Source organism: Erpetoichthys calabaricus, chromosome 1 (genome assembly GCF_900747795.2).
Source record: "Erpetoichthys calabaricus chromosome 1, fErpCal1.3, whole genome shotgun sequence".
In the NCBI taxonomy this organism is placed as follows: domain Eukaryota; kingdom Metazoa; phylum Chordata; class Cladistia; order Polypteriformes; family Polypteridae; genus Erpetoichthys; species Erpetoichthys calabaricus.
In genome coordinates, this window is record NC_041394.2 from 319,620,297 (window position 1) to 319,692,385 (window position 72,089).

At 40.1% G+C, this 72,089-nt stretch overlaps 1 protein-coding gene and 1 long non-coding RNA gene across 2 annotated transcripts; both read right to left on the reverse strand.

Annotated features, from left to right (window-relative positions):
* Window positions 1–12,520: 12,520 nt before the first annotated feature.
* On the reverse strand, window positions 12,521–22,892 carry LOC114664152 (uncharacterized). The gene is made up of 3 exons (XR_003718229.2): window positions 22,477–22,892; window positions 16,944–17,067; window positions 12,521–12,592 (listed from the first exon to the last, which is right to left on the reverse strand). It is a non-coding gene; the product is annotated as an uncharacterized LOC114664152 (long non-coding RNA).
* A 3,958-nt stretch (window positions 22,893–26,850) lies between these two features.
* Window positions 26,851–52,027, reverse strand: LOC114664162 (cell cycle regulator of non-homologous end joining-like). Its single transcript, XM_051922719.1, has 4 exons — window positions 51,957–52,027; window positions 46,353–46,505; window positions 38,706–38,769; window positions 26,851–27,500 (listed from the first exon to the last, which is right to left on the reverse strand). The coding sequence occupies exons 1-4, from the start codon at window positions 52,010–52,012 to the stop codon at window positions 27,108–27,110; spliced, it is 666 nt and encodes a 221-aa protein (XP_051778679.1). The 5' UTR covers window positions 52,013–52,027; the 3' UTR covers window positions 26,851–27,107.
* Between the last annotated feature and the right edge of the window lie 20,062 nt (window positions 52,028–72,089).

Genomic DNA, 72,089 nt, shown 5'->3' on the forward strand with positions numbered 1-72,089 from the left:
TGGTTATTGTTGTGATCAGAGTCAAGTTTGTCAGAGCTTAGAAAGAGTTGTGTCTCTCCAGGAAGTAATGGAATGACTTGGGTATTTATGTTTTCCACATTAATATTTTTTGGACATAATATAGTGCGTTGTGTTAAAAGGGGCATTTGGTCTAATGAGATTGCTGTTCCAAATCTCTCTGTAACTAAGTCGTCGCAGATAAAGGCTTGAGGAATTGTAATAATATGTGGGTGAAGTCCATCTGTATTCGTGAGTGTACCATCTCTCAGTTGTAATAAGCAATTGTTATGATCTGGTTCTGGACATCGTATCTCTTTTACTAACTGTATCTTTTGAAAGCAATGCCAATTGTCTGCGTATTTTAAGGTGCACTGAACAATAGCTGAGTGCATGGCATCTGGAAGAATAGCTAATCACTGTCTAAAATCTCCTCCTCATAAAAGTACCTTTCCTCCAAATCGAATATTATTATTCATAAACGTTTGTTCATGCCATTGAACATTCATCAATAAACATTTTTTCAAGACGGATGTCACGTGCAGTGCCAATGTTAATGTTCATAGTGGATTCCGATTTGTAGGATCTAATGTAGTTGATAAAGATTTCACTTTCAGGTACATCGTCAGTTATAAGCTTCTGTAGATATTCAGTATATGAATGTAAAGAAGGCAGTCTAATTTGACCCTTTTGACAACAACGTGTAAATGTATAACTTGTATTGCCAGTTGTTTCTTCAGGGAAGTGAACTGAATGACAATGATTGCAAATGACATTCATTAATCCGAATGAATTTTCCTGGTGTATGTTTTGCTTGTGCCGTTTGAGAGGCGCGTTGTTGCATGTGTAGTATTTGGGACGTGTTGTTTTGGAGCTGTAATCGATTTGCCTGTGCTGTGTGAGAAGCCCGTTGTAGCCTTCGCTGCCATCAACGTATGTCTGAGACGGGAGGTGTTTCGTTTTGAATCCGTGCCTGTTGCGATGCAGCACTTTGATTGATAGTTTGCGTCATGTGGATCTAGGATGTAGATTTGTGCATATTAAATGAAGTATTGTAGGATCTAATGCAGTTCATAAAGTTTTTACTTTTAGGTACATCGTTAGTTAGAAGCTTTAGTTGAGCTTTGCGTTTTTGGAGTCGAGTCATTTTTTCTTTTAGAAATATGGATAAGTAATAAGGAGTATTGCACTCACTGTTAATATGGAGCCTTTTCTGCGGTTGAACGGTTAATAGTGCCTTATTGTAATGAGATCCACCTATGCTGCATAGCCGTCTATTTTGTTGTTTCTTTCGTGTTCGTGTGTTTGTTCCTGTTATCCTTTCCTTTTCGTTTTGTACCCGTGACCGTGTATTCATGACTTGTTTCTTTCTCAGCATCCGAAATATGGATAAGTAATAAGAAGGGTCGCAGTCACTGTTAATATGTTTCCTTTTCTGCAGTTGAACGGTTAATAGTGCTTTATTGTAAGGAGATCCACCAATGCTGACACCTATGCTGTCTAGTGTGAAGGTGTTGATGTTCACTTTAGAATATGTGGCTTTGGGTGTCACTTCTTATGGATGTGTGTGTGTGTGTGTGTGTGTGTGTGTGTGGTATGGGGGGGTTGAGGATTGTTGTCGCGCGAGCGTCTTCTTTCTTTTTGTGTTCCTGTGTCTTGTTGAATCCCCCTGTTTGTGTGTGTCCCGTCCCTTGCTTGTAGGGTCTGTGGGGTGGTTTTGTGTTCTTTTTTTTGTGTTCCATGGGCTTGTTGAATCCCCCTCTTGGTGTGTGTCCCGTCCGGTGCCTGTAGGGGGGGGGGGGTGCCTTGCTGTTGTGCGCGAGCCTCTTTTTTTTTTTTTTTTGGGTCTAGTTTCGTGTGCAATGTGTTTCGTGCTTTGCCTGCGTTTCCTCATTTCTCCATTTTTCCTGTGCTCACTCCTTTTTTCTGTGGTCTTGTCCGCCTCTCGCGGCCCCTCATCCGCCTCTCTCGCCCTCTTTTGTCCGCCTTTCTCGGCTCCTCAGCCGACTCTCGCGGACTCTTTTTGCGCCTGCGCAGTACGTCTTTTTGCAGCTACGGCCCATGGCCGGATGTGCCTGCGTCCATCATCCGGTTTAGCATTCTCGGTTAGTAATATGGATATTCCAGACAGTTGATTTAGGCCATCCTATAGTTTTACTGATGTCTCTGATGATTTTATTCTTGTTCTTCAGCCTCATAATGGCTTATTTGAGTTTCCCTGGCACAGCTCTTGTCCTCATGTTGAACAGTGGCAACTATACATTCCAAAGGGTAGAAGGCCAAAGTATCTTATGAAGCAATGAAACACTCCTGAGGAATCACAAACTCCTGCCACACCTGTTGTCCCGAACATCATGGTGCCCTGAAATGGGCCGGTTTTTCATGTAGAAAAAGCTTTGTCATTTCTACATGGTGTGACCGAATGTAAGCAAATACCCTTAAATGAAAGTATACAATGTGCACTTTAATCGCATCTGAATTGTTTGATTTGAAATTTTAAGCTGGAGCACAGAAAAAAAAAAATCTACGGAAAATATGTCTTTATCCCAAACAGTATGGAGGGCACTGTATATTTGAAAGGCTGACTTCCTTGTCGCGTATGGATTAAGGTGTCTGATTTTTAATTGCCTAAAGTGTATAAACAAATTACAGTATGTACAAAATTGAGCAGCAAGTGTGGTTACCAGGGCCGGATTTTCCTATAGGCTAACTAGGCTTCAGCCTAGGGCCTCAAGATCAAGAGGGGCCTACATTCAAATTGTTAGCAAAATTTTATTATCTCTCATGTAATTTACAAACTTAAAAATGGAAGGTGAAAGGGCCTCATAAGTGGAATAGCCTAGGGCCTCTTTTCATATAAATCCGGCCCTGGTGGTTACCCCCTTAAAACCCAGGGAGCATATTAGTCCTACACTTTGAAAATTGCATTGGCTCCCTGTCCCCTTCCATATTCAATATAAACTTCTCCTTTTAGTTTTTAAGGCTCTTTATGGTCCACCCCACCTTCTTTGTCTTCTTTAATTTGTCCATATTCTTCATCACATACACTTCACTCTTCTGACACTTTGTTATTAACCATTCCATTATGCAGACTGTGCACTATGGGTGACAGGGCTTTTAGTGTATCAGGGCCGCGGCCATGGAAGGCCCTGCTTTGGTGCTCCCTACTTGTACCTCATTTTCTGTTTTTAAATCTACACTTAAAACCTATGTTTTTAATATTGTGAATTTCCCATCGGGATTAATAAAGTATCTATCTATCTATCTATCGACTTTTGTTATTCTTATTAATTTGGTTTGTATATTGGATTGTTTGATTTTATATGTATTGTTGTACATTGGCCTTGGGTACCTTGAAAGGCGCTTTTAAATAATAATAATTCTTTGCAAATCGAATACGGATTTTTACCGTTTACAGGAAGATATGGAAAAAGATAATCCGTAGTGGCGAGACGATCCCTAACGGGAGAAGCAGAAACAAGAAGACGATCCATTAGAATTACAGGCATAAGAGTCTTCCTTTATTTTTATAACTTTCGAAACTTTTCTTTTGCTATTCACCAAGTAGGCCTACTCCAGGTTATACAGTACATTTATGAAAATGTGCTATACAATGTTAACGTGCACTGGACGAAGGGACGTGCATCTTGCTGCCTTTCAATGCAATTTGCACCAAATCCAAACATCCTCTGTTTAGAGAGCGCTGCGCTCTTCCGCACTTCGCATTGCACACTTCATGAAAAAACACCGCCGAAGTTCGTCAGCGTCATTCAAACAGGAAGCACTGAGCTCTTTAAACGTCGTGCCGTAAACACAAAACAGAAACTTAGTTCACAGAGTGAGGAGAACATCCGTTAGGAGAACACCTTGTATCTGACCGTCTTTTCGAGATGATGTCCTTGATATCGCAGCTGACCGGCGCTTTTTCAGTATACCACCTGTTTGTGTTCATGAAGATAAAGCAGGACAGAAGAGACAGAAAGAAACGCACAGCTTGAAACAGGTAAGACGGACAGCAACTGATTGGGGACGTAACTTGACAAGTCGAGGACTCTGCCAGATATGTACTGTAAAGTGCGCAACTCGAAGACAATGTAGCGTTAGTCCACTCGGATTCATATGGGACGTTCGGTATAACACGGTCTGAAACGGGGTAACTGGTGAGCGGCAGCTGCAATCTTGTAAAAGTTCAAAAACAATGAAATAGCGAGTTTGGAAAGTGTTTTCGATTTACCCGTTATATACACATGTATATATATATATATATATATATAAATTAATAAAGGTATTGTGACGTCCCGTCGAATAGAACATACTCAGGTCCCGCTTGTACGGGGAAGTCTTTCAAATGCCGACTGGCTTTTTATTTGATACGCCACGATATAAACAGTGCCCTTCCGCCGCCCGTTGTTTGGGTCACGGGGACACCTCCAACATAATAAAAACAATTCGCCTGTCTACCTCTTGCCTGCCCTTTACGTTTTCGCTCCCTTCTCAGCCTGACGCTGTCTTCCTCTCGCTCCAACAACAACAACTTCTTCCGACTGCCCACACTCCCAATTTCTCTTCTTAATTAATCCTGATTGATCCCTGTCACTCAGCACTCTCTCTAAGGAGTTCGCCCCGAGCCCTTACAAAGTGTATTCCCCCAAGACTCCACCCCAACACTGCTTCCCCTCAATACAGCCCATGCAGTGGCGAGACACGTCACACTATTATGGCATTTGACAGCCTCTGTGATAAATATAAACAAAAGGTATTATATTACATAGCTTTATAAAGCACTGTACTGATACATTTGATTGTTCATATAGATAAAACTTAAAGATTGGCACATTTTATTATCCTTTAATGTCACAGAATTTTTGCATTTTGTCCTTTTTTAGGATTACATTATTTTATAAACCAGTCTTTTATGGTATTTGCTGTAAAGTTAATGCCATTGCCTATGGAGACACAACAGACAGACAGGAAGAACGCAGTAACAGAAGCCTGCACACTCCACGGGGCCGGTGTCTGACAGATTTAAAGTAATAAAATTACAAGACTTGGGGATAACGGTTGTCTAAATAGGCTGCAACCATCTTTTTAAGCTGTATTTTTGCAAAGGTATTATTGAACAAGTTAAATACCATTTCTTTTATTGCTGTGATCTTCCTTGAAGACAGAGAGCAAACTTAAAACTGAAGTGTGTTGCATCAGGTATTGGGGGATTCCGGGAAAAGCTTAAATCTGTACTCTTATCAGTAAAACAAAACACGTACACATTTGCACTGTACCGTAACCTTGTAAGTCACATTATACTGTATAGTATAAATCATAATAATAGATATTACCGTCCCTATTGTTTACCTTCTGGATTCTGAAGACTGAAATGAGATCATGCAGTTAAAAAAAACTCAAAACAAAACTGAAACCTTGTAACCAATTTCATAACAGCAGATTACAGCCTGCACAGCTTGTCACTCATATTCACGTGAGTTTTATGAACTGTTATGAAGTCACCCCGGAGTCAAGGACTTGGCTGATATCCAAGACAGCAGTGTCCTGCGGGGCTGCTACTGTCTCGCCATAAGGAGATCTAGGGTTCTCCATCCGGGTTCTCCTTGTATCTGCATGCATTTCCTCCCAAAGTTTAAAGACATGCAGGTTAGTTGAAGTGACATTGCTAAATTTGCCCAAGTGTGTGTGTGTGTGTGTGTTCATTGTGTGACGGGCTGGCTCCCTGTTCTGCGATTGTACCTGTCTTGCACTCTTTTGCTTTCTAGGATAGACTCCAGTTTCCCCAAGAGTTAGGAAAATTGATGGTGGGACCAAGTTAAACAGTTTTGAATGTTCTAATAAGCAAAGGCAAACAAAAAAGTGCACACTGGCACAACTAATGAGATGGCTGTATCAGCTCAAAAGCAATGTTTCCCAGGATCAGGGAATAATCAGGAACTCTACCCAGGTCGGGTTCTGGGTCCAAACTGAGCTGTCACGTTCCGGGGCAACAGATTTTGTGGCACCCGAGTGGAAGGGGCGGGGCCTGCTCTGCACACTGTGGGTGGGGTTAGGTGTCCTCTCAGGATATGCTAATGAAAGAGAGGCTACTGTTAGCAACAGCGCCCCCTGTTGTCTCAGTGTGGAATCGCCTTCCTCAGTCAATCCAGGAAGGTGATGTCCAGGTGCACACACATGATAGATTGATGTTTATTTGACCAAACAACAACACCCCCAATTTATATTCAAAAATAATAGTGTATATGGAATGCACTTAAATGTGCCAGTAGACCACATGAAATGTCTGTTTTTTAATAGCACTTTACAATGTCATGTAGTTAAAAATGTAGCTAAAATAGGCTTGTAGTGGCTCAATAGCTTTCATACACAGCAGAATTCGATTCAAGTGGTGTGAAAATGGCACTGATTCGTGTGCGTTAGTCATACAGGGTCTGTGACTAACTGTAGTTCAGTTTTCTTACACGTAACATTTTTAGAAGTATTCCATAGGGAGTTAAATTTTTTGTTCAACACTCAAGGTAAAACTGTTGCAAAGCAAGTCTTGAACTTTTCTGATAAACTGTAGCACCAGAGAAATACTGAACAATTGTATTTTTTTTTATTTAATTTTTTTTTCTTTTTAATAACAAATGGATTCACAAAAAGAAAAATCCCAATAACTTCAATTTGCTCTTTCTCAACTATTGTAACAATATCACACCCAAAGTGAACATAGCAGGTCACATATTTAAGACTTTAGACCACAGGGGTGGCATAGACCGAGCATATTTTACACCGATTGTTACTCCATTCACACCTTTGTCTGAGACTTTATGTCCCCAGTCAATTGTCACTACTTCAAACTCCGCCCACTAAGGATCCATCAATTTTCTGAAGCATCAGAGAGCAAGAGCTGTACAGGACATGAACCAACCATAGATGGGACACAAGTCAATCAAGTACACCTGGGCCATTTAAGGGCCCCTTATTAGCCTAAGAGAATGTCATTGGGTGTTGGACTAAACTCTGGAGAACATGAGGACATGCAAGCTCCACCCAGAAGGCACACCAGCAACCACTGAAACTGCAGTAAAGTATTTAAAATCAATCTTTTCTTAGTAAAGTATTTAAAATCAATCTTTTCTTGGTATTATGCCCTTAGCACAGTTGGTTAGCATTGTTGCTTCAGATATCACGCAGGCTTCATCACATCAAACTTAGTCCATATCTGTGTGGTGTCATGTCCTACCTGTGTGTTCCACGTGGGTTTCTCTCCTTATACTCAAGTTTTCTTTCGCATCCTAATAACCTGCATGTTAGGTCAACTATTCCTGTGTGGATTTGTGTCTGGGCTCAATCAAGGTTGTTTCCTGCCTTGCACCCAATGCTGCAGTCATTTTATGAGCTCAGAAGTACATTGCTGAGAGGGTGTGGCCCCCAATCAAATCCGCTTGCAACTTCTTAGCTACTGTATAATTTCAATTGTCTACCTTGTTTTGCTTATGGTTTTAGAGACTGGGTGCAATTCCTGGCCTGGGAACTCTGTGGTTCAGTATGCATGTTCTCCTTGAGCCTATGTTGTTTTCCTCAAGTGTGTAGTCCACTCACAACTTAAAACCCCTTATGCCCCAAGGATTTTTTTGTATTATAGCACCTAAATAATTACAAAAAAAAGGCTTTTATTCTGCTTATGTAATAAAGGAGCCAAAAATGGCTGAAGAGCAGCCGAATATAACACTCCATATTTTAAAAGAAAGCATCTATATGATTAAAAACCTTTTTTTTTTTTTACACCCATATCAACTACATAAGACGTTTAAAAATGAACTCTTTAGGGATTTCTTTCAAAAAAAAAAAAAAAAAAAAGGATGTTGCAGCACAAAACCAAGACATTTTGATGCACATCCCCAGAATCATTTTTTTGTGGCCCAGTTTGTCAGCTGTCATTGTACCACATTTAGAGGACACTGTTTGGCACAAAGTGTTCACCTGTTTGGAGACATTTAGTCAGTTGTACCTAAGCAATCTCTCAAAACAAGTATTGCATTTGCACTTATATTTTTTATGTATTAGAAAACCAAAATATATGTACATACAAACACACACTATATATATATTGCTCTGAAGCAACAAGTAAACAATGTGTAACTATGTATGTATAATTATGTACTAATTAAACCTTTGCTTTCAGTATTTTTCATGCCAGTCCTTGGAACAATTTGTGTTTGCCACTATAGACACAAATAAACCTTATATTTTGTACACTAGATTGAGGCTTTCAAGATGCAATTCACCCACCTTCTCTTGCCTTTTATTGCACTTGCACCATGACCCTGTGTTAGGATATAGCGAGTTGGACAATGATTGACTGACTGCACTATATTTTCATTTATTGTTATTTTTTCATCTTGTTGTTGCTTTCTGCTTGCATTTCACGTCTTGAATAAACCAAGTACATACGTACATATTCATACCAGCTTCTTCCAGTGCTGGGTTACGGGGTGGGGACAGTGCCTGTGCTGGCAGCCCTGGGCACAGGACAGGAAACAGCCGTGGACAGGGCCCCCTTAGCCTGTCACACACACCACGCCTACAGAGGCGTAGCTAGGGCTTTCAGCGCCCGGGGACAACTGAAGATTTCGCGCCCCCTCCTGTTTGCCAACCCCTGGTGTTGGGAATGACAAAGAGCATGATGTATGAATGAGATATAGAATAGTGTGACGGTGTAGATGATGCAAATAGAAAGCAAACAATAAAGTGTGTGGCACAGTGTAAAGGTTTATTGGAAAATTTCTTTGTACACGCCGTTCAAGTGTAAAAGGTAATTCCAGGTCAGAACTTGTAAGGTCAATGAAGATGGTCATTATCGTGATCAGAGTCAACTTTGTCAGAGCTTAGAAAGAGTTGTGTCTCTCTAGGAAGTAATGGAATGACTTGGGTATTTATGTTTTCCACATTAATATTTTTTGGACATAATATAGTGCGTTGTGTTAAAAGGGGCATTTGGTCTAATGAGATTGCTGTTCCAAATCTCTCTGTAACTAAGTCATCGCAGATAAAGGCTTGAGGAATTGTAATAATATGTGGCTGAAGTCTATCTGTATTGGTGAGTGTACAATCTCTCAGTTGTAATAAGCAATTGTTATGATCTGGTTCTGGACATCGTATCTTTTTTACTAACTGTATCTTTTGAAAGCAATGCCAATTGTCTGCGTATTTTAAGGTGCACTGAACAATAGCTGAGTGCATGGCATCTAGAAGAATAGCTAATCACTGTTTAAAATCTCCTCCTAATAAAAGTACCTTTCCTCCAAATCGAATATTATTATTCATAAACGTTTGTAGAAGTTTATGAATGGTGTTGAGTAAGTGACTTCATGCCATTGTACATTCATCAATAAACAACATTTTTTGAAGACGGATGTCACGTGCAGTGCCACCGTTAATGTTCATAGTGGATACCGATTTGTAGGATCTAATGCAGTTGATAAAGATTTCACTTTCAGGTACATCGTCAGTTAGAATCTTCTGTAGATATTCAGTATATGAATGTAAAGGAGGCAGTCTAATTTGACCCTTTTGACAACAACGTCTAAATGTATTACTTGTATTGCCAGTTGTTTCTTCAGGGAAGTGAACTGAATGACAATGATTGCAAATGACATTCATTAATCCGAATGAATTTTCCCGGTGTATGTTTTGCTTGTGCCGTTTGAGAGGCGCGTTGTTGCATGTGTAGTATTTGGGACGTGTTGTTTTGGAGCTGTAATCGATTTGCCTGTGCTGTGTGAGACGCCCGTTGTAGCCTTCGCTGCCGTTAACGTATGTCTGAGACGGGAGGTGTTTCGTTTTGAATCCGTGCCTGTTGCGATGCAGCACTTTGATTGATAGTTTGCGTCATGTGGATCCAGGATGTAGATTTGTGCATATTTGCGTTGTTGATTTGTTTCAGGGTGCACTGTTCCAATGCGATGCAGTATTTGTGCACATATGGGAAAGCAGTATGGGCCATTGCCTTTTGGTGGCCTGATATTTACTAAAAGCAAATGAACTATTGTAGGATCTAACGCAGTTCATAAAGTTTTTACTTTTAGGTACATCGTTAGTTAGAAGCTTTAGTTGAGCTTTGCGTTTTTGGAGTCGAGACATTTTTTCTTTTAGAAATATGGATAAGTAATAAGGAGAATTGCACTCACTGTTAATATGGAGCCTTTTCTGCGGTTGAACGGTTAATAGTGCCTTATTGTAATGAGATCCACCTATGCTGCATAGCCGTCTATTTTGTTGTTTCTTTCGTGTTCGTGTGTTTGTTCCTGTTATCCTTTCCTTTTCGTTTTGTACCCGTGACCGTGTATTCATGACTTGTTTCTTTCTCAGCATGCGAAATATGGATAAGTAATAAGAAGGATCGCAGTCACTGTTAATATGTTTCTTTTTCTGCAGTTGAACGGTTAATAGTGCTTTATTGTAAGGAGATCCACCAATGCTGACACCTATGCTGTCTAGTGTGAAGGTGTTGATCGCGCGAGCGTCTTCTTTCTTTTTGTGTTCCTGTGTCTTGTTGAATTCCCCTCTTTGTGTGTGTCCCGTCCCTTGCTTGTAGGGTCTGTGGGGTGGTTTTGTGTTCCATGGGCTTGTTGAATCCCCCTCTTGGTGTGTGTCCCGTCCGGTGCCTGTAAGGGGGGGGGGGGGGGGGGGGGGGGGGGGGGGGGGGGGGGGGGGGGGGGGGGGGGGGGGGGGGGGCTTGCTGTTGTGCGCGAGCCTCTTTTTTTTTTTTTTTCGGGTCTAGTTTCGTGTGCAATGTGTTTCGTGCTTTTCCTGCGTTTGACTTTGCGCCTCATTTCTCCTTTTTGTATGTGCTCACTCCTTTTTTCTGTGGTCTTGTCCGCCACTCGCGGCCCCTCATCCGCCTTTGTCGCCCTCTTTTCTCCGCCTTTCTCCGACTCTCGCGGACTCTTTTTGCGCCTGCGCCTCTCGCGGCCCCTCATCCGCCTCTCTCGCCCTCTTTTGTCCGCCTTTCTCGGCACCTCAGCCGACTCTCGCGGACTCTTTTTGCTCCTGCGCAGTACGTCTTTTTGCAGCTACGGCCCATGGCCGGATGTGCCTGCGTCCATCATCCGGTTTAGCATTCTCGGTTAGTAATATGGATTGGATTGGATCGCAGGCGGCTGTCGCTTGGAGGCGAGCCCATGACACTTGCTCATGGCATAAATCCCCCACCAATCTCTCCCCTACGAAGGATCGAGTGAGCTTTGAGAATTTTTTATCACGTTACTAATCGTGTTCATCAAGTAGTCGCTTCAATAACCCGATCTACCAAACCCAATCCCCCACCCCCCCATTTGCCGCTGTTAAAATTTATTTCCCCTTTGCTTTCGAGCTAATTGGTTTTTTTTCGCGGGTGGAGTGAAGCGAGAGTAGTAAACATATCCACTGCGGTCTGTCTCTTCGGTGGAGGGGAGATTACACCGCGACACACAACAAGACCCTAGCTGAAGTGGCCTTTTTTCCCCTCTCCTGTGCTTCCGGCACTGCTCACCGGTATCTAAACTGAAGAAATTGCGGAAAACTAACACAGGGAGAACGTGCATTTTATGGCATCCGATTATGGCCATTGAACCCATGACGCTTGAAATGTAAAACTGCACGTTGCCACGCTTCAAATACATACGAAGCCTATGTACATATTAAACATATCCCCGAGTCCTTCAACAAACGCGTCTTGAGTTCAAAATTACGATGAGAACGTGACTCAAGCACTGTGCATAGCGATGCATAAAGAGGAGCTGTCACACACTCAGTATACTGAACTCCATTAGGAGTGTTTTGCGCACAGCTGTGACGTACAGTAAAAATGACCAATCATAGACAACTATAAATCACTGGACTGCGATGAGCCTTTCCGGTGTGGTCCTGTATACGTGCGAACTTGGATAAAAGCAGATTCACTCACCTGTGTCACGCAGCTTACCTCGGGGTCTATACGTCCCCGTGCAAATCACATACTTTACTAATGAAAATGAGAAGACAACATGGAAACTTGTAATTTATTTAAGATACCTTTGGGTATGCAAAAATATCATTATTGCTTTTGATTGACATGTGGGGTTATTGCAAGGTACAAAAACAACTTTGATATATGGCAGTTGTGCATAAGTTTTGAAACATATGATAATTACATCAACGTGCGACTTTAAAATGATTCATTGTAGAAAACGGAGGTTAAGAGTGAGCACTGGTAGCGTGTCCGGGGTTTATTCCTGCCCTGCATTCAATGCCATTGTCATTTTATAAGATCATGACTGATGTTTTCTTAAAGAGCAATTCTCCCTGTTCAAATCTGCACATTCCTAGTTATTGTTATATGTTGTGGATGAGTCAAAGAAAAAACAGGGCAAATCCAGACATGTATTGGGTTCCCCCTTTTAATTGGAATGGCAGTAGTTATACAAAATAGGAGGAGTGCACAAAATATAACCAAACATAAATATGTTCCAATCCTCCAATAAGTCCGGGTCCAAATGAGATGCCAACATTCAGGGGCATCTGGTTTTTTATAGGTCCCTGACTGGATGGGGTGGAGACAGTTGCCCTCAAGGGGTGTTTCTCAGTGCTGTAGGGAAGATAAGAGAACAATACTGTTAGCAACCGCACCCCTCTCGCCCTAGTTAGGTATTGCTTACCTCATATGAGCCCTGAAGGTACTCCTCTGACCTGCATGCATGACAGTGTATTATTGTATTTAATTGTACAGCATATTCAGATTATTTTTATTTACATATGGCATTAGGGTTTGATTTGTGTGTCCCCTTTGTCCTGAGAATGCATGTTCTCCCTGTGGCCATGTACATTTTTTCTTTCACGCATTCTAGATTCCACTCACATCCTGAAGACATATCAGTTAGGTCATTTGGCCCTGGAATGGAACCAACATTTCAAGGCTGGTTACACACTGCTGGTGACATTGTGTTGGACTAAATGGTTTAATGGAACACATGAAATTACAGGCCTGTTTTTATTTTGTTTTTAAAGCTACAGAGAGAAGAAAGAAATCTGCAGTACCGATTTTAACCTTCAATCAAGATGGACGGCGGCAGAGTTATCCAGAAAAGGGACAGACTCCAAGTCGTTGTCATCATTGCCTTGATGCTGGTCGTTATAACCCTGCTCTTCAGTGGCATGGTGTACAAATCAGGAGATCTGGTCCGGAGTGAACATTACAGCATTAGCTTGTTAAGGTTTTGCCTGCAGAATGAAACCACTGCCAGTATGGTGTGTCTTTCACTGAATGAAATGGAGGCTTTCAATGTAAGCATGGAAGCAATGGCGTGGGCAAGACTTTTCATTCACGGCTCTTTTGTCACAAGCTTATTTACTCCTCTCACATTTTCAGTAGATGCCTGTTTATGCGAGGTCCATGTTTGGGGCTTTGGCATTTTCCTGGCCATATTGTCATATCTCCTGATAATGACTGGTGTGGCATTGTTCATCTTTGCCATTTGGAATTACGCAGCAGTGCTCAATCTGACCGCTTCCTTCTGTTTCTGCATTATCGCAGGGGCTCTGCTTGGCCTCGTAGTTTACACTGCTTGGCACTTTCGGCCATACCGCCGGCCACTCTCCAAATCAGACTCTGAAGGTGTGGCATTAATCATATAAGTAAAAGTTTTATTTGGCTTTAGTTAAAAGGGGTTGAAACATTTCAACTTCTACCACTCGTTATGTGCAATGCAGTGATACACAGTTTCATAGAGAATACAATTATTGATTCATTTAAACTAAAAACATATTCATACGATTCTCATGTTCTAGTGTTAAGTAAAATAATTACCTACTTTTACTCTTCTGTTATTAGACCTCTCTTCCCATGGATTCCCATACCCCAGTACTTTAAGTATAAGGTCATATTGTTCACCTCCTAGTTTAATTTGAATAATCAAAGACATGGCTAGCAAATGTACCACCCCTCGGCCATCTTACTGCTCGTGCCCAACCCGAGACTCAATTAACATCAAACCAGTCACTCACTGTAACTCAGCATTTCCCTCTCAAGGTTATCTACTGCAAATTAATTTAATCTCAGCCAACGGATTCCAAGATTTCTCATTTCCAAAACCCTATTGAAATGAACCAACAGTTACAGTTAATAAGTTATACATTAATGTGATCCCCAATCATAACTTTAATAATTTATTTTTGTATTTAGTGGAAAATATATTTAGCTTCTTAACAGGTTAACTAAAAGCTAAATACTGCAAATAATAAGGCATGTAAATGAGCAGGAACATGCACTGAATTTAGACAGTCTGGGCCATGTTGGAGGTTTCTTGCTTGCCAACATTAGGAATGTATTAACTACCTAAACTGGTTAATTCTGAGATAAAGGAGTTAAAAAATGAGAAATCCTGAAGAAAGTACGATTGGTAATTGTTGATAATAGCTATGAAGAGACATCATCTACTGTTTATAGCTATAACATTTTTATTTCCCATCTACGTTTTCTAGATACTTCCACAGCCCCATAATGTCTGCTTTCAACAGTTGCCAACAGAAAACATTTTTCTGCCTTATCTACAGTGTAATGTTCAATTATCCATTGTTTAAGATGTTTTATTCTCATGAACCACCACATTAAATCTTCTCCAACAGCAATTTAAAGTACAACTTTGTTAGGACTGCACACAAGTTTTGCTTGTTATGCTGCCCATTCCTTTTTTTTTTTTGTTTATTACTGTTTTATTGTGATTCTAATTGTTCACTGTTTGCTTTTATTTTATTTAGTCAGTCACTCATTTTCAAACCCACTGAGTCCTGAACAGGGTCACAGGGGTCTGCTGGCAGAAACAAAACCTGAACATGAAGCCAGCACATCATAGGGTTCATTTAGTATTTCTGAAAATCATTTTTTTCATTATTCTGAACTGATTTTTTTATTCTTTAATTTAAATAAATTAGTACATAAAATTGCTTGGCATTAGGCAAGATAATTTTACAGTTAGTATATATGCATATGCCATACATATTTTATTTCCATTTATGTTATATGGTTTGGTTTACTTTTTTATTTGCTTTTTTGCTTTCATTATTATGCTGTATCAGTTTGTTGAATAAGTAGTTCTTGGGCTCTGCCAGGTGAAATTCTGGAAATATTGTTTGTTCCAGAGATTTCTAGTGGAGGGAGTGTTGAAGCTACTAGTTAGATACTGATTGGTTTAATATGTCAATGAAATATCTCAAAGTTATAAAAAGTGCTATCACAGCCTAGCATCAAGAACCCCACAACCACTGGACTGTGTATACACTGGAGCGCCACAAGTCCTCTCAGCTCTAGGAGTTTTCATTTTCAACCTTCAGAACTTTCCACCATCCAAATTTCTACATGCGCCATCAGCATTTGGAGAAAACAACAAGTAGAACACCTCCAGTAACTGCTGCATTCATCTTTGTTGACTTTTAGTTGGGGTTTTCCTGGCAGAGCCCGATTATAGATTTTTTTGTGCTGTAAGATTCTTTAATACAAGCCAATCATAAAATTACTATTGGTGTCACGTTTGGTTTTTGTTGTGGTGGTTATTTCATGACTATTGATTGATTGAGGCAGAACTATAAGCGGGACAACCTTTCTATATTGTGATTGCCACAAATGAACTTGTTCCATTTGTGGGGCCAATGCCTCCCGCTAGACACACACATTCATTTTGAGTAATTCATAGTACAGCTCCATCTACCAACGATTGCAGAGGACACCTCCATTACAGGCTGCATTGACAGATTTGATGAGACAGTATGGAAAGGTTGAGGACTTCATCACGTGCTGCATGAAGCACCACCTGGGATTAAACATTATCAAGACAAAGGAGTTGATCGTAAACCTCCAGCATACCAGAAAGCCCCTAAGATGAGGGGATTTATAAATAACTAGAGATTCATCAGAAGATTAGACTAGATTGGGTGGACAACACTGACCTGCTATAGTAAAAGGCCCAGAGCAGCCTCTTTATCATTATTATTCTTTATTTAACAGATGCCTTTATCCAAGGCAACTTGCTAAACCAAACCATAATATATACAATTTGAGCAATTACAAAGTCATGTGGTTTTCAAGCCCTTTTGATCTAGACCAAGGTTGAGAGGGGGGCTGGAGCCTGGCATATTGCAAGGAGAACACATACGGTGTCTCACACACACATCCACCAAACACATGGTAGGGCCAATTTAGAATTTCCACATTGGAAATGGGGAGGAAACCAACACAGACACAGGAAGAATATGCAGATTCCACACAGGTAGGACTCAGAACATGAGTCAAGGTCTCCATACTGCAAGGCAGCATAATACAACACAACTGTATCACTGTACCGCCTCATGATTGTAAAGTTAACAAAAGTGAACAAAGCTTCAAAGTTAAACACAGGAAGGATACTGCAGAAGTTTGTGCTAATCCTTGATGAAAAACTAGAATACATAAGGCTTTAAGATTAAATCAATAGGAGGAAAGTGAAAAAGGAAGAAAATATGAACAGTACCATTTTGAACTGCAAAGAGGTGCCTAAGTTTCAATAGAGCTGTTCAGATGTTAGTGGGAAGCGCAGTCTAATGTTTGTTAATAAGAACTGAGGAGCATAGTCCTGTATTAGGCAAGCAGACAGGCAAACGTGGAATGGAGACTTCCGTTAAAGACTAATAACAAGAAAACACACATATTAAGGAGCATAACTTTCAGGGGCCGGTAGATGAACACAAAAAATTTGAATTGGACACTGAGTACCCAGTGGCCAGGGAAGAAATAAAAGCACTTGAGTTGCGAGAGTGAAATGAGAAGCAGAGAAAACAATAGACAAACTACATTCCAGAAATGGGTGTCCAACTCAGTTTTAATAACCATTTATAAACCCACTTGGCACAGAATAGAAGAAACAGACAACTACTACATCATTTTCTTTACAAGGAAGACAAAGAGGTACCTTCATGCTCACCACAACTGTATATCCTGCCTTGTGTCTCTATTAAAACCATCTTCCCACTTTATCAGCTTTTCCTTTCTTGGATATTGCAGTGAGTTAGGAAAGCTACCACAAGCCATGGAACCTAAATCAGTGGAAAAAAAATTACAGCTCATAAAGTCAAAATGATGTGTCAGGCACATGTGAGAATTTGTAGGTAAAGCAAAGTACATCTGTTTACACCTGCATCACGATTAGATGGCATTTGACCATATTAAAAAAAAAAGAACTGGGTGAAAAAATGCTGGTGATGGATAACAAAGACAACATATAACAGTCAAGTCAGCAGAAAAGACAAAAGAATCATGTGGACCAGACGTAGAAGTCAGGAAAGCTGCAGAAGGATGGCCAGCACAGACACCTGTGCAGGTTTAGAAAGTGAGCGATGCAGCGTTTGTGAAGTTGAGCTACCATCTCCTCCATGAGACTGTCACCTATCATGCTATAAAAGTTCTTTATGGCAGTGTGGCATGTGACTTTTTTCATTTTTGCTTGTTGAGTCATTACAATCAGCCACTTTACACTCTAACTACAGGTTAGTAGCTACAGTGAGCTGTGCTGCACAGATAAATGCAACTGAACAGTTACAATCTACATAGAAAATTCACAAAAGTTGGGGTTTTTTTTGTTGTTTTTTTTTTAGAAAAGCAACAGTCTTTGCAGTCCTTATGTCACATATTTTGAATTTTGGTGAACTGGGCTGCTTTAAAAAGGTCCAAGGGCCAGCTAGATCTGGCCCATATAATCTTTGAGATCAAAACCCCTGTCCAAGACAAACTGGAGATGTCTGATTGCAGTTGCTGGTAGCCTAGTTACAGTAGTCTATCTGAGAAAGAGGGAAAGGTCAGATGTTGGGAATGTTGTGAAGAAATAACACAGCTTGGTTTTCAAAGATTTGTGATGATTGAATGAGAGAAACTCTTCCAGGGCTACACCAAGATTTTACACAGCAGTCAACAGCAAGTGGGTGTCTGAAGAAATATCTGTTAATGAAGAACATATCTGACCAGACAGATAGACAGACAGACAGACTCACTCACTCACTCCATCCATCCCAAGGGGAAATTCACATACTCCAGCAGCAGCATACTGATAAAAAAAACAATAAATTAAACAGTGATAAAAATGCAGGTATAACAGACAATAATCTTGTGTAGTGTTAACGTTTAGCCCCCAGGGTAGAATTGAAGAGTCGCATATTGTGGGGTAGGAACGATCTCCTCAGTCTGTCAGTGGAGCAGGACAGTGACAGAAGTCTGTCGCTGAAGCTGCTCCTCTGTCTGGAGATGATACTGTTCAGTGGATGCAGTGGATTGTCCATGATTGACAGGAGCCTGCTCAGTGCCCGTCACTCTGCCACAGATGTCAAACTGTCCAGCTCCATGCCTACAATAAAGCTTGCCTTCCTCACCAGTTTGTCCAGGTGTGAGGCGTCCCTCTTCTTTATGCTGCCTCCCCAGCACACCACCGCGTAGAAGAGGGCGCTCGCCACAACCGTCTGATAGAACATCTGCAGCATCGTATTGCAGATGTTGGAAGACGCCAGCCTTCTAAGGAAGTATAGTCGGCTCGGTCCTCTCTTGCACAGAGCATCAGTATTGACAGTCCAGTCCAATTTATCATCCAGCTGCACTACCAGGTATTTATAGGTCTGCACCCTCTGCAGACAGTCACCTCTGACGATCACGGGGTCCAGGAGGGACCTGGGCCTCCTAAAATGAGGCAAACTGCATAGTAGACAGTGTACTCTTGTATATTGCAGTCTGTTGAGGGAGTGTCACAATCGCAGGGGATGATGGATATGTGAAACTGATCAGAATGGCCAGTGGTACTACACTGGAGATAGAGGATGGCAAAATGAGGGTCTATTGTGACAAACAATGCTTTGTTCTCAGGCAGATTTAGACATGAGCTCATTCAGCCATGGAATCTGATGTGTGGATGAAAATTCTGGAACTTGCAAAGTTTTCATACTTTGGAACTATGCTATTCTTATGATGTAGGCGTGCCTGCATGAAGGATTACATGGACTTTGTTTCCTTTTTAAGATTGAAATAACTGAACCGGCATTACAAGAATCTTTGGTTAAGGTTTAACAATTGGACTATTTTAGCTTTCATATTTCATATGCTGATGATTCAATGATGACTTGTTTGTTTTATTTAACAAAAGATTTAATCATTCAGATGGTGATTTGTATATTAATTATTTACTGAGTGGTTTCAAAGTTTTACTTAAAATAACAATAAAAAGGAGGCATGACTCAGCAGCACTCACAGTATGGGTAGGCCTAATAGACAGGAGATATAAACCAGACAATAACCTAGAATGGGGGTCTTCTTTTCCATCTGCTACTGTGAGTCTGCCTCTGTGTAACTTAGAAATGAGCTGCCTGCACAGAGAATGAAGACCATCTTAAAACTGTTGCAGCTACAAGTGTCAAGGCCTTATACCGTATATACTATTGGTGCCTTTGTTGCTGCTTATGGTATAAGATGCTTAGGTTATATAAAATAAAACAATTGTTTGCTGCTCTGCTCACCTGTCTGTGATTTTGCAAGAGAATTAAGATCTCCTCATTAGTTCCAAGTCAGTAGAGGTGAGAGGAGACATCCTCAATAGGGTCTGCACATACTGCAGTTTTAGGTCAAACAGCCCAATATGAGCAAGGGTGCATCTTAATGGATGGCACTGCTTAGTGGGCATGCTATGACCAACAGCCCTCAAGTCTGGTAAGAAGAAACACAGGCACAGGTGCTACATAATAGTACAGTTTGGAGTATATGCTCCCACATAGCCAAGAGCCTAAGGTTTAGGGTCAGTGTGAAATGTAAAGCATATCCACATTAGGGGGACACTTTTTTGCCCACAGCCATTAAAATGCATAACGCCCCCTCCCATTATACTCATATTCAAGGCATCTAGCATCTTGCTGTGTTCACACCTCAAAGAATCAGGGTGTTCTAAATTTACAACGGGTCTTATCTCTACTAGATAGGTGGGCCTAATAAATTGGCCACGGAGTGTATATCAAGTGTACCTTATTAATACTGTACACAGTTCTCCACCTTAGTGTACTGTACAGGCTTCTTGGTTAAAGAGGGGTTTATTTAAGAAGATGATTCATGCAGAAGTCATAAGAAGGCTATCAAGACTACATGGCAAAAGGAGTTTGTACTAAGAAACATACTTGAAATGAAAAAGACCTCAACAATGAGCAATTTGTTTTGGATTTGTACTACACGTATACAGTGCACCTTATTTTCATGACCCTATGCCAAAACAATAAGGGCTGAGCTTCACTAAATGCCATGGCAGAATTTGCATCCCACTTTTGATCTTGTATTAGTAAAGCAAGTACAGAAAATGAACAGAAGAATAGATGAAGAAAAAAAAATGCACAAAATGTCACAAATGCTTTCTAATTTCATAATCATAAAATAAATCTTCAAAAACAAAGCAGAAAGATGAATCTGGTTCAACTCTGCAGTTAGAAGACAGGAAAATCTGGGGAAGGGAGAACACAGAGATGTAGTGCTCAAAACATCACAGGTGTGGATTTAAATCCCAGCTTTGCACTTCCTTCCTATATCAGGCCATCGCCCAAAGACATGTACTGTAGATATCTAACAGCGACTCTAAGATGGCTCATATACAGTGTGTAAAAATGATTGTGTGCGAGTACCCCCTGTGACTGCCCTGTGCCCAAGCAGAATATTGACTCCCTAGGACTCAGAAATATACAATCAGATTAATACATTGAAAAATGGATATGGAAATGCAACTTGCACTCCATCCAGGCCTAGTTCTAGTATCACGTTCGTGCATCTGGGATACACAGTGGCTATCAGCGACACTGTATTAGATTATCACAATTTACAAAATGGGTGTAAAGAAATCTGCAAGAAACTGCCTGTTTAAAGATCTCTTTTAGGAATATGAGGAATGGGATAAACTTCTTTACACCGATTGTTGCCGAGTGGCCTTAAAAGGGACCGTTGGCATCTTCAGCTGTTCCTGCCATGCCACACAGCTGTCCTGCGGCACCACCTACTCCCAGACGTTTTGTCCAGCAATGCACACTGCCCAGCTCTGCCTCACTATGCTCACTTTGATCAGAGGCAACACAGACACCCCCATATCCCCTGGCTCAGTTAGCCAACCCAAGCAAAGGGTCCAAAGCTGAAGCTCACCGACAGCTACAAATCAGACAAGGAATGGAATTAAAGTGCTCTCTAACTGCCATGTCTGTAACTGCAGCTTAGTTGCTGCTCATAAGCTGCTTTCTTGGAGGCTTCTCCAAGTATTCCAGCCTCTTCAGATAGTCCACTGTCACCCGAGAAGAGTGTCCCTCTGATGTCCAGACCCAGAGTCATTACAATATTAACGGTTTTGCACAAAACAGTTATTCTTAATCCTACCATTCCTATTACATGCCAAGGGAATCACATTCAAAATAATTTGCACCAATACACCTGAACAAGTAGCGACACACCTCACCTCACCTTGCCCCTTATTCATGTTTACTGGTAATTATCTGTGGCCTACTCTTTGTGATCCTCTCTTTAGCACTTGAATTCTCGGGGCTCCTCGTGCCAATTGCACTGCCATGTGGACTTTCTAACATCCTGCACTTGCACAGCTTCTACTTCTCCTCTGTTCCAGCTTCAGTACTTTGGTACCTCCAGCTCTTTCCCCTCTTCAAATGGTCCTACTCATTGTTGCCTGGAATACCCGACTGACTGGTTAATAGCAAGGCAGGGTGTCTAGTCTCTGGAAAACGCAATCTTGAAATCTTTGGAGTGGCCACAGCTTTTTGGTTTGTCGATAAAAGACTCATACAGTGGGTCCTATAAAATCTAGGTGTATGATATGAATCCCAGTAAAATGTGCTAATAGCACACATTAACTTGACAGAGTATACAGCCCAACTCCTGGTCCAGGCGGGTGGGGTGGGGGTGGGGGTGGTTAGAATCTACAGATCACGAGTAGGGACTCTAAACACTAGAGTACAAAGCGAAAGCTTATCACGTGATTTCTCGCCAAAGTTGCAGGATGCGGTAAAGCATAGCCTCCGTCAAAACACCGCGCACGCGCGCCGAGTTCAAATTATCGTGGTGATGAGATACATTCAAAAAAGTGAGCCAGCTGAAACCGGGGACATGTTTCTGAGTGGGGACAGTTGTCCGAAAAAGGGAACTGTCCCCGGAAAACGGGGACGGATGGTCACCTTAGCATAACTGTCCACATTAAGAGCAAAATGTGTCTCACGGCACACAGTCTTAAAAGCGAAACATATTCATGACTAAGGATAGCAATCGGAGCTGCACACCCGACCAAGTTCATCTTTCTGCCTGAACACTGGCCCTTCAGAAGGGGAAAAATGAACAGATTCTGCCTGTTTCAACCGACTCCGATTATTGCAAAGTTAGAAGAACGAAAGAAAAAATAAAAATAAATACAAAACGCTGTAGACGAACTGAAATGACCTCACCATTGGGAACCGTAACTTTTTTCTCTTCTTCCTCCACGAAGAAGTATTTCAGAAACCACACATATGAAGGCACGGTCAGGATGCCGCCACCTGTTATAGGTCCATTTTACTTTTTGTCACTTCAAACTCACAGGCTGCAGCTATAATCCGTTTTAGTCGTTTCGCTTTCGGAAAGCGTCTTGCCTTCTTCTATACTCCCAGATACTTTGTAAATGGCGCTCTTTATTGTGATTTGTGCACAGTCCTCTAGTCGTCACCTGAAGTTCCCTTTTCCAGGTTTCCTCGGCCAATCAAAATCATTACTGATGAAATCGGCCATACGCATGCGCCTATTTTAAAAAGAAAAAACCGCATCCGCTATTCAATGCGAGCAAGCCGTTAAAAAACAAATCAGTTTCAGTGACAGCGTTGACAGTGCTGACCATAGACATAGACTTACTAGAGGCCGCATGACCAGCAGCGTCATACGTCAACGTCGCCGCCATATTACGAGTGGAACTGCTGTGGAGTGAAGTACTGTAGTGGATAAAGATGCCTCACGCATGTGCTGCTTGGTCTTGTACAAAGCGCTGTACGCCCCAAACCAGATCCCGGGGGGATTACATTTCATAGGTAAGGCTGAACAATTGTTTTGGTTATATTTGGCCATTAGAAAATCCCGTTTTATAATCTTAACTTTAGCTACGACAGGCTAAGATAGCAAAGCTATGCATTCATGTGTTGTATTACCATGGTAATTGCATTGTCTTTATAATATCCTCAGACTGACAGCTGTGATTGATCGATTTTGTGGGGACAGACAGACAAGCATGTAAATCTATCACTTTGTACAATTTATGAAGCCAAACTTTTACTAGCAGTGCAGTTTTTTTTTCTTTCTCAAGAAATTCAACTGAAAAAGAGTAAAGATCTGTAAAAGTGGTACATGTGTGTTTTAGGGGGCTGGAATAACAACCCTTCAGCTAGTCAGCTCCAGGCCATTTTCCGTTGTCTCATGGTTCGGTGTGGTGCCTCTCCAAGCACATTTGGAAACGTGGCAGCAAAGGATGAGACTGTCTGTCTGTTGTTCTCTACACCAGCAGCAGCAGAAGAAGAGCTTCCATCCCCTTTTGCAAATATCCCTGCAATTGTGTGTGACCGTAGCTACTTACCAACCCGCTTTGGTGGCCTCATGGAAAATGCCCTTGTTTACATCTCAGGGTTTGTCTTTTGAAAGATTTTGAGAAAGCTGTCCTGTGATGTGTGCCATGCTAGTTTGGTAACAGATGCTGTACCGGCATCATATGATCAAAGCTACCACTTGCTCACATTAAAAAACAAAAGAGGTTTGGTAATTCCTTCTGAGGGTACAGTCAAGGTGGTCAAAGTGGCTGAGCGTGTTATCCGACAGTCGACATTAGGGCAAGCTGTCAGTGGATCTTTGATCAATCAGTTTGTTCGGGCTGAGATTGGTTCAGATGATGCGTTTTTCTCAAGGAGCACATTGAGGAAACACAGTTTGAAATTGACAACCATCATTTTATGTTCATGTCTGTAGTTGTGTCTGTCTTCCACAAACTAACGCTGCACCATATCGCCAGACTGAATACTCTCAAATTACAGAATGGCAACTCACGGAAACAGTTCTGTTTCAAGGATTTTAGATCCTATCCTGTATATATTTAAGTAACCACATTGTGTGTGTGTGTGTGTGAGAGATAGAGAGAGAGATTGAGAGAGGAATGAGTGAAATGTTTTCAGAAATTATTAAGCCATTTTGCGTACAATAAAATTGTTTATTTTTGTCATTGAGTTTATCATTTCACTGTTAAAACAAAGACCAGACTGCCAGTTGCAGTCTTACTATTTTGACTTTTAGACATTAGTCAATAATTGCCATTATTAGTGTATAAATGGATATAAATAATTGCTTTTAAACGATTCGCCAAAATATGTTGTATGTAAACGATACTGTTTTATACGTTATTGTTTTTTCATCAGAAAACCCGGTTGCCACATCTACCTTTATTAGTTTAAATGGCACTTTTGCCACTCGCAATATGGCAGATGCGCGGACGTATCGTGTTAACTGATCAACAGAGTGAATGCAGCATCTACCTATATATATGTCTATGGTGCTGACTGTCCCAACTAGTAAGGTAAAGGAGAAAGAGAGGTTGGGAGCAGGCGCTGATTACAGCACGTTGCCGCACCCAGCACACGGCAAACCACCCGGATTTGAGATGCGAGTGCAGCCGTGCAAAGGGTGACACAACAGCACCACACTGTGAGGTTTTTACAGCAGCTGGAGTGCCAGTCTTGTCACCAACCCACAGGTTTTCCCTGCAAGTTGGGGGACCTGCTTAACATCATACTCAGGACGGAGAAATTGCAGGTTAAGGGCCTTGCTCATGGGCCCAACGGAGTAGAGTCACTTGTGGCGTTTATGGGATTCGAACCGGCAACCTGCTGACCTTCAGATCCCTAGCCTCAGGGTAAAGGAGAGGGTTAAATATATTTTGAATGTGATCGCATGGCAACACTTACTCCAGCCAGCTGTAGCGTCTTGTTAAGAAATAAATATTTTTACGAGCACCCTGCCGGCAATACTTTGCATGCTTCTGTTCAAAAAAGCCCACCGTTAGTCATGTAGCTAAGTGTGATGCAGGCAGCTGGCTCCACCAGATTTGTTAGTGCTGCAGTTAACTCCTTCCTCTACAATATTTTAATCCCCATGCTGTCAATTTACTTCCAAATTCCATACTTTAATTGGTCTCTGTGTAATCTGTTCCGATTTTGTTTCCTTGCAAAGTATAATATTTTGAATCTTAGATCTATGACTGACTCCTCCACTTCTCCTTTCTTGCACCCCAGCTGTCTTAGCTTCTAGACTCTCCTTAATCTGTCCTCCAGCAGGTCGGCACCTCCTCGCACCGGCTAAAACATCCAGACCAGCAGGACAGCGCTTCTGTTTAAATCACTCGTAGAATGAGATTGTCGACCCCTGGAAAGGAGCTTTCTGTTTCTAACTTTATCAATTGCCGTCACTCCGGGTTGTCTCAGTATGTCAATAGACTCTAGCTGCGAACCTCCAGAGCTCCACTCCATTGAAGAGACTGTCGCTTTATCTTATATGTCCAAGGGAACACCAGGTTACACTATAAACCAAGTGACATACACCTGCAATCCGATGTGCTTACCATGCTCCCATTCCAAGCACCGGGTCCCACTCAGTCTGCAAATGATATTTCTGCAGGATGTGACAGGCTGTATGATATGCGTTCAATGTCTAGTGTGACATTGGCCAAAAAACGGTAGAACCGTTTTGTCTTTTGGGCATTCAAGAAAAGGAAAAATGACACACAGAGAACATGCAGGCTCCACATAGATAGTGGCCTGACTTCATGATCCCTGACTCTATGCTCAACTTTGTGACATCCTGATAAGGGTATTTGAGTACAAAATAACATACAAATATATTTTAATTTATGAAGAATGGATTTTTGAATACAGGCAAATTATACCTCTGCATTTGAGGATACGTGCAAAAATTGTTTTAGCATTAGTAAATCATGATTTAATTAATCGCGTGTTGTGTGCCCTCTCGTGGCACACAGATGATTTCAGAATCCAGTTCATTTGCAGGCTCTTAATAAAGTTCACTGCTACATGTATTTCCTATTATTAGGTTGCCTATACACCCATTTCCAGTTAAGTGGTGAATTATGTTTTATAGTTTCATCTCTTGCCTTAAAAACAGATAGCGACTTCTGAGACACACTTGCTCCAAGTATGTTATTGTGTGCTAACGCCATTACAATTTTGTCTTGTCAATTTTTTTTCTTTTCAATGTACTATACTTTAATAATTTGGTCCTTTTCTTCAGGGTAGCTTCTTTCTGATGCCCTAAAATATTTATCCACCACTTAGTACAAGTACATACTCTGTGATATATTTAGCATCCTTTAATTCCAGTATACAAATCCAGCTCATTCTGGTTGCACGTTGACACAAATAAATTTCCTGTATAAAAAATTAAGCTTTATAGCAACAAGTAGCAGGGACAGAGACAAAAGCACAGACTTGGGGAAAACACACAAACTCCATACAGACCAAGTCGAGTGTACGATTCATGCTTAGGACAAAGGACCAGTGAAGCAGCAACACTTACCATTTCATCACCATATTGCAAATGGAATCATTACATGTTCCATCCATCTCCCAAAATAGTTTAGTCTAATTCGGGGTTGATGGGGCCAACACTACTCCCAGAAGTGACCTGACTAAATACATGAAGCCGTACACTGCAGTGCAGACTGTATTTAATGAATAAGATTCTATGAAGATGTAAATACTCAGAATTAAAAAAAAAAAAAAAGTGTGCTAATTCTCCAGTTTATATTCAGCATGTCTTTATTACCAAATAACTTGTTTTTGTTAAAGCCCATGCGCCAAATATATTGCAAGCCTAAAGGACTTTGATGTATAAAATGTCACATGTATAACCAATATTTAAAATACTCACCATCAAATGTAACTTTGTAACTTTTAAATCTCAAGATTTTGTCTGCTGTTTAAATAAACTGAAAAAGAAATCTTACTTTATGTAAAAAAAAAAAAATACTTTAAAATAAATAAAGAACCTAACTAAACTAGCTTTTATGTACTATTGTTTTGTCCCGCGGGGTGAAGAATATTTCACGAACAAGTTTAAAAGCATCCTCCTCTTCTACTTCTTCCTCTGGATTTGCAGAGACTGACCTTCTCCTTTCAGTTTTAAATTTACATGGAGGTGAATGGGAGCTACTCTGTGCAGCTAATATCTCCTGAGACATCTCCATCTTTTGAGCTCCATCAGGCTGATCCAGTTTCAGAAATGATTTTAAAGAGCTGTTTGTTTTTGAATCTTCATCATGAGGGTCCTTGAGGATAATGGAGGTCTGAGATTCTGAATCACAGAATGGGCTGTTTACTTCACACGCAGACGATTTTCTTCCCAGGTTTATGTCTTCAGAATTCTGATGTTCCAGTTCATTTAACTGTCTCTAGAAGAAAGAAACAAAAATCTGAATGTATTCATGCAGTTTCGATGACTATTATATGATTTTTATTTATAGTTTATATATGTGGGAGTTTGTTGTTACAACAGGTCAATCCAGAGTGAAGTTTTCATTTCTGAATCAAAACAGGTACAGTATATCCAAGAGCAAACTGACTGCTGGCGATATGAAACTGGAGGCTACTGCCATCGCAAGTTGAGGAGGTATCCTGCCTTTATTAATAACACTCTCACCATGGACTTAAAGGACATTTTCAGGTGTTCCCTAAAAAGAAAACACAAAATATCCTGGCAGTTGATCCTATTTTCATTGAATTCATCAGGTTTTGCAGCCTCAACAAAAGCAGGTCCAAGGAACAAAACATTGTCAATTGTTCATAAAGAAAATATTTACTTGTTTATATCCTACATATACAGAGCCCTCCACAATGTTTGGGACAAAGGCACATTTTTTCCATAATTTACCCCTCTGCTCCAAATCAAAAAATTATAAATCAAACAATTCAAATGTGATTAAAGTACAGCTTGCAGACTTTTATTTAAGTGTATTTGCCTACATTTTGGTCTCACCGTGTAGAAATGACAACACTTTTTATACAGGGTCCCTCATTTCAGGGCACCATAATGTTTGAGACATAGCAATTTTATTTAGTACTTTGTTGCATATCCCTTGCACGCAATGACTGCTTGAAGTCTCCATAATTCTTAAATGGAATGTTTGGAAAAACCATGACTCTTCCTAGAACCATCTGTCCAGCCAAACTGAATAGAGGGAGAAGGGCCAGGGAAAGAGAGGTAAGAACCTGATGGTCCCTATGTCTGAAGTACAAAGAACCTGTTTGGAGATAGGAGTAACATGTAGTAGGCAACCATCACTGCAAAACTCCACTGATCAGGGCTGTATGACAGAGTGGCCAAATAAAAACTTCTCCCGAGTAAAAGACACATGAGTGCCTACTTGGAGTTTGTAAAAAGGCATCTAAAGGACTCTCAGTCTGTGAGGAAACAAGGTTATCTAGTCTGATGAAACTTAGACTGAATTAATTCTAAGTGTCATGTTTGGAGGAACCCAGGTAGCACTCATCATCTGTGCATGACCATTACAATGATGAAACATGGTGTAGCAGCATCATCCTGTGGGGTTTGGGACTGGGAGATTAGTCAGGGCCAAGGAAATCCTGGACCAGGCAAAGTACAGAGATACCCTTAATGTAAACCTGCTCCAGAGTACTCTGGACCTGAGACTGGGCTGAAGGTTTACCTTCTAACAGGACAATATCCCCCAACACAAAGCAAAGAGTACACGGGAGTGGCATTGAGACAACTCTGTGAATAACCAGAATGACCCAGCCAGAGCCCAGATTTGAACCCAACCAAATATCTCTGGAGAGACCTTAAAACTGATGCCCACTGACAGAGCTTGAAAACATCTGCAGAGAAGTATGGCGAAAGATCCCCAAATTCAGGTATATGAAGCTTGTCTCATCAAATCCAAGAAGACTCCAGCTGCAATTGCTGCCAAAGGTGGTTCAACGAATTACTGAGGAAGGGTCTGAACACTTGTGTCAATCGGATAAGTCATTTTTTTAATTTTTAATAATTTTGGAAAAATGTATAAAATCTCATTTTCACTTTGTCCTTGTGGGGTATTGAGTGTTACTTGATGAGGGAATTCATCCAAATGATTTTAGCATAATGCTGCAACATAACAGTAAATAGTGAAGGGGTCTGAATACTTTCTGGATGCACTGTGTGCCTTTATAATGTCTCACTGTGACTGCGATTTCTCTATTCATCTTTAGCAAAGACAAAAGTTTTCTTTCTTTTTAGTAGTTCTGGTGTTTATTTTATTTATTGCACTTCTATAAAAACTAAATTTCCCTCTTTGGGACAAATAAAGTTCTATCCCACTATACAGCATATCTATCTATCATCTGGAGTTCTCTCTGTTGAGCTAAAATCTAATAAAAATTTTGCTCAAAATCAACAGGCTCCTAGCATTTTAATTACTGCATGTGCAGGACTAACACATCATCATTCTGTGACTGTCATGATTGTGCATTAGAATAAAGTGAACAGCTTTTTCTAGGCCCAAATAAATTTTGACTAGACTGTGACCTTTTATTTAAATATTTGAACTGCTACTCACAGAAGTTTCTTGTTTGGAGCGATGGACTTGGGACTCCTCTTTGTCAGTCTGATTTATGATCCCAGTTTACATATTTTGTTTCAGTTTAGAACTCAATATTCATGTTGAATGTCTCCATCACATTTTAGTTCACTAGGACAGATAAATGACCTAGAAGAGATAAGGCATTTTGCACATACCTTTATAATTAAGGCGCCTAGACTGAGCCATCCATCATCAGTGTGACTGAGCAATTATTTGTGGGTAATATCAGGGGGACCAGAACCCCACATGAGGAATATGGCATAAAGGATGGACTGCCTGAGGCTAAGTAAGAAAAGCTCATCCATCTTGACATCAGTCACATCATCTATGAATCAGTCTCACTTCTGAATCAAGACAAGCTGTTGAAGATGTGCCTGCCCTCACAGAAAAATATCCATTATGGGCATTGCTCATCAGCATCATGTTCTTAATCAAAGCAAGGACTTAACTTTGAAACACAGGTGCACTTTTTATATCCAGGTTTTGCTATTTGCTATTGCAGATATTCTTAATTTTACTTAAAACGTCTATGTGCATCCGGCGCCGCCGTGAGTGGCAGCCTTTTCAGCAGCTCTGTGTATGACTGTATATGTATGTGTACTTTTCTACTTTTATTTTTCTATGTTTATTTATTGACTAGGGGGCTCTGCCCCCTGCTCGCTTCGCTCGCCAACCCCTGGTGTTGGGAATGACAAAGAGCGTGATGTATGAATGAGATATAGAATAGTGTGACGGTGTAGATGATGCAAATAGAAAGCAAACAATAAAGTGTGTGGCACAGTGTAAAGGTTTATTGGAAAATTTCTTTGTACACGCCGTTTAAGTGTAAAAGGTAATTCCAGCTCAGAACTTGTAAGGTCATTTAAGATGGTTATTGTTGTGATCAGAGTCAAGTTTGTCAGAGCTTAGAAAGAGTTGTGTCTCTCCAGGAAGTAATGGAATGACTTGGGTATTTATGTTTTCCATATTAATATTTTTTGGACATAATATAGTGCGTTGTGTTAAAAGGGGCATTTGGTCTAATGAGATTGCTGTTCGAAATGTCTCTGTAACTAAGTCGTCGCAGATAAAGGCTTGAGGAATTGTAATAATATGTGCCTGAAGTCCAGCTGTATTGGTGAGTGTACCATCTCTCAGTTGTAATAAGCAATTGTTATGATCTGGTTCTGGACATCGTATCTTTTTTACTAACTGTATCTTTTGAAAGCAATACCAATTGTCTGCGTATTTTAAGGTGCACTGAACAATAGCTGAGTGCATGGCATCTGGAAGAATAGCTAAGCACTGTCTAAAATCTCCTCCTCATAAAAGTACCTTTCCTTCAAATCGAATATTATTATTCATAAACGTTTGTAGATGTTTATGAATGGTGTTGAGTAAGTGACTTCATGCCATTGAACATTCATCAATAAACCACATTTTTTCAAGACGGATGTCACGTGCAGTGCCACCGTTAATGTTCATAGTGGATACCGATTTGTAGGATCTAATGTAGTTGATAAAGATTTCACTTTCAGGTACATCGTCAGTTATAAGCCTCTGTAGATATTCAGTATATGAATGTAAAGAAGGCAGTCTAATTTGACCCTTTTGACAACAACGTGTAAATGTATAACTTGTATTGCCAGTTGTTTCTTCAGGGAAGTGAACTGAATGACAATGATTGCAAATGACATTCATTAATCCGAATGAATTTTACTGGTGTATGTTTTTCTTGTGCCGTTTGAGAGGCGCGTTGTTGCATGTGTAGTATTTGGGACGTGTTGTTTTGGAGCTGTAATCGATTTGCCTGTGCTGTGTGAGAAGCCCGTTGTAGCCTTCGCTGCCATTAACGTATGTCTGAGACGGGAGGTGTTTCGTTTTGAATCCGTGCCTGTTGCGATGCAGCACTTTGATTGATAGTTTGCGTCATGTGGATCTAGGATGCTGCGGTGGGTTGACACCCTGCCCGGGATTGGTTCCTGCCTTGTGCCCTGTGTTGGCTGGGATTGGCTCCAGCGGACCCCCGTGACCCTGTGTTCGGATTCAGCGGGTTGGGAAATGGATGGATGGATGGATCTAGGATGTAGATTTGTGCATATTTGCGTTGTTGATTTGTTTCAGGGTGCACTGTTCCAATGCGATGCAGTATTTGTGCACATATGCGAAAGTAGTATGGGCCATTGCCTTTTGGTGGCCTGATATTTACTCCGGTATATGCAAAAGCAAATGAACCATTGTAGGATGTAATGCAGTTCATAAAGTTTTTACTTTTAGGTACATCGTTAGTTAGAAGCTTTAGTTGAGCTTTGCGTTTTTGGAGTCGAGACATTTTTTCTTTTAGAAATATGGATAAGTAATAAGGAGAATTGCACTCACTGTTAATATGGAGCCTTTTCTGCGGTTGAACGGTTAATAGTGCCTTATTGTAATGAGATCCACCTATGCTGCATAGCCGTCTATTTTGTTGTTTCTTTCGTGTTCGTGTGTTTGTTCCTGTTATCCTTTCCTTTTCGTTTTGTACCCGTGACCGTGTATTCATGACTTGTTTCTTTCTCAGCATGCGAAATATGGATAAGTAATAAGAAGGATCGCAGTCACTGTTAATATGTTTCTTTTTCTGCAGTTGAACGGTTAATAGTGCTTTATTGTAAGGAGATCCACCAATGCTGACACCTATGCTGTCTAGTGTGAAGGTGTTGATCGCGCGAGCGTCTTCTTTCTTTTTGTGTTCCTGTGTCTTGTTGAATCCCCCTCTTTGTGTGTGTCCCGTCCCTTGCTTGTAGGGTCTGTGGGGTGGTTTTGTGTTCTTTTTTTTGTGTTCCATGGGCTTGTTGAATCCCCCTCTTGGTGTGTGTCCCGTCCGGTGCCTGTAGGGGGGGGGGGGTGCCTTGCTGTTGTGCGCGAGCCTCTTTTTTTTTTTTTTTTGGGTCTAGTTTCGTGTGCAATGTGTTTCGTGCTTTGCTTGCGTTTGAATACTTTTTTATGTGCCGTTTCCTTTTTTCGGTGCTCTTTGCGCCTCATTTCTCAATTTTTCCTGTGCTCACTCCTTTTTTCTGTGGTCTTGTCCGCCCCTCGCGGCCCCTCATCCGCCTCTCTCGCCCTCTTCTATCCGCCTTTCTCGGCTCCTCAGCCGACCCTCGCGGACTCTTTTTGCGCCTGCGCAGTACGTCTTTTTGCAGCTACGGCCCATTGCCGGATGTGCCTGCGTCCATCATCCGGTTTAGCATTCTCGGTTAGTAATATGGATCACTCCTATTACTTTATTTTATGTGGATTTCTTCCCTGGACACACTTACTTTTACAACGTGGGCATGGATTTTAACACGCCGAGACTCGCCTATTCAAGTACTCAACTTCGGGCGCTGAGAACAAATGCCAGTGCCGGTGTGGTTCCACATTTACCCGACGAGGTAAGAAGGCGGTATCGTGGCAGCAGAGCCGGCACTAAGCTAAAAAAGAAGCGGCTTGCGAGAAAGTGGCGTTTCAAGCCTTCGGTGCCTTCTGTGATTCTGGGGAATGTAAACTCAATCTCAAATAAGATCGACGAACTGGCTGCGCTGGTGAAAAATGTAAGGACCTACAGAGAATGCAGTTTGTTGTGTTTTTGCGAAACCTGGCTAAATAACACCATCCCAGATGCCAACGTGGAGCTACCCGGGTTTAGCACAGTTAGAGCGGACAGAGATGCAAGTACCTGTGGTAAGCACAAAGGAGGAGGACTCGCTCTCTATGTTAATACACGGTGGTGTCACTCTGGACATGTTAACGTCAAAATCTCCACTTGCTGCAGGGATATCGAACTGTTGGCCGTAAGTTTACGTCCCTACTATTTGCCCAGAGAGTTTGGACATGTCATTGTTGTTATTGTATACATTCCTCCTTCGGGCAGACGAGGAGTCAGCGAGTGACATCATCCATTCCGCTGTTGCTAAGTTACAAACGCAGCACCCTGAGGTGCTTGTGCTAATCGCTGGAGACTTTAACCATGTAACACTGGACAAAACATTACCTGCATTCTCCCAGTATGTGCACTGTAACACCCGGGGAAATAAGACTATTGATTTACTTTATGCAAACGTTAAAGACGCATACAGCGCCACCCCGCTGCCTGCGCTTGGGAAAGCAGATCATAACCTGGTTCTGCTTCAGCCTCACTATAAACCAAAAGTTAGAGTCCTACCTGTAACCACACGATCATTCAGGAAGTGGACTCCGGAGGCTGAGAATACTCTGAAAGAATGTTTTGGAACTACAGACTGGGATATCCTGCAGGGATCTCATAGTGAGAACATTGAGGAAGTTGTTGACTGCACTACTGACTACATCAACTTCTGTATGGACATTGTAGTTCCAGTAAGAACAGTACGCTGCTATGCTAACAACAAGCCATGGATTACAAGTGACATCAAGGGCCTTTTGAATCAGAAGAAAAGGGCTTTTAAAGACGGTGATCAGCATGAGCTCAAGCGCGTGCAGAAGGAACTCCGAGTCCAACTCAGGGCGGCGAAGGAGCAGTACAGGAGAAAGCTGGAGCAGAAGTTGCAGAATAACAGCATGAAGGAAGTGTGGGATGGGATGAAGATCATCACTGGCTGCAGCTCGAAGCGGGGTGCCACCATTGAGAGAGACGTGAAGAGAGCAAACCAAATGAACAACTTTTTTAACAGGTTTGACCACCCTAACCCACTCTCACTCTCACCTCGGAGTACTGCACCCTCCACACATCCTTCTGCTGATACCAGCATAGGAAAGACATCCCCACCCATAATTACAACAGCGCAAGTGAGCAGAGAGCTGAGGAGACTTCGTGCCAGCAAAGCAGCGGGTCCAGATGGAGTATCGCCACGACTGCTGAAGGTCTGTGCATCGGAGCTGGGGGGTCCTCTACAGCGCATCTTCAACCTGAGCCTGGAACAGGGGAGAGTCCCGAGGCTTTGGAAAACATCTTGTATCACCCCAGTCCCAAAGGTATCACGTCCTAGTGAGCTGAATGACTTTCGGCCTGTTGCTCTGACATCACATGTGATGAAGACCATGGAGAGGCTGCTGCTTCACCACCTTAGGCCACAGGTTCAACACGCCCTTGACCCTCTGCAGTTTGCATATCAGGAGAAGGTGGGAGCGGAAGATGCCATCATCTATATGCTACATCGATCCCTCTCTCACTTGGACAGAGGCAGTGGTGCTGTAAGAATTATGTTTCTAGACTTCTCTAGCGCCTTCAACACAATCCAACCTCTGCTCCTTAGGGACAAGCTGACAGAGATGGGATTAGATTCATACCTAGTGGCATGGATCGTGGACTATCTTAAAGACAGACCTCAGTATGTGCGTCTTGGGAACTGCACTGCACGTCTGACATTGTGGTCAGCAACACAGGAGCGCCACAAGGGACTGTACTTTCTCCGGTCCTGTTCAGCCTATATACATCGGACTTCCAATACAACTCGGAGTCCTGCCATGTGCAAAAGTTCGCTGATGACACTGCTATCGTGGGCTGTATCAGGAATGGGCTGGAGAAGGAGTATAGGGACCTAATCAATGACTTTGTTAAATGGTCCGACTCAAACCACCTACACCTGAACACCAGCAAAAACCAAGGAGCTGGTGGTGGATTTTAGGAGGCCCAGACCCCTCATAGACCCAGTGATCATCAAAGGTGACTGTGTGCAGATGGTGCAGACCTATAAATATCTGGGAGTGCAGCTGGATGATAAATTAGACTGGACTGCCAATACTGATGCGCTGTGCAAGAAAGGACAAAGCCGGTTATACTTCCTTAGAAGGCTGGCTTCCTTCAACATCTGCAATAAGATGCTGCAGATGTTCTATCAAACAGTTGTGGCAAGCGCCCTCTTCTACGCAGTGGTGTGCTGGGGAGGCAGCATTAAGAGGAAAGACGCCTCACGCCTGGACAAACTGGTGAGGAAGGCAGGCTCTATTGTTGGCATGGAGCTGGACAGTTTAACATCTGTGGCACAGCGAAGGGCGCTCAGCAGGCTCCTATCAATTATGGAGAATCCACTGCATCCACTAAATAATGTCATCTCCAGACAGAAGAGCAGCTTCAGTGACAGACTGCTGTCACTGTCCTGCTCCACAGACAGATTGAGGAGATCGTTCCTCCCCCAAACTATGCGACTCTTTAATTCCACCAGGGGGGGTAAACCTTAATATTTAACATTATACATAGTTATTGTCTGTTTTTTCACCTGTATTATTATCATTCTTTAATTTAATATTATTTATTGTATCAGTATGCTGCTGCTGAAGAATGTGAATTTCCCATTGGGATTAATAAAGTATCTATCTATCTATCTATCTATCTATCTATCTATCTATCTATCTATCTATCTATCTATCTATCTATCTATCTATCTATCTATCTATACTTTACCTACTCATCTGGAGTGATTGAGGTACCTAGAGTGTAGAGATTCATCCATCCATTTTCCAACCCGCTGAATCCGAACACAGGGTCACGGGGGTCTGCTGGAGCCAATCCCAGCCAACACAGGGCACAAGGCAGGAACCAATCCTGGGCAGGGTGCCAACCCACCGCAGGACACACACTCACATCCACACACCAAGCACACACTAGGGCCAATTTAGAATCACCAATCCACCTAACCAGCATGTCTTTGGACTGTGGGAGGACACCGGAGCACCCGGAGGAAACCCACGCAGACATGGGGAGAACATGCAAACTCCACGCAGGGAGGACCCGGGAAGCGAACCCAGGTCCCCAGGTCTCCCAACTGCAAGGCAGCAGCGCTACCCACTGCGCCACCGTGCCGCCCGAGTGTAGAGATTACCTCTTCTTTTCCACACGGTTTAGTGGCAGAGGACAAATGCTTACAGGAGTGAGCAGCACAGGAAAGAGTAACACACCTTTGGAAAGTGGCAGCAAATGATAAGCCACGCTAACCTTCTTCACCTTTTTTTGAGGATGCCAGGCTGGTCAAAGCTAATACGTTCTTGTCAGAAGTACTAAGGACTGGTAAGCTGTGCAGATGCCACTCATACTTGGTGTGTGCGAGTGAATTAAGCTTAGGTGGATGAGGACAGGCCAACCAGAAACAAATTGGAATGTGTAAAAGATGTAAATCTGTTCAAAAGTTAGTGTCAAAATTATGACCATGTCACAATACAAAAAAATTCCTGTTACCTCACATATACAGTAGTAATATCCTTCCACACACAATGTTTAGCTGAGAAATAGTTGTCCAAGAGGTGATTCACGTCCTTTGAGTGCAGAAATGTGGAAGAATAATTTTAGGGTAACATAGCATTCATCCTAAACAAATAGCATAAAGGCTTTATAAATGTCAGAAACCTGTTCAGGCACACCAGGAAACCAGACAAAGGTCAAGTGAACAACAAAATGTACACTGAAATATAATTATTGATTTAGGAAAAATAAAGTCAAGTAAATAAAGAATGTACCAGAAGAAAAGTTGATGTCATATACAAAATGCACTGAAGGATGACTAAGAAATCAGCAGAGGTCCTATAAACAACGAGAATGGACAGTTGTTATATGCACTGAAATTTCAAGGTTGATAGCTCATCTCAAAAGGTATAAGAAGAACCAGAATGTAATATAATATACTTTTATTTTATATAAATCATTTGGGTGTAAACCAATGAACCAACCAGAGTAAATGTATACATTGATTGACACTATATGTAAATTCAACAGTTTATAAAATGAACCTCTGTTCTTTATTTCTCTGATCATTCTGACCAGGCTGTAACAGACTGCTTTTGAAGAATGCTCCCTCCAAGGCATTTTGCTGAGGAGTAATTAAAAGATACAATGAATAGCTTTTTTCCTGCCTGATTATTGAATTGTCCTGTTAGAGGATGTTTCTTTCTTTAATAAGATGTTAAATTTTGACCACAAAAGACAGTTCATCAGTCAATCATCTTCTATTTCATGCAATCCAGAGCTAAATGCCAGTTTAATAAAATAGCCACAATAATACAATGGAATGTCCATCTATTTCAATCACGTCATGCATTTAGGAAACTCTGTTCATCTGATATACTAGCCCTTACATTTCTTTTTTTGTGCGTCTTGTTGCTTTTGTTCATCAGACAATGCAGCCCTCCTGTGGATGCTGGACAACATTATGACTGGCCACAGACACCAGACTTTATATTGTTTTATGTTTTTAGAAGATAGTACATATCTATAGCAAACATCAGCACAATTAACTTTCAAATACAGATACATAGTACAATTTTTTATATTCAGATCTTAAAGTTTTACAGAGGAGAAAAAAATAAATACATAAAAATGGGCAACATAATGCATGGAGTGTGAAAAGCTTTTGTTTGATGTAAAACAATTCCAATTCATTTAATTAAAATCATGGATTGCCTGAAATTCTTATGTAAGAGTTTGAGGGACATTCTTTGTTTAAATTTTACGGTGACTTTACTATTGATCATTAATAAGAAGAAAAGCCTTCTAAAAAGTTTTCTTTAATAAGCCATACACTGGAAGGGTTGGACAATTCTATACAACTTCCTTTAATAGGGTTGGAGAAAAGATAAGAGATACAAAAATAAAAACAAATTATCGGCATAGACATAAAGAGACCGTCATTTATTTTTGAAATGACAGGTAACCAAACAATACAATGTATTTGACAGAGAGAAGAAAATAAAAATCTACTAGTCAATAACTGGGGAGAAAGGGCTTGAAATTGTACCAGTTTGTTCCTAGAATAACTGCAGGGTCAGTGAAAGCGAGGAATTCATTAGCGGACATCCAACAAACAGCCAAGGAAAGAAAGGGAGGGAGAAAAGAAGGTAACTAGAGGAAGTGGATCCTTTGAAGGTGCCTTTTGACTAGAACATTAGACCACAGGTGCAAATCAGAAGGCTACTTTAAAGGAGTAACTTCAATACATTTCATAGTTAGCCGCTGAATGCAATGTTTGATTCTACACTTTAGAAGTGAAAACAAAATATGATTTTTCCAAAGTATCTTGCACTCTAACATATTTGGAATAAGAAGATTCTTACCTTGCCAAGAATACTGAGAGCAGTGTTGACCAACTCTTCTTCATTCATACAGTACACAATGCTTCTGAAAACATAACAAAAAACATTAACATACATTCATACAAGAAAGAAGAACATGAAACAGGCACTACTGCACACACTATCATTACGATTGTAATCTATATTCCCACAAGTTGAAGTTTAGAAACCCCTGAATTTTGTCACATGATCTTGTATGGGGCTGTGAAATATCAACAAAATTGAAAGTGATAATGGAAAACATTATTATACAAGTGTCATGCTCCCTTAGTCCTAAATGATGTAAATCCAGAAGGGTCCTAAATGCTTGGTTATCTCTGCCAATGTGTGTATTTAAATGGAACAACGGCTTCCAAAGAGTATGATGGAGTTCCAAGTGATTTCATCTTTTGTGGGAACTCCTGGTACACTAATAAAGCATTCCTCTGATGCAGCCTTGGTGTGATTCACTATTTCCTTTACTTGTTTTCACTTAGTATTTGTTAATTAAAGATCTCTCAGGCATTAAGAAAATGTGTGCTATAGGCAATCAGGAAATAAAACTCCCAGTCAAAGGATTTCCCATATACACTTTACTTTTGAGTGTACATACTGTAGGTTTAATGACTTCTTTATTAAGTATCAATTTGTTTCTAATTCTCACTTAAATTTCAAAGCTTTAAAAAGACTGAAGGTCTTAAAATCAAAATTGTTAATAACAATTAATGGTTCATTACAATCTAATAACCATTTTCTGAATTCAGTTTTTTCTTTACAAGATCACAAGAAGCTATGGACAATTTCAGAAGCACTGAGTGACCTTATAAATCACAGTACAACAGAGGTGACAAAGGCAATATGATGTCACAATGGAGAGCATCTAAATGAAACTATATGTGAAAAAAAACCATACTTGCCATAAACTAGTGTAGGTAAACTGAGACTAGTACTTACAAGACTGCAGGTTCAATCACCACCATGGGCTCCTTTGTGATCCTGGAGAAGTAACTTAACCTGCTAGTGCTTCAACTATAAAAGTACATAAGCAAATGCCCTGTGATTTTTTTAAATGATTTCAAAATTGTCTTTTTTAAAACTATTTGAACCTAGGGCCCGGGAGATGAAGCTACAATAATGGCCAACAGAGTGGTAGTAAGGTTACCAAGTGAGGAAAAGGTAAAATGGTTAAAGAAACACAAAGTGAAAAGAGAAAATTTAGTTTAGGCTTATCTGACCTGTTTGATTCAAGTCAGGATGGTACACAGTGGTGATTTTCATTAACTAAATTATTAACCTGATTATGTTTCCAAAAATAGGTAAATGCTTCTACAATTTGAAGACTGGCAGATTAAGGGTCATTCATTTTGACATAGTGTAGCCATTCATATTTACCTTTTATGCCTAAAATAAAAATGTTGATTTCAAAATATAACAAAAATCATTGACTTGTTCCACTTCTCTAAAGTTCCCAGTGTGAGACAGTTTATTTCTCAATGCCAGGGTATACAGTACTAGTGGAACACATGGACCACAGATCCTCAAATAAAAGGTGATTTTGAAGGGGTGAAGTCCAGCAATATAATGTTAAACTTGAATATGAACACAATGGCACCATGTTGTGAAGGATTGTCAAGAAAGGCTCCAAGGAATGCCAAGTCTAAGTAGCTGGTGATACTGTGTGTTTATGTTCCCCCAGTCCTGAAATAAAAGGGAACGGAAAACGTAGTCAGGAGTGTAAAATGTGTCCAAAACGAAAGAAATGTGCTATTGGAAAAAAAGAAAAGCGCATGAAAAGACAGCAATGAAGCAATTGAAAAATGTAATGACATAGTCCAAACGTTTGAAGTACTGTGTATTATACCAGAATTGGTCTTGTGTATAAGAGGTCATGAAGTACTTTTTAAGTTGTGGTAGGTGTATGATGTCTAACTGTGTGGTTGCAGTAAAAAACTGCTAAAAAAAATCTTGCCATCAAAGCCTAAAATTATTACTGACTTATACTGTGCACGTGAAAAAATGTCTAATAACCCAAAAATAAAAGTTTATAATTACTTTTACCCACCGAAAAGCTCAGTCTTCTGTTGGTCAGTTTGTAGCACATTCTAAAACACAGCATCTCCATGAGCCATTGATCAAATTGGGGTTTACTCTGGTCTATCGTGGTGTCATGTGAGGGATGAATAAGAAACCCCTGCTTCTAAAACACAAGTCACTATCAGCACTGGTCTTATCCTGTCTGGTATGTGGCCTGAACACATGTTGGAGCAAGCGGCAAATATATCTCTCACAAAAGCAAGCAGTCCTGGTTACTCTGGTGAGATCACTGAAAGCTGAGAAAGCTGGTTTCTTGTCTTCTTAGAGAATCAAGGTTGGAGGGCTGTCAAAGCCCATTGAGGCATTCCTTGTGCGATTTTAAGCTATACATGAAATATACTGCTGTTGTCATTTCGTGACCAACCTGCAGCTTCATTGCTTGGCCATAATTGACATGTCAACCATGAAGGACAGTGCATACTGTTGGCCTTACCAGTCAGTGATGAGCAGGGTGAGCAAGTACAGCTGTGCAGTATTAAAGGTTTAAATCGTGGCCGTTATAGGGCATATGTGCAATTGTGGGATCACATTTGTGTCAGAGCTACAGTGTGTTTGGTCACTTGCCACCAAAACGGCTCTGACCCATCGAAGCATGGACTCCACAAGACCACTGAAGGATCCAAGATGTTAGCACTAGATCCTTTAAGTCCTGTAAGTTACGAGGTGAGCCCTTTGTAGATCGGACTTGTTTCTCCAGTACATCCCACAGATGCTCAAACAGACTGAGATTTAGGGAGGCCAGCTCAACACCTTGAACTCTTTGTCATGTTCCTTAAATCATTTCCAAACAATTTGTGTAGTGTAGCAGGCTGCATTATCCTGCTGATACAGGTCACTGGCATCAGGGAATACCATTAACATGAAGGGGTGTACATGGTCTGCAACAATCTTTACGTACATGTCAAAGTAGTATCCACATGATTGCCAGGAGCCAAGGTTTCCCAGAGGAACACTGCTCTGAGCATTACACTATCTCCACCAGCTAAGTCTTGGCTTCTTCTCATAGTGCATTCTGCTGCCATCTCTTCCCCAGGTAAACAACACACACAAACACAGCCATTTATTTGATCTAAGAAAAAAATATGATTCTTCAGACCAGGCCACCTTCTTCCAATAACAGGCCACCTTCTTCCAATGCTCCATGATCTATTTCTGCCCATTGTAGGCACCTTTGGCCTTGGAAAGAGGTCAGCATGGACACTGACCAGTCTGCAGCTGTGGAGTAAGTTGCAATGCACTTTGTGCTCTCACACCTTTCTCTCATGATCAGCATTAGCTTTTTCAGCAATTTGTGCTACAGTAGCTCATCTGAAGGATCGGACCAGATGTGCACATCTTCGTTTCCCATGCACATCAGTGAGTTCTGAAAATCCGTGACCCTATTGCCGGTTCATTGGTTGTCCTTCTATGGACCACTTTTGATAGGCACTAACCACTGCATACTGGGAACACCCCTACAAGACTTGTCGTTTTGGAGATGCTTTAACCCAGTTATCTACCTATCACAATTTGGCCCTTGGCAAAGTCACTGAAATGTCAATGTCAATTAATTTATATAACACATTTAAAACAACATAGGAATGCTGTGGCCAAAGTGCTTTACAATAAAAGAAGAAAAAACATACAATTAACATAAATAACATAAATAGAAATAAAATAAATTAATATAAAATAAATAAATAACAAATAGAAGTAAGATTACATAATTATAATGAGGAAACCATCAGTATTACTGAAGGTCATGGAAAGCAAGTGAATAGAAATGAGTCTTTAGTCTTGTTTTGAACAGTTCAATTGTAGATGAGGTAATGAGGTAAAGAGTTCCACAGGTGAGGAGCAGCAGCTGCAAAAGCCCTGTCCCCTTTAGTTTTACACTTGGCATGAGGGACAACAAGAGACAACTAAGATCTAAGAAGATCTAAGCACTCTAGATGGCTGGTGTAAAGCACACAATTCAGATAAATAGGCAGGAGCAAACCCATGTAAAGATTTAAAAACTAGCAACAATATTTTAAAATCAATTTGAAAACTGACAGGCAGCCAGTGTAAAGAAGCTAATATTCGAGAAACAGAATCAGACTTTCTTGCCCCAACCAGAAAGCAAACGGCAGCATTCTGGATCAATTGTAACCTGCGTATCAGGGATTTGCTAATCCCAGAATATAGTGAGTTGCAGTAATGAAGGCGAGAAAAGATAAAAGCATGAGTAGCTTTCTTAAGATCCCTAGAACATAAAAAAAGGCTTGACCTTACCTAAAAGACGAAGCTGGAAAAAGCAACTCTTGACTACAGAATTAATCTGTTTCTCAAAAGAGAGGTTACTGTCAAAGATAACACCAAGATTGCAGACTTGAGGTTTGCAAAAGACAGAGAAAGAGCCAAGAAGTCCAAGACGAATTTGGGCTTTAGCTGATGGACCCACTATATGCACCTCTGTTTATTTTAATCAAGATTCTTAGGTTTGCCCATTTTCCTGCTTCCAACACATCACCTTCAAGAACTGACAGTTCACTTGAGAGAGAGACAGATTTATAGACTGTTCGTTATACTTACACACAGACAGCATGTCATCAGTTCATTTGTACACCCTGACCACTTTGCAACCCACATATCCAATTCAGGAACACAACTGCTGTGGGCACATGGCAGGAACCAAACCATTGTAGTGTTAATTAGAATAAACTCTCACACTCATCTAAACTAGGCAAATCTAGAGCTACACATTAAAATCTAACAGATACATCTTCAGGACGTGAGCGGGAAAACCAAAGTACTCAATGAGAAATGTAGAAACATCATATAGAGCAAATGGGCCAGGATTCAAGCTCAACTTTATTGTCTTGTGCGCATATAACAATGAAAATCTTACATGCTTGTCCTCTTAGAATGGTAACAGTAATACTAAGTAATTAGTAGTAATACAGTACATTACATCATTACATCCGGCGCCGCCGAGAGTGGCAGCCTTTTCAGCAGCTCCGTGTATGACTGTATGTGTACTTTTCTACTTTTATTTTTCTATTTTCATATATTGATCACTCCTTTTTTTTTTTTTTTTGTGAATTTCCCATTGGGATTAATAAAGTATCTATCTATCTATCTATCTATCTATCTATCTATCTATCTATCTATCTATCTATCTATCTATCTAACAAAAGACGCATTCATACAATAAACTGAATGCAAAAGATAGTATTTAAACAATTACATACAATATATATGTACAAACATATCTATTATTTAGTATTACTACTGTCTGTTCAGTGCCATTATATACTAGTGACAAAAACTGACTCTGAATCTATTTATGCACAAGAGCTAGTGACTCTAAAAGGGAGAAGTGAGAAAAGCAACTCTGCAGGATGACTAAAGTCTTCAAATATATTGTTTGCTTTTCTATGGCACAGTGTGTTATACAGTATATGTCTGGAAGAGTAGGCAGCTTGGTGATGGTAATATTCACTGCCCCCTACAGTGGTTTGCTGTCCTGAATCAAATAGGTGCTGTACCGATAAAATGCCCCTGTAAAAGTTAAGTAGATGGAGAAATTCAAGCCTTCTTCAGACATCTGAGGAAGTTAATCAATGGTTACCTTTCTTGATGATACCCAAGATGTGCTGTGTCTACTTCAGGTAATCAGTAATGGCCACTTCAAAGAAAAATCCTTTTTAAGCAATATGCATGAAAAGGACTCTGACCGCAGTAACTAACAGAATTATTTAATACAGCTTTGCTTTTTTATCACCTTAGACCTATTTGTTGCAGTTAATCCAGAAGGCAACAGCAAGATTCTTAGCTAGTGAAAGAAATTCTGAGCACAAATCACCACTTTTAGTATTGTTACATTGGTTATACAGTATGTGTCTTTTAGAAATTACATTACATCAACATTAATAGTACATATGGCTCTAAATAATCTTGCGCCTTACTATAGCGTAAAAGAAGTAGTGAGGCAGCTGTTTACTGTTAAGCACCATAAATCAGGAATACTTCACTAATAGAGATACACCAGGCTAACAGTGTAGCTCATTTATTTAATAAACTGTGAAAAACTCGCCTTTTACATTTCTTTTGTTGTAGCTTCATCTTGGTTCTATCCTAATAAATTAGGCATGCATAGGATTATCATACTCTTTAATGAATCACCAGTCTCTATTAATCTTTACTTTTCTCTGTTTTCTGATTTATCTGTGGTGGTGTTTTGTGCCGCCATCACTTGATCAAAGTCCTGTGCAGCCACCTGTGAAGTTTGAATGAGAGTGGATACCCCAACTTGCCATGAAACCCACCGTGTCGAATACTCTAAGGCAAAGCCTTAAAAATACAGAATAAAGGACTACTTAAGAACATTTATGTTAGGCAGAGAGCCCAGTGGGGGCTGGACAGTTTTTTTGGCGTGGAATCCATGTTGATTTATTTATTTATTTTTCCTAGATTAAGAGGAGTTTTTACATTTTTTTTCTGTCCACCTTGGCCAACTGACCTTATCATCTAGAGTGTCATTAAGAAATTAAAAAAAAAACATTCTATATATAAGGACTCTCTTTCTCTTAATTATATATCTATTTTATGTAAGTTCTTTGACATCTGGTAAAATACTTTGAGCTAAATTGTTTGTATGAAAATGTGCTCTAGAAATAAATGATGTTGTTGTGTGATATTTGATCCCTGAAGGCTTTTTCCAGTTAGAAACAACTTTTTTGGCTTTTTTTATTAAGCTGGAATTTTTATCCGAGGTATACTTAAAAATCATAGGTTTATTAATATGGATGAGCACAAAGAAAATAAGCACAAAATGTCAGGTACTGTGTAAGGATATGTCCTAAGTGGCACTTGATGTGGAGCAAAACTAAGGATAAAACAATGCATTAAAAATGCTACTCACAAATAAAACACAGAAAATAAAAAAGAAATGTGGGTTAAAACATTGACAACATGCAGATTTGACTGTTTTTACTCTTTACATTGATTCAAAGGCTCTCTCTTTATTTTTGCCAGCTTTTCTTATTCAGACAACAGCCTTTTTATAAATTCTTTCTAAAACTAGGGGGTAGGTTCTCTGTAATTCAAAAATATTCGGGTAACACTTAGGTTCTGTAAAAATGCCTCTATTACTCCTTTACTGTTATGTAATAAGATCTTACCAAAGGCTTCTTTTGGTCTTCATAACACTAATAAAACATCAATAGATTGGTTATTCATCTATGTGCAGTGTGGCATGCTGGTAAAATGACTTGCTAATATAAAGGATTCACAGGCCTTTTACTAAATAAGTAATATCAAGACAAATGTGGCCCAGTTAAGTCACTTCACACAACTCCAACGTGAAGTTTTGTTAGTAGGTCACACTGCATAGATAAATAAATTCTTTACTGATGCTTTGTAATTGTTATGAAGACCTGAAGTACCCTTTGTTAATGTCTTGTTACATAACAGTAAATGAATAGTAGATGCATTTTTGTAGTACCTAAACTAAAGTGCCACAAAAATTTCTTCAAAATAATGAAATGGCAACTAGCTTATATAAACTAGGAAATCATGTCACAAATACTTCACCTTTTGTTCTGCTTTTTTGGAGGACCAGCAGATTTCAAAAGACCACGTTTGTGGCTATGGTGATTTTTCTTCTCAGGCTGGCTAACCATCCATGCAGGTAAAGTACGTCTCCTTTCCTGTGGTTTATCCTGTAATGGTTCCATAGCTGAAGATCTGTAAAAATAAATATAAACAAATTTAAACAGTTATTGGCATGAAGTTGTTACTTTTGATAGTATCATCAACTAGCTAACATAGCTGAAATACCCGGCGCCACCCGGGAGGAAAATAAAGTGTTTTTTCTTTTAATTGTTTGAGAAATATATGATTTAAAAAAAACACACAACTTTAAAAATAAAAATAAATTAACAAACAATGAAGACTCACTAATGTCCTTGTCTTGCAGTCTTTTATGTCTGTTATCATCCAGTTGACGCTCGGAACAGGCCAACTCTATTTAATTTCAAAAGCAACAGGGGCGCAGTGGTGCTCAAACATAAAGAATGCTGGCAGTCACCTCCATTTAGCTCTCTGGTGGTCTGGTGTCAACTGGATGATAACATGCATACAAGACCACAATCACCACCCCCTACCCAGAAGGGGGTGAGTTAGGGTTGATTTCACCCTACAGTATTTTTAGTCAACGAATGAGAAACGTGTACCAAGTTTCATGAAAATCACTCCAGCCATTCGGAAGTGATGCTGGAACATACATACATACATATACACACACATACATTGACGTTATATATATATATATATATATATATATATATATATACAGTATATATAGATAGATAGATAGATAGATAGATAGATAGATAGATAGATAGATAGATAGATAGATAGATAGATAGATAGATAGATAGATAGATAGATAATGCAAAATTCAGACTTCTCAAGTAACCAAAATTGAACAAGAGCTAAGAAAATACAGTATATAAAGTATGGCTCAGAATTTCTCTTATATACAGGTGTATGACTATGAACAGAGCGATGGAATTTCTCTTGCTTTGTTCAAATACAGAAGATTGAAGTATCAAGAGGCTGGTGTCCATTGCTTCATTCTTTGGCACTACCGACCTTTAGATGAATAAAAATAAAATTAAACAATAAAAGACCTGCAGTTTATCAAAGTAAAATTTAGGGCAGCATTTTTCCTCTATTTAGGAATTAGCAAAAACTGAAATGACTTTACAACACTCTCAATTAAGTCCTCTAATATGGTAGAGGGCAGTACCTCTGAGTTTGAACATTTCGAAGGTCAGGTCGATGGTATGAAGTCTGGGTGCTGACAGCAACATCACTAGGAAAAGGCCAAAGTTAACTTAGACTTGTCTGCATTTCAAATGAGAGCAGTCATCATATAGTCACTGTTATGTGCAGGATTCCACTGACCTCCTCCACTGTTTACTTGTTCCAGAAAGTCTACCTTAAGTAGAAATTTTCAAGTAAGACCAGGCTTCAATTTTATTAGCCCAAAAAAATGGGGTTCCTGCTTCTCCAAACAGACAACCATGTTCCTGCAACTCAATCAATAAGTCTTCAGAAATGGTCAACAGGGTTAGTTTGTAAACCTGTCATGGCTACAAAGGTTTTAACTGCATCCTCTGTTTGGATTTGTATGTCAGTTCATGCTCTATGGAAGCCTGTCCTGTGTCACTGTACCATTAGTATCATTCAAAAATTCCTCACGTGTGTTTTTAGAGTGTCTACTCTTTTAACTGTCTCCTCTTCTTGCATTTACAGCCGATAGGTTATTTTAAAATGGCTTCACTGTAGATCAGTGTCTCAACCTGCTGATCAGAACTGCCACCAGTGGCATTGAGTTGTGTTGGGCAGGCCAAGCTGGGTCTGACACATTTCTCAGCCATTAGACATGCCTGGAGAACACTTGGTAGGATGACATGCTCTGCCATCAAGGTGCTAAAAGGCTGTAAAACAGTGAAGTGTGTGACATTTGGCCATCATTGCCACTCTATGCAATTTCCTACTTCACTTGTATGGACTGGTGGGCATTGGTGACTACAGATAGACAAGCTGTGCCGTGCTGAGTAGACTGTTCTTATCAAAATTATTCTTTTGTGACAGCAAGTGAAACCTGATGGCTATGACTTCCAACAGTTGGTTTGAAAGATGAAACAGCATGTAAGGAATTCATCATCATTTCTATTTAAAACCAGGTCAACATTGTATACATAAACATTTAAATGTGGGGTTTGTGATTACTTAAGTGTGACTTTACCATCCATGTTCACATGCACTCAAAAAAAGTCATTTATTATTTATTGTTTAATCATTTGACAGATGCCTTTATCCAAGGTGGCTTACAACATGTGAGATACAATTCGTTACATTTCTTTTGCTTTCCATTTGGAGCACAGGTTGGTGAAGTGACTTGCTCAAGGTCACACAGTGTCAGTAGTGGGATTTGAACCCACCACTTCAGAGTCTGAAGTTAAAAGCTTCAATCACTACACCACACTGCTTGCCCACTATGACTATTATCCATCTGTATATAAATGAAATCATAAGCCTTTTGGGATGTCTGTGTTTCTTTGTTCGCTAAGAACAACAAAAATTGACTGAACCGATTTTCATTAAATTTTGCAAGTGCTTTGCTGTTGGTCCAACTTAAAATATAGGCTATATGTCATATCGGAGAGAGGGGTTATAAAGGAAGTGGGGCAACCCCAAAACCAGCATGGATATGGGGAGTACAATTCCCATTAGACAGCAGACCAAAGATTGTCCATTGTCTCACAGGATTACAGCTTTTGTCTATGAGTACATTTTTTGTCTTATTGTGGGTTGTATTTAGCCATGTTGAATTTTCTAAAGAAAGTTTTTCCCCATTTGTTTATAGTTCAGATTGGAGGTCACTAAAAGGTTGGGTCCCTACTTTGCAGACACCTGAATTTAAAAATATTTTTCAACAGTACTATACCAAAAAGGTCTGTGCAGTCTTTTAGGGTTTTAGTTTAAACCACAGACATTTTACAGTTTTGGTCGATTACTTTGGCAGTTTTTAGCTCATATTTTAGTGATACCACCTCTTCATCATCCCCAGGCAAAACTGAGAGAGCATATACAGTGCATCCGGAAAGTATGCACAGCGCATCACTTTTTCCACATTTTGTTATGTTACAGCCTTATTCCTAAATGGATTAAATTCATTTTTTTCCTCAGAATTCTACACACAACACCCCATAATGACAACGTGAAAAAAGTTTACTTGAAGTTTTTGCAAATTTATTAAAAATAAAAAAATGGACAAAAGCACATGTACATAAGTATTCACAGCCTTTGACATGAAGCTCAAAATTGAGCTCAGGTGCATCCAGTTTCCCCTGATCATCCTTGAGATGTTTCTGCAGCTTAATTGGAGTCCACCTGTGGTAAATTCAGTTGATTGGACATGATTTGGAAAGGCACACACCCGTCTATATAAGGTCCCACAGTTGACAGTTCATGTCAGAGCACGAACCAAGCATGAAGTCAAAGGAATTGTCTGTAGACCTCCGAGACAGGATTGTCTCGAGGCACAAATCTGGGGAAGGTTACAGAAAAATTTCTGCTGCTTTGAAGGTCCCAATGAGCACAGTGGCCTCCATCATCCGTAAGTGGAAGAAGTTCGAAACCACCAGGACTCTTCCTAGAGATGGTCGGCCATCTACACTTAAGAGATCAGGGGAGAAGGGCCTTAGTCAGGGAGGTGACCAAGAACCCGATGGTCACTCTGTCAGAGTTCCAGAGGTCCTCTGTGGAGAGAGGAGGACCTTCCAGAAGGACAACCATCTCTGCAGCAATCCACCAATCAAGCATGTATGGTAGAGTGGCCAGACGGAAGCCACTCCTTAGTAAAAGGCACATGGCAGCCCGCCTGGAGTTTGCCAAAACGCACCTTAAGGACTCTCAGACCATGAGAAAAATTCTCTGGTCTGATGAGACAAACATTGAACTCTTTGGTGTGAATGCCAGGCGTCACGTTTGGAGGAAACCAGTCACCGCTCATCACCAGGCCAATACCATCCCCATCCCAGGCATGGTGGTGGCAGCATCATGCTGTGGGGATGTTTTTCAGCGGCAGGGACTGGGAGACTAGTCAGGATAAAGGGAAAGATGACTGCAGCAATGTACAGAGACATCCTGGATGAAAACCTGCTCCAGAGCGCTCTTGACCTCAGACTGGGGCGACGGTTCAACTTTCAGCAGGACAACGACCCTAAGCACACAGCCAAGATATCAAAGGAGTGGCTTCAGGACAACTCTGTGAATGTCCTTGAGTGGGCCAGCCGGAGCCCAGACTTGAATCCAATTGAACATCTCTGGAGAGATCTTAAAATGGCTGTGCACCGACGCTTCCCATCCAACCTGATGGAGCTTGAGAGGTGCTGCAAAGAGGAATGGGCGAAACTGGCCAAGGATAGGTGTGCCAAGCTTGTGGCATCATATTTAAAAAGACTTGAGGCTGTAATTGCTGCAGATGCATCGACAAAGTATTGAGCAAAGGCTGTTTTTATTTATTTTTAATAAATCTGCAAAAACCTCAAGTAAACTTTTTTCACGTTATCATTATGGGGTGTTGTGTGTAGAATTCTGAGGAAAAAATGAATTTAATCCATTTTGGAATAAGGCTGTAACATAACATAATGTGGGAAAAGTGATGCGCTGTGAATACTTTCCGGATGCACTGTAAACTTTACTTTGAAGGCACCTCAGCAGGCAATCAGTTACGTCCAAGCAATGTGAGGCAGCGTCAATTGTGTACAATCCAATACTTTAGCCGCAAGGGGGCCTCCCTGTCATATTTTTCAATGGAATCTCACACACACACCAGATGCAGCTAAATTTCTTCTAAACGTTTAAGAGGTTCTGTGTTATTTGCTTGACGTAAAATTAGTATTTTTATATAAATATTTTTTAAATCGCTTTTACCAATGTTTATACAATCCATAATGCTTTGCCTTAATGAAACACAATTTTCTTCTCTTATACATCTTCTAACCCTGTTTCACATGAACATTTACAGACAGCTGAAGCATACATCAGAAACATAAACGCATGAAAATTTCATGACAACAGGTCATTTTGGACAAAAGACTTTGAGATTGCCTGCCCACCTAAGATGTCAAAAGAGTTTAGTTAGAATTGCAAGGGACCCAAAGTGCTACTCTCCAGCACACTCCGAGGTCACCCGTTTCATGTATCAATGGTTGTATGTGGAGTATTTGTGTAAATCTTACTCTTATTCATCTTCCAACCATGCCCCCATATTCACGATAACACGCAACATTAATTGAAAGGGGACAATGGGAGATTGCACAAAGTCGAATACAGACAGGAAAAAGCTCCATAATGCTGATCACAAAGAGGCATAAACATAAAATGTTGCGGCGTGTACAAATATGAGGAGACACGTTTCACAGGTTTAACACTTTCGAAGATTTTATATTAACTGGTCACAAACTTAAGGTCGATTTTAAAAAGTTTCTGCGATCCTGCTGCTGTTTACCTACAGGCTTCGCCCCACAGGATTTCAGTAACTAAAAATGTGCGAAAAAAATTCTAGTACCGATTCATTAATTGTTGTCGCTGCTGTATATTAAAAATGAATAAGTCAACTCACCATCATTGACCTTTTTTTTTTTGTTTTTTTTTTTACAGAAAAGGCCTCCCATAATCGAAGAGGACAGGCAGGAAACACACAGCGCGGCTAAAAGATAACAAGCCGAAACTTGATGGACGCGCACCACCTATCGGCTGAAGGACTACAAGGCAGGAGAGGTTGTTTCCCTCCACCGTTCCATGCCTTTATTACAATGCTAGCCGAAGTAGTGTATTTGTAAAAAGAGTTAAGGTAATTATTTGAATTTTTTTTAAAAGCTGTTGCGCCTGTCATTGTTGGCTGAAATGCTAGTGTGCATTCCATCAGTGTCAAATCTACACTGTCTTCTATCAACTTCTCTGCTCTTATGAGCTGGGAGTTGTTAATTTAGTGCATGATTGGATTCCATAGTTGTGGTAACTCCTTGCTGGGCTAAAACCATGACGGCTACTTAAAATAAAAATAAAACTGTTCTAAACATAAACTTTGGTGGGCTGGTTTAGAGCACTTCATTTTCTGACTATGAAATTTCTTTCCATTTGTTTCCCGAACCTTCTTATTCAGCTTCATAGAACACAGTGATCTGGAACCTTTGACAGCAGTAAGACAGAAGCCAAGGCTAGTCCTTAATAGTGAGATGCACTCAAACATATATGTTCTTACTTATTTTAAACCAATTTAGAGACACTAATCAGACAAATTGGAGCAACTAGGGAATGACAGAAAAAGGGCCACACAGATACACTGTAGGAAGAATGTACACATTTCATAAAGGACTCTGTTAGGCAGAAGCATCAAACAGTCCACCAATGCATGTTAATGTATTTACTTATACCAAACTCAAGTTTATTGTCATGTATACATGGTATATATTAGTATAAACAAATAGCTTATTGCATGTTCTAACAGTTTAGTTAACAATAATGTAATATTATGTAGTTTATATAATGCATACTGTATATGTTAATATGTATATAAAGTGTGTACAGTATATATTTATATACATATACAATTACATACTATATTTTTGGTATGCTAGGAAACATGTGGACCTCTGGTCCTCCCAAGATCAAGGATGCCATGCTGCATGTACTTGATGTACAGTGGATGCTAAAGCCTTCAGTCTTCTTTCGTGAAAGCAGCCATACAATATGCCCTTCAGAACAGATAATCGACTTAAATCTAAGTATGTTTTTGTCTTGGATGGGAGGCCATCTAGGATAAGCTTGGGTTGCAAGAGGTGTTGGTGAGGCCAGCAGGGGGCACTTACCCTTTAGTCTGTGTGTGGATACCTATGCCCCAGTACAGCTACGGGGACACTGTTCTGTAAAAATGACAACATCTTTTGGATGAATTATAAAACCGAGGTCCTGACTCTATGCAGTTACAAAAGATTCCTGGGCTTCTTTGCCCATCATGGCTTAGTCATATTGGCCCCCTAAGTCATATTTGTCTAATTATCTCTCTCATCCCTTCATCACTTAATAGCTAATGTGTGGTGATTATACTAGCACAAAATAGCTGCCATTGCATCATCCAGGTTGATGCTGCACATTGGTGGTGGTTAAAGTGGCCGCCCACTCTCTATGTAAAGCACTTTCAGCGGTGAGAAAAGAACTACATATATGAACTGTCTTCTTCTTCTTATCATGTAATCGGCTTCTACAATTTGCTTCATGCTCAGCAGATGTCGCTGCTCTTCTTTTATCTTTCTGCCATGCCACCTTCTCGATCACATTGCCTATGAAGTTTGCTGTAAGAAAGATGAAAATCCTGATAATTTCATAAAGACATATTTTTTTCTTTCACCAGTGTGTATCGTGTCATAAACTTTTGTTTAAAGTTGAGCTCAAGCTTTTAGATCCAGTGGTTTGCGAGCAATCATGTAACAGGCATAACCCTTAGCACTTTACATACAAGACTTTATTGAAGAGATTTTTTTCAAGTCCCACGAGACTTTGGCCATAAGATTTTTTTCAAGTCACGCCTTTCTCTCAACCATTTTCAACCACACACACGGTACTTGGAGTACTTGGACACAGTCATGGAGGTTGAACCAGTGCATTTTACCATTTCACAATGAAGACTTTGTCAAGGTGCTGTAAAGATGAAGTGAAAGTGTTTCTGTATTTCTGTAATTTGATCCCTAAGGGTCACACAGCAGATCAGTGAGTTTATGGTTTTATACAGCACATTTCACAATGACCACCATCCCAAGGAACTCCACAAGTACAGCACATCCGTTTCCACATTTCTACAATGCATTAGTAAGTTAAAATTACTCTCTCTAAGTCATTAGATTGTCAGTGCCTGGAATAGGTCTGGACTCTGTTAATTTTATATAGTGCCTTTCATACTGAAATCTGTATTGTTGTCCGCATATTGATCTGGCAAAATTTTGCACCAGATGTCCTCCCTGACTTAACCCTCCACACTTATCTGGGCTTGGGGCCTGCACAAAGTAACACACTACTTTGTGCATGCCCTGTGGCTGGTTCAAGTTGGGTGTGCGATGGATGAAAAAAAAGATTTCTGGAGCGAGTTGGATGAAGTGGTGGAGAGTGTACCCAAGGAAGACAGAGTGGTCATTGGAGCAGATTTCAATGAAAATGTTGGTTAAGGGAATAGAGGGGAATGAGGAGGTGATGGTTAGGTATGGTGGCAAAGAGAGGAATGCAGAAGGTCAGATGGTAGTGGATTTTGTGAAAAGGATGGACATGGCTGCAGTGAATACTTATTTTAAGAAGAGGGAGGAATACAAGGTGACATACAAGAGTGGAAGAAAATGCACACAGGTAGATTAAATCCTAGGCAGGAGGATCAGTCTGAAAGAGATTGAAGACTGCAATGTGGCGGCAGGGGAAAGTGAGGTTAGGCAGCATAGGATGGTGGTTTGTAGGATGACATTGAATATCAAGAAGAGGAGGAGAGTGAGGACAATGTCAAGGATCAAATGGTGGAAGTTGAAAAAGGAAGACTGTAAGGTTGAGTTCAGGGTGGAGGTAAGACATCTGGACAGAGTAAGGAGGAAAAGGAAACCTGGTGGTGGAATTGGTAAGTACAGCAGAGTATACGGAGGAAGAGGTTGTCGAAGAAGAAATGGGATAGTCAGAGAGATGCAGAAAGTAGACAAGAATACAAGGAGATAAGGCATAAGGTGAAGAAAGAGGTGCCGAAGGCTAAAGAGAAGGCGTATGATGAGTTTTGTGAGAGGTTGGACACTAAGGAGGGAGTAAAGGACCTGTACCAGTTGGCTAGACACAGAGACCAAGCTGGAAAAGATGTGCATCATGTTAGGGTGATAAAGGATAATGATGGCAGCGAACTGAAAAGCAAGGAGAGTGTGTTGAGCAGATGTAAACAACAAGAACAACATTTATTTATATAGCACATTTTCATACAAAAAAGTAGCTCAAAGTGCGTTACATAATGAAGAAAAGAAAAATAAAAGACAAAGTAAGAAATTAAAATAAGTCAACATTAATTAACACAGAATAAGAGTAAGGTCCGAAGGCCAGGGAGGACAGAAAAAACAAAAAAAAACTCCAGACGGCTGGAGAAAAAAATAAAATCTGCAGGGGTTCCAGGCCACGAGACCGTCCAGTCCCCTCTGGGCATTCTACCTAACATAAATGAAATAGTCCTCTTTGTATTTAGGGTTCTCATGGAAGGACTTGATGATGATGGTCATGCAGACTTCTGGCTTTTAATCCATCAATGCTGGAACGTTATGATCCTTTGAGTAGATGGTGGTGGCTTGCCACCACAAAGAAACCAGAAAAAGAAACAGAAGAGAGAGTAGGGGTTAGTACGGATTTTAGAGCCACCATGAATAGTTATTATAATGAATTGAATATACAGAGTATCAGGATTAAATTAAAGTGAAGTTATGAGAAAGCCATGTTAAAATAATGTGTTTTCAGCAGTTTTTTTAAAATGCTCCACTGTATTAGTCTGGCAAATTCCTATTGGCAGGCTATTCCAGATTTTAGGTGCATAACAGCAGAAGGCCACCTCACCACTTCTTTTAAGTTTTGCTCTTGGAATTCTAAGGAGACACTCATTTGAGGATCTAAGGTTATGATTTGGAATATAAGATGTCAGACATTACGATATATAAGATGGGGCAAGATTATTTAAGGCTTTATAAACCATAAGCAGAATTTTAAAGTCAATCCTGAATGACACAGTTAACCAGTGTAGTGACATCAAAACTGGAGAAATGTGCTCGGATTTTCTTTTCCTAGTTAGGATTCTAGCAGCTGCATTCTGCACTAGTTGCAAATGATTTATGTCTTTTTTGGGTAGTCCTAAGAGGAGTGCGTTACAGTAATCTAGTCGACTGAAAACAAACACGTGAACTAATTTCTCAGCATCTTTCAATGATATAAGAGGTCAAACTTTTGCTATGTTTCTTAAGTGAAAAAATGCTGTCCTAGTGGTCTGATGAATATGCGATTTAAAATTCAGATTACAGTCAACAGTTACCCCTAAGCTTTTTACCTCCGTCTTGACTTTTAATCCTAATGCATCCAGTTTATTTCTAATAGCCTCATTGTATCCATTATTACCAATCATTAAAATTTCAGTTTTCTCTTTATTTACCTTTAGAAAATTACTTTTCATCCATTCAGAAATACAAGTAAGACATTGTGTTAGTGAATCAAGAGAATCGGGGTCATCAGGTGCTATTGATAAATACAACTGTGTGTCATCAGCATAGCTGAGGTAGCTCACATTGTGCCGTGAGATAATCTGACCTAACGGAAGCATGTAGATTGAGAAGAGCAGCGGACCCAGGATAGAGCCTTGTGGAACACCATATTGGATATCATGTGTCTTTGAGTTAGGCTATAATTACCACAACTAACAAAGAATTTTCTCCCTGCCAGGAAGGATTCAAACCAATTTAAGACACTGCCAGAGAGGCCCACACATTGACTAAGGCAATTTTTAAGAATATTATGATCAATGGTGTCAAATGCGGCACTCAGATCTAGGAGGATGAGAACAGATAAATGGCCTCTGTCTGCATTTACCCGCAAGTCATTTACTACTTTAACGAGTGCAGTTTCTGTGCTGTGATTTGTTCTAAAACCTGACTGAAATTTATCAAGAATAGCATGTTTATTGAGGTGGTCATTTAACTGCATAATGACTGCCTTCTCTAGAATTTTACATAAGAAAGGCAGGTTAGAGATGGGTCTAAAATTTTCAAGAGCAGAGGGGTCAAGATTATTTTTCTTAAGTAGGGGTTTAACTACAGCAGTCTTAAGACAGTCTGGGAAGACCCCCGTATCTAATGACAAATTTACTATGTCAAGAATATCATCAATTAGCACGCCCGATACTTCTTTGAAAAAACTTGTTGGGGTATTGGGCCAAGGACGCAGGTGGAGGGTTTCAGTAGAGAAATTATTTTATGTAAATCAGGTAAATCTGTCCTGGTGAAAGAATTTAATTTGTTTGTAATGGAGTACTGGGGTTTAGGAGGATCCTCAGTGTTGGGGAGATATACTATGTTATTTCTAATATCATTAATTTTTTGATTGAAAAATACAGCAATAGCCTCACAGGTTTTACTGGAAGTACTTTGGAGGCATTCCTTTGCGTTACCAGGGTTTAGCAGATGATCAATCGTCCAGAATAAGACTCTGGGATTACTAGCATTGTTATTTATAATCTTAGAGAAGCAGCAGCGCCTCTCAAGATGGACTGTGTTATTGTATTCTGTTATTTTAACCTTTAATATTTCATAATGGATAGTTAATTTAGTTTTCCTCCATTTACGCTCAGCTCTACGGCATGTTCTCTTTAAATCAGACAATCTTTGGGTCTTCCATGGTATAATAATGCTAAAAGATTTTTTAACTGTCTTTTCAGGTGCAACTATGTCAACAGCAGCTGTCATTTTAGTATTAAATCTTTCCACCTTACTATTTACATTATCCTCGCTATTATAGTTGGCACTATAAACGGACTGATTGCTTAGAATGTTTGTAAGTTTTAAAGCTGCTGATGAGTCAAAGAAGCGTTTTTTAACAATATGCTTCTCATGAGTGTTTTCTATCATTATTTCTACATTAAAAAGTAGAAGAAAATGGTCTGATAGACATGTATCAATGACCTGCTTTATATCAACTTTTAGTCCTTTAGTAATCACTAAGTCTAACGTATGACCTGCTTTATGTGTAGGCTGATTAATGAGCTGTCTCAAATCAAAAGAGTCCAGGAGGTTCATGAATTCTTTTACTTTTTGGTCACACTGATTATCTATATGAAAATTAAAGTCGCCGACTATCAAGAGTGTGTCATAGTTCGTAATTAAAATTGACATTAAGTCAGAGAATTCCTCAAAGAAAGACACATTAAATTTAGGAAGTCTATACACGGATAATACTAGAACATGAGAATCTCCATGAATAACAATGGAGAGATACTCAAAGGACTTGAATTTACCAAAACTGACATCTTTACACTTTAACCATCCATCCATCCCGGCTTGAGTTAATGTTTGCTAGGCCACCGCCTCTTTTTCCTTGGCGATCCGCAAGAGTAAAACTGTAATCCGGAGGCGCAGATTCGCTTAAAACAGCTGCGCCATCTGAGCTAAGCCACGTTTCACTTAGTGCAATAAAATCAATTTTTCTATCACTAATAAGATCGTTGGTAAAAACGTCTTGTTAGTTAAAGCTATAACATTTAATAGTGCCATATTTAATGTTTCGGAGGGGTAGAGATGAGTACTATGTCCGTTATGTTTTTGTTAGCGCCGCTCTGTGTGTATTTTTTATCTATAGTCTGTTTTTATAGTTTTAATACATTGTTCATCTAAAGTAGTAATTGTAATTAAATTATTGGTGTTTATGCCATATTGCCTAGATTTTCTACGTGCATTGAGATTGGTTATTAGAGTATTAATGTTGTGCACTTTTACGGATGAGTTAGTTAAGCAATTATTATGTCCTAGCACAGCAATAGCATTACGGAAGGGGTTAAGAGTAGAAATAGATAGTCAAGATAAATGAATTACCTTAGCGATGTTTTTGGAGAGGACCCGGGCGCCAAATCTATTCAGATGCAGGCCATCCCGCTTGAAGAAATGCGGCCTTTCCCAAAAGAGGTCCAAGTTGTTGATGAACCCGATGTCTTGATTCTCGCAGAAGCCTTTCAGCCAGTTGTTTAATCCTAGCAGACTAATGTAGTATTCATTTGATCGTCTGACGTGAGGTTGTGGACCCGAAATGAAGATCTTTGCCGATGGGGTCCTCTCCTTCGTGTCTTTAATTAGTGCTGCGAAGTCAGCCTTGAGAATTTCCGACTGTCGGTGCCTTATGTCGTTTACGCTGGCATGTAATACAATGGATCCAACTGCCCTCTTATTGTGTACAGAGTACTTTGAGAAGTTGATGAATGAATAGAATGAGAGAGAGACAAGGTTGGATGATGTGGTGATAGTGAATCAGGAAGTGAAAAGGATTAGCATGGAAGAAGTAAGGACAACTATGAAGAGGATAAAGAATGGAAAGGCTGTTGGTCCAGAGTATATACCTGTGGAAGCATGAAGGTGTTTTTAGGAGAGATGGCAGTGGAGTTTTTAAGCAGATTATTTAATGGAATCTTTGAATGTGAGAGGATGCCTGAGGAATGGAGAAGAAGTGTACTGGTACCGATTTTTAAGAATAAGGGAGATGTGCAGAGCTGTAGTAACTACAGAGGGATAAAATTGATGAGCCACAGCATGAAGTTATGGGAAAGAGTAGTGGAAGCTAGGTTAAGTAGGCAGATGATGACTAGTGAGCAGCAGTATGGTTTCATGCCAGGAAAGAGCACTACAGATGCAATGTTTGCTCTGAGAGTGTTGATGGAGAAGTATAGAGAAGACCAGAAGGAGTTGCATTGTGTCTTTGTGGACTTAGAAAACATTTGACAGGGTGCATAGAGAAGAGCTGTGGTACTGTATGAGGAAGTTGAGAGTGGCAGAGAAGTATGTAAGAGTGGTACAGGATATCCATATTACTAACCGAGAATGCTAAACCGGATGATGGACGCAGGCACATCCGGCCATGGGCCGTAGCTGCAAAAAGACGTACTGCGCAGGCGCAAAAAGAGTCCGCAAGAGTCGGCTGAGGAGCCGAGAAAGGTGGACAAAAGAGGGCGAGAGAGGCGGATGAGGGTCCGCGAGAGGCGCAGGCGCAAAAAGAGTCCGCGAGAGTCGGAGAAAGGCGGACAAAAGAGGGCGACAAAGGCGGATGAGGGGCCGCGAGAGGCGGACAAGACCACAGAAACAAGGAGTGAGCACATACAAAAAGGAGTCACAGAAATGAGGCGCAACAAGCACCGAAAAAAGGAAAAGGCACATAAAAAAGTAGTCAAACACGGGCAAAGCACGAAACACATTGCACACGAAACTAAACACACCAAAAAAAAAGAACAGACGAGCGCACAACAGCAAGGCACGACCACACCCCCCCCCCACCCTACAGGCACGGGACGGGACGGGACGGGACACACACCAAGAGGGGGATTCAACAAGCCCATGGAAGACAAAAAAAAAGAACACAAAACCACCCCACAGACCCTACAAGCAAGGGACAGGACACACACAAAGAGGGGGATTCAAACAAGACACAGGAACACAAAAAGAAAGAAGACGCTCGCGCAACAACAATCCCCCCCACACATCCATAAGAAGTGACACCCAAAGCCACATATTCTAAAGTGAACGTCGAACACCTTCACACTAGGCAGCATAGGTGTCGACATAGGTGTCAGCATAGGTGGATGTCCTTTCAATAAAGCACTATTAACCGTTCAACTGCAGAAAAGGATACATATTAACAGTGAGTGCGATCCTCCTTATTACTTATCCATATTTCGCATGCTGAGAAAGAAACAAGTCATGAATACACGGTCACGGGTACAAAACGATTCGGAAAGGATAACGGGAACAAACACACGAACACGAAAGAAACAAGAAAATAGACGGCGGCGCATAAAACGCGCTTCTGAAACACCGGGAGAAAAAATGTCTCGGATCAAAAAACGCAAAGCACAAGTGACACTGTTACAGAGACGTGCCCAAATGGACAGACACAATGAACGTAGACGCATTCAGCGCGCGTGTCAAAGTGCTGCATCGAAAGAAGCACGATTTCAAACCGAAAGAGCTCACGTATCAGACATACAAAAAAGGGAGCGAAGAGACAGAATAAATGAACGGAGACGTGTACAACGCGCAAATGAACTGACAGAAAAAAAAAAGGAGGACGAGAAAAGCACCAAGCTCAAATGACCGACATACAAAAACGTGAAAGGCTGGATACAAACAATAAATTCATTGGGATTAATGAATGTCATTTGCAATCATTGTCATTCACTTAACTTCACAGAAGAAACAACTGGCAATACAAATAATGAATTTACACGTTGTTGTCAAAAAGGTCAGATTAGACTGCCTCCTTTACATTCATATCCTGAATATCAAAAGAAGCTTCTAACTAACGATGTGCCTGAAAGTAAAAACTTTATGAACTGCATTAGATCCTACAATAGTTCATTTGCTTTTGCATCTACCGGAGTACATATCAGGCCACCAAAAGGCAATGGCCCATACTGCTTTCGCATATGTGGACAAATATTGCATCGCATTGGAACAGTGCACCCTGAAACAAATCAACAACGCAAATATGCACAAATCTACATCCTAGATCCAGATGAGGCAATCTATCAACGCATGAACCTTCCTGAAAACAAACAATGCACAGAGCTTATAATGAGAAACGTCACTCATGTCATAAACAATCACCCATTAGCTAAGTCTATAAAAATGCTACATGAACTTGAAAAGGAGGCAAATACAAAAGCAAATGCAGAAGGTATAGCGGCAACTACAATTGCTTTGGTCTTGATAAAGGACAAAGAACAAGATCCAAGACGATACAATCTGCCCGTCGTTAATGAAGTGGCAATTGTCTTTCAAAGTAAAGATGTTGAGCCTCCATTTCACAGAGATATTGTTCTACATTTACGTCCTGATAAAAACAACACACCTACATTCCAACGCATAGACATTTGCTTTCCACTTCTTGATACTTTAACATACCCCATATTATTTACAACTGGACAGGAAGGATGGAGTGCTACAATTTCAAGAATTAAAAAACAGCAGGCACAGAGACGATCACGTGTATCCATGAAAGAATATTTCTCCTACAGACTCTCAGTAAGGGACGACTTTAATCCATTACTCAATGCAGGAAAGCTGACTCAACAATACATCGTTGACGTTTATGTTCGAGCGGAATCAAATGATCTGCAGTGGATAAAAAACAACCAGCCTTCACTTAGAGCCGATAAATACAAATCGCTGCTGGACTACATTAATTGGGGTGCTGACGTCATGGAGCACCCGGCTGGAAAACCTGTTATTCTACCATCATCCTTTCAAGGCAGCCCACGCAATATGCAACAACATTACCAAGATGCCATGGCTATCGTAAGAAAATTTGGAAAACCGGATCTGTTTATCACTATGACCTGCAATCCTAAATGGACAGAAATTACAACTAATCTTAAGCCGTGGCAGAGAGTCGAACATCGTCCTGATTTAGTTGCAAGAGTCTTTAGACTTAAACTGAATAACCTCCTACAAGATATCAAACAAAAATCTCTATTTGGAACCGTCACAGCCATTATCCACGTTATCGAGTTTCAGAAGAGAGGTTTACCATACGCCCATATATTAATAATATGTGATGAGGATTCCAAAATACGCACTGAATCTGACATCGAAGACTCATTCAAGGACAAGACACCATCTTTACTACTAATGTTGTATACAAAGAAATATTCCAATAAAACATTAATATATGCCAAACACTCTATTTGTTATTTCTATGCGCATCATCCAAAGCTGCACACTATTCTATATCTAATTCATACATCTCACTCTTTGTCATGTCCCAACGCCAGGGGTTGGCGAGCGAAGCGAGCAGGGGGCAGAGCCCCCTAGTGTTAGAAGAAAGTGTGACAGTGGTGAGGTCTGCAGTAGAGGTGAGATTTTATCAGGGATCAGCTCTGAGCCCTTACGTATTTGCAATGGTAACAGACAGGTCGACAGATGAGATTAGACAGGAGTCCCCATGGACTATGATGTTTGCCGATGACATTGTGATCTGTAGAGAGAGTAGGAAGCAGGTTGAGAAGACCCTGGAGAAGTGGAGATATGCTCTAGAGCGGAGACGACTGAAGGTCAGTAGGAACAAGACAGAATATATATGTGTGAATGAGAGGGAGTTCAGAGGAATGGTGAGGATTCAGGGAGTAGAGTTGGCGAAGGTGAATGAGTTTAAATACTTGGTACAGAATAGCAGGGATTGTGGAAGAGAGATGAAAAAGAGAGTGCAGGCAGGGTGAAATGGGTGGAGAAGAGTGTCAGGAGTGATTTGTGTCAGATGGATACCAGCAAGAGTGAATGGGAATGTCTACAAGATGGTAGTGAGACCAGCTATGTTATATTAGTTGGAGCCGATGGAACTGACCGAAAAACAGTAGTCAGAGCTGGAGGTGTTAAAGATGTTAAGATTTGCAGTGGTTGTGACGATAATGGACAGGATTAGAAATGAATAACATTAGATGGTCAACTCAGGTTGGACGGTTGGGAGATAAAGTCAGAGAGATGAGATTGCGTTGGTTTGGACATGTGCAAAGGAAAGATTCTGGGTATATTGGGAAATGGATGCTAAGGATAGAGCTGCCAGGCAAGAGAAAAGGAGGAACGCCTTAAAGGAGGTTTATGAATGTGGTGAGAGAAGACACGAAGGTGGGGGGTGTAATGGAACAAGATGCAGTGGACAGGAAGATATGGAAGAAGATGATCCACTGTGGCAACCCCTAATGGGAGCAGCCGAAAGAAGAAGAAGAAGCCTTTCATACTGAATTCTAGCCAAAGGTAGCTTAAAGGTGCACTACAGTTGTTTGCATAGTAGAACAGTGATGGATTTATATAGCATTCCTTTGGTCATACAGCAACTCTGGTGATTTTGTATAGTTCCTTTCATATTGAAGAACATTTCAAGGCAGCTTACTGGTTCATTACAATCATTTTTACGCCCTCACAACTGGAACAATGGGAGATGATATGACTTGTTCAGGTTGATATAATAAAAGTTGCTTGGGGATTTCAACCAGTGACTTTAAAAATTTTTTATATAGTGGAGTCCATTCTGGCATACATCACAGGTAAAGCCTAACTATGCCCTTTTTTCCACAACAGGAGTATTGCAAGACTTTATGATTTTATATAAGACCATTCATTTTGAACTCCTTTCAAACACAGTTTAGAGGTGCACTACAGTTCTTTGCAGATCTTTAAAACAAGAGCATGGAGCACTGCATGACTTGCCCAGGGTCACATAGCCAGTTAAGGGTGACATCTCAAAGAGACCTAAGAGCTTTATATAGTGCTGACCACCATTCTAAAGCACATTGCAAGTAGGACAAAGTTGTTCACTACATTTTGAGCAATGAGATGACATGACTTCCTGAAGATCACATACAAAGCCTTTGATGTGTTCTAAACCTGAGACTTTATGATTTTATAAAGCCTTGTTCATATTCTAATGCAGCTTAGTGGTGCACTACAGTTGCTTGTATATAACTCAAGCAGTGACCGATTTTGACAATTTTCCACAATCACACAATTAGTCAGTGGCTTAAATGTTATATAGCACCTTTTATGTTGACCACCATTCTAAGGCAGCTTAGAGATACATGAAAGTCACTTGCATATGTTTATAATTGGAGCATTGAAATGTCATGACACTTGCCGAAGGTCATATAGCAAGTCGAGTCACTTTGGATCAATGACTGTATGATTTTATATAGTGCCTTACATATGGAATTCCTTATCAAGGTACTTCTTAGATCTGTAAATAGATTCCATATTTCTATAATAGGATTTTGTAGGCTACGTTCCTCACTGAAGTCCACACATTGTTGCAGAAATGGAATGTGTATCCTTTTCACTTTATATAGCCCTTTTCATATTGAGCACCATCCAAATAAGCTTAGTTTCTTAGATTCCCAATCAGTGTGGGGGGTTGAACCAGTAACTTTATCAATGACTTTATATAGCACTTTTTTACTTGAACACCATTCTAGGCCAGGTAGAGGCACACAGAGGTCACTGGCATATAGCACTGACATATTGTGACATTTGCCTAGGGTTATGTAAAAAGTCGTGGGTTGTATTTGGATCAGTGACTTTATGATTTAATAGAGTGTTATACATTTGACATTCTTTGCAAAAGTGATGGGAAATAAATGTGTGTCCTTAGAGCTATGGCTCTAAGTCAGTGAGTGGTTTTGAACCAGAAACATAATTTTATACAGCATTTTTCATATTGAATAATTTCCCAAGTCACTTTAATGGAACAATTTAGTCATTAGCAAAGATCATCAAGGGTTCATCGGTACGTTAGTTTACTCACTCAAAGTCACACAAGGTGTCAGTAGTAGCAATTGAGCCTGTACCATTTAAAATTTTTATAGCTCCTTTCACTTTGTACTATGTTCCAAGCCAGTTCAGAGGAGTACCATAATTGTACATTTACAATTATAACACTTATAGACTATATGACTTGCTAGGATCCCATAGCATGTCAGTGGAGGGGTTTGAACCAGTAACCTTGTGTTGTTTTATAGCACCTTTCATAGACCCACTAAGCCTGAGCTGGAGAAGTGGGTGACAGAACGGATGGAAAGATTTACCTTCCTCAAGCTATTTCCAATTCACTTTGAAAATTTTTATTTTCTATAAATGGTTGAAATGGCAAAAATGGCCTTATAGTTCACTGGCTTATCTGCTTGGCCACATACCCCTACACGTAATGCAGCAGGACTCTATAAGAAAGACAGCAGCTTCATGCACTAGTTTTTGCTTTATTTCTGTTTTGTACTTGGGCCCCAATAAATTCTTCCTGTTATGTTAGTTTTGAATTGCATAGGCATTTGTTCAAAATTACCGTTGAAAAAGAAGAACAGAAAATCCGAATCTACTAAAGAATTTTCATTATGCCACACACAAAACCCACTTATCACATTTCAGAGCCCCTTTTAGATTGTGCATTATGCCTGATCATGAAGCGTAAATTGAGATTCCAAAGTATTATTTTTAAAGTTGTAATGTTAGTCTAAGTACAGCGCTTATCCACACGAGGTTGCAATTAATAGTGAAAAACGTTACGTTTGGCGGGGACAGGAACCAAGGAATGTGTGAATGGAGGGGTTTATTTTGTGTTTTTTAGACTTTATTTCAAATGCTGTAAAAAGTTTTTCCTAATTATTTTCTTCTGTTGTTATAGCCCCTTCCCATTTTGTAAATTATGAAAAATGTTAACCTGTTGAGATGTAATTTTATTTTATTGTAGGTAGCACAATATCATTTACATTTTCTTCAATCCTTTGCAGCTTCCCCAAAAACGTTTTATCAGTGATTCAGTTCCATATTGAGGTCAACCTTCTATTTGTGTACACTCCAGTACAAATAAATGTGTCACCTTCACAGTACATCATGAGAGGAATCACTGGATTCTTAATAGTCAATCAATCTGTATTTAATATAGCACCTTTAATTAACATTGTCACAAAACACTTTACCTAGCCAGAATAAATTCTTATAGGTTACACAGTTAAAACATCTGACACTGCTTCACAAACTCCACTTGTACAATACAGTCGTTTCTATATTCCTCCATCTGCAGCATGAGCAGGAAGACGGAGTTGTTCAGGCTAGCACAGTTGGGAAATGACACAGTGATCTTGTGTCTGGGCACAAGGGTGAGACTCAATACCTAGAAACTATTCATCTATCCATGATTTCTTTCCACTTCATCCAATTCACGGTCATAAGGTCCAGAGACTATTTAAGAACAACTGGGCACCAGTTGATCACTGGACACAAGCAGTTTAAGTGACTAGCTGGGAGTCACATAGTGAGTCAGTACTGGGGACTGAACCAACATCCTTGTGGTTTCCAATCCATAGCTTTAGATTCTAGGCTAAACTCATTAGCTTGGAAATACATTTAAGCTTATTCTTATCTTTTATTCTTATCTCTGTGTCTTTGCAATGAAGACACTCCAGTTAGGCTCTTTTTTTCTTATTGTCATCAGAATCATGTAGTGTGACCTGCTGGCTGCAGCTCCAGTGCCAACACATTCAGCTGGAGAGATAGTGAATTCCTCAAGGTTCGGGATTTGAGCCTGCAACTCTTTGCTTTAAAGGCCAACTGCTTAGACACTGGGAAGCCTTAATACATTTTTATAATAAAAAAAGACATAATGGATTGGTTAGAGACATTGACAAAAAATAATATGTATATTGTGTGTTCCTTACTCGGGAATTCACTTCAATTCATTTCTTCCATCCCCTTACCAAACCTGCTCATCCTGGAACTTGACAAAGCAGCCAGCTAAAAGCCATGATTTCTCTTTCTGCTAGGTGACATCTAGGGGCTACAGAGACTCTCCTGAGTTTTGCACAGTTTAATGTCAAGGGTCTGTGATTACCTAAATCACTAAGAGGCTTTGGTAAAAACAATAACAATAGCATTTATTTCTACAGCATGTTTTCATACCAAGGATATAGCTTAAAGTGTTTTACAACATATTAAAGAAGTAGTTACATGCACAAAAAACACATATTTAGATAAGATAAATAATAAATAAATAGTATACAAAGGAAAAATAAATTATTCACTCTTACATAAGACAGATATACAGTTGTGGCAGACAACCAGGGCCCTGATTATGGAAGGACCATTTCTCCCCTAGACCGACAGATGGCAGCCCCCTTGGTTTCCAGCAGGGCCACAAATAATGAGCATAGAAACTCAAACCTGTTGGGGCCTGTGGCCACCGCCAGGGGTCGCATGGACATTTGCGGGGCCCCATTCTGGGTGTGGTGGAAGTGCTGCCAGAAAAAGTTTGTTAGGCACCTGGAGGTGCACTATAAAAAGGGGCCAGTTGCCAGCATTCCATGGCCAGAGTCGGGAGGAACAGGACAAAGCCTATGTGGAGATGGAAGACGGCAGCAAAGGGGAGCAGAGAAAAGTGCTCCCCACCTGTAAATAAACCATGTGTTGTGTGAACTAAACCTGTGTCCTGCCTGTCTGAGTCAGGGTTAAGGCGACTGTATGTGCCCAGGCATTACACAGTATAATTAAGAGAAGTAGAGCCCTTAAATATAGAATGGTTTTTGTAAGTTTCTAAATGACAGTCTGATGATCTCTGATGATGGTACATTGTAAAGTGCCTCCTGTCACTAGGTTTTATCTATCATGGAACTGTAAGTGACCTCCTGAAACAAATGGCTGTGCTGTGTTGGAACTAACTGAATTTAGAGGCAGTGGGTCACTTGAGTCTAGTTTATGTATTTTGTATATTGTGATATACAAACAAGAAAGCTGGCATATTTACAGTTAACGCAGGCCTTACAAGGGAAGTTAGTTCTTAATGGCTCATACTTTGTAATGCACTCTTGATAGCTTACACCACATTTAGGTATGTTTCATCCACACCCTTTATTAGTATAAAGAAGATAGAGTACCAAGAGCACCCTGGCTATTACAGAAGATAAAACAGTATTTATCAGCTGGCAGATCATAACACTCTAAAAATAAAAATAATGAAATGGGGCTTAATGCAAAAAAATTATAAAAACACCCTTATGAATTTCAATGCATAAATCTAAGAAAGAGAAAAAAAGTTTACCTGTGTTCTGCTGTTGAGAATATACAATGTGGCGACTATGCAGCATGGTAACAATATAAAGTAAGATGGCTCCACCACTTGAGGCAATTTTATTCCAGAGGCTACACTCATTAGTCTTCATGAAGACTTAGAGAGAATTTCAACAATATATAAAAATATTTCAAAGTATTTACCCTTCAAAGATCCTGAAAGAGTAAAGGAGCTTTCAGTTGGCATCTCAGAAAAGGAGTGGAACTCAACCATCCATAGAATACACTATATTTCTATAGTTGTTAAGCAATCCATAATTCAACTAAGGGTCTTTCATCAATTACGCTTATTTCATTTAAACTTCACCAAAATGTGCCCAACCTGCGAGAGCTGCCCACTAGCTCCAGCATCACTAGGCTATATGTCCTGGAGGAGAAGGAGGTTGGGAGCAGCAATTATACAGCGCTTTGCCACACCCACTAAATGACGAACCACCTCAGGATCCCAAATTAGGACTGGAGATTGCACTAAATTGACATAATTTTGGATATACAATACTTCTCAGTCAGTCTCCATGTCACAGTCATTCCAAATACATTAACAGTGAATTCTTGGATGGGGTTTCAGTGCATAGGGAGAAGTCAGTTGTAATCTATAATAATAAAAGGCAAAGCCCTCACTGACTGACTGACTGACTCACTGACTCACTCATCACTAATTCTCCAACTTCCCGTGTAGGTGGAAGGCTGAAATTTGGCAGGCTCATTCCTTACAGCTTACTTACAAAAGTTAGGCAGGTTTCATTTCGAAATTCAAAGCGTAACGGTCATAACTAGAACATATTTTTTGTCCATACACTGTAATGGAGGAGGCGGAGTCACGTATCGCGTCATCACGCCTCCTACGTAATCACGTGAACTAAAAACAAGGAAGACATTTACAGCACGAGTCACACGCGGGAACGAAGGTAAATGACGTTAATTTTTGACTGTCTTTTAATACTGTGTAAGCATACATATTAACACATGTGCAATTAAACGTGTGCATTTACGGGGTGATTTCTCAGGCTTAAAAGCTCACCTTTTATCAAACGCGGGAAGAAAGGTAACTGACGTTGTTCACTGTCTTTTAATACTGTGTAACCATACATATTAACACATGTCCAATTAAACGTGTGCATTTACGGGGTGATTTCTCAGGCTTAAAAGCTCACCTTTTACTAAAAAGGTAAATGCAAAACTATTTTCAATCACTTTATTGAAACGCTCCCGTTAAGGATTGCAATAACATATTCGCGAGATAAAAGAACGAAGTAGGGGGAAATGGAGGAACAGCCGCAAACAGCGAAGAGCAAAAAATTAATTAAACAATTGAGAACGGAGCGAGTTAAGCATACAAGCATGTTCATAAGGGAAAGAAAGCACGGTGTAAAACGTAAGTTTAAATTAAGTTTATAGAAACGCTCCCGCTGCGGATTGCAATAACATATTCGCGAGATAAAAGTTTAATGAGAAGACACGAGGTATAAACGAACCACACGCCGTGGCGCAACGTTAGGGGCAACAGTTTCAAACATTCTATGATCTGCTTCTCGCAACTGAAAGACGGCACATGGCGGATGTTAGCCGACTTGCTGACCGCAACGTTAGGGGCTTCAACTATGGCGCTGACGCCACATCTCAGTGCCAACACTTTGCAGACTGTACTTAAAAGACACGCCCTCCTCACTGGACAGTTAAAAACACCAATCAAACTAACGATGACATCAAGTATTACCCAATCAAAAGTAGGAAAGGAGGCATCTTCATAAAATGCGTGTGGGATGATTTGCATGAGACGCTGCTTTAAAAAAAAAATGATAAAAAAAATACGGGATAAATCCCGTCCAGTATTGATTCAAAACGGGACGCGCAATTTCATTCTCAAACGCGGCACGATTCCGTATTTTAAAGGACGGGTGGCAACCCTACAGTGCCAGGTAACCACCCATACAATCAGATTGTGATTCAGACTAGGAATGCAATGAATGTAATTACCCCGATCTACATACAAGGCGAAAGTCTTGCAACATTCAAAGATGATGGTTTGGGATAAGTACACCATACAACATAAAAGAGCTTATGAAGCCTTGAACCGAAAAAAGCAAGATCTCAGAGATCGTAAAAAAAAAAATAGGAGGTAATGTCGTTTTACTCGCTGTAGATTTTAGTCAAACATTACCAGTTATTCCACGAGGGAGACCAGCAGATGAACTCAACGCGTGTTTAAAATCCATGCTTCTCCCACGCTCGGTTATATGTCGCGTGTTCTCGGGTAGGTGCACCAAAAAATGTATACATTTAAGCATGTAATGGGCAAACAAAAAATGAGGTATACCCGAAGGCACTGCAGTAGTACTTAATGTAACTTTACTTCTTAAATGTTAATGTTTTACTGTTTAATAATTTATACGCTTCTTATATGTTGTTCAAATTCTTTTATCAAAATACCACTGACAGCGCAATGCACGATAACATGGAGTGAATACACCATACGCATCCGCCCACGGCTACCCTGCTGTGCGCAGATAGGAGTTGATTCTACAATAAAATAAAATAAAGATAAAAAGAGTAAAACAATCATCACCCATAAAGCGTGTGTGTGTGTATATATGTGTATATATATATGTTGATATGTGGATGTGTATATGTATATATATATATATATATATATATATATATATATATATGTAGATATGTATATATATGTGTATATGTATATGTATATATATGTTTATATGTGTGTGTGTGTATTTTATATATATAAAACACAGCAACACTCATAACAATGACAACACAATTACATTGACAATCATGTTACGTTATTTTTAAAATGTTTCCTTTTTTTTTCATAACCTCTTTAACACACTACTTCTCCGCTGCGAAGCGCGGGTATTTTGTTAGTATCCTATACAACACTACTAGCATGCAAACGTATCCTGCTCAACTGGAAAAATCCCAACCCACCTTCTATAACAACATTGGTAAGCAGCATTCTGTATTATATCAAATTAGAAAAAAACAAATTCTGTCTTCCAGGATATGTCCAAAAGTTTTTTCAAACATGGAAAGAATTCATTAATATTAATTTAGAATAAACATGTTGAGCCTGAGATGGACTCTTTCAGGTTATTGTTTTATCATACTAAAAAAAAGTTAGATAGGCTTCTTGCTTTTTTGCTTGTGTTTCTCTTGTTTTTCTCTTTCTCATGAGTAGAGTTTGAATGTTGTTTTGTTTTGTGTTGGTTTTTTTGTTGTTTATCTTCTTTGTATTCAAATAGTTGTACCTATTGTTATAATTTGTTGATTGAATAGCAGACCATTGCAACATTCTGGTTTTTGAGATTAAAATAAAACTTTAAAAATA

Excerpts from the sequence above, each read along its gene's own strand:
- LOC114664162 (XM_051922719.1), bottom strand. The coding sequence starts at position 52,012 with ATGGGAGGCCTTTTCTGTAAAAAAAAAAACAAAAAAAAAAAGGTCAAT. Across the intron at positions 38,770-46,352 it reads CCAAAAAAGCAGAACAAAAG|AAGCATTGTGTACTGTATGA; the intron begins GTGAAGTATTTG and ends TTATGTTTTCAG. Across the intron at positions 27,501-38,705 it reads CTCTCAGTATTCTTGGCAAG|AGACAGTTAAATGAACTGGA; the intron begins GTAAGAATCTTC and ends TCTTTCTTCTAG.